General features: G+C 41.7%; 2 long non-coding RNA genes across 2 annotated transcripts; both read left to right on the top strand.

Moving 5' to 3' along the window:
• Nucleotides 1–26,250: 26,250 nt before the first annotated feature.
• Nucleotides 26,251–27,100, top strand: LOC120562251. The gene is made up of 4 exons (XR_005639721.1): nucleotides 26,251–26,268; nucleotides 26,416–26,622; nucleotides 26,719–26,768; nucleotides 26,854–27,100. It is a non-coding gene; the product is annotated as an uncharacterized LOC120562251 (long non-coding RNA).
• An 8,234-nt stretch (nucleotides 27,101–35,334) lies between these two features.
• Nucleotides 35,335–35,977, top strand: LOC120562254. The gene is made up of 4 exons (XR_005639723.1): nucleotides 35,335–35,408; nucleotides 35,534–35,566; nucleotides 35,695–35,799; nucleotides 35,919–35,977. It is a non-coding gene; the product is annotated as an uncharacterized LOC120562254 (long non-coding RNA).
• Nucleotides 35,978–72,089: the final 36,112 nt, after the last annotated feature.

Consider the following 72,089-nt stretch of genomic DNA (forward strand, 5'->3'; position numbering starts at 1 on the left):
CTTTGCAGGCAGTGTGTAAACTCTAACCTGGGAGCCGAAATAAAAACGGACATGCCACGCAGCTGACACACTCACGCTACGCAGCCAGTATGTGGCCGGCCTAACATTACACATCGCGGATAAAATTGTTCGTAAAAGTCATTATATTGTTTTGTGGACAATGACATGGCTGGATAGCTAGCTTGTCTTAATATTAAACATACTGTCAAATTATTTTTAGTGATTGCCAACTGTACACAATGATATTATTGACTTTGGATCTTGCTAGCATAGCGTTAGCTTTCTGGCTCGGTTCTACGAGCTGAGCGGACTACAAATATCTCCCGTTGCTAAGGGAAGCAAGTCGTATCTAAGGTCTTTCCTATTTCCTGGATGAGTGAACAACGTTTGCATTGCATATGAACCTTATTGGATGGGATTGATTGTCCCAGGTATTAGTTCAACCCTCAGGCGGAACCAGAGAAACGGAGTTATTGTTTGGATAAACTTTAGATTTCGATTGTAAAACAAATTAAAATATAAACTAATGTTTTAAAAATGTTAAGTGATCATGGTATAAGCGGGTTAATGCCCGACGAGTTGTCATATTAATGAACTTCGGCGGAGTCAACCGTCCGACAGCCGCGTCCTTAATACCCGACAATGGATCGTGCATTACCGTTACATGTTTTCTACCATTTAAACTGATGGTCCAAGAGGAAATCATCTACTAGTGTTTAGTATATATAACAACTCACACAAAAACGAATAAGCAAATGTTATTTAAAGTTTAAAAGCATATACTCAATAAACTCAAATACTCATAGATACATACCTGAAGGCGGGGAAATGCGCGCGCCTGGCTGGGTCTGGGATGGCTTCTTAAGTAGCATCGCAAATGTGAGGAAAAAGACCCGCCCTTCAATAGCATTTATTGGCCAGGTGTCCATGCATACGCAAGGTAACGTAACCCCATTGGTACAGGTCCTATCCCCTGACCAATCGGCTATCTCTCGTCAACTGCCTAACCTCAACCAGTCAAGGTGCTTCGTGGGGCGGGTCTTGGCTTGGCCATAGTAGCATTCGTAAATTTGCAACCGGGTTGACACCGTTGACACAGGTTGACACCGTTCTCAAACAACATCTATGGTTGACACTTAAGCGTGAGAAATCGGGGGTGTGGCGTGTGAGAGTGTGAAACCAATCAAATGCGTGTGTCTCACGGCCAATGCGTGAGAGTTGGCACCTCTGTAGTAGTCCTGATCTAACTCCAAGCTCCGTCTGTGAGTTCCTCCCTGCTTCTGCCGACAGGCAGGCTCCGCCGTTGCTAGGTTACCTATGCAAATGAGCTGCTGAACTCCTGAACTGCAGGTCAGCTCTGCTTCACTGTGGTGTCAGGTTACAGCCTGTTGATAGATACTCATTGCTATGGACAGGACCTCGGCAAATGGTTTTTTTTGTGGAAAAAAAGCATTTTGGAATATTGGACTATTTGAGATCGGCACTCGATTGCTGAGGACTTGACCGGAAAGCAGGAAATAAACAGAGGTATGGATTAACACAACTTTTATGCCTTTCTGTCACATCTACTGCAGTCAAATTCGCTGTGTTCCCTCGTAAGGACTAACTGCACATGGCTAAGCACTTGTAATGGCATTTTGAACATGTTTAGAGGCTAAAAACACGTTTAAAACTTGCCCTGTTTAAGCCTTGTTTAAGACTGTTGGGTGCAAAATCTAGCACTAAAATCTAACTCGGTGTAGGCGGCACCGTTTGTTTTCGTTTTTCTCGCTACTGATAGTACTCCTGATTTACAAACAACAGAGCTACGGGTTGAAATCGACCGGAATTCTCCTTTAACCTGCTTGCGTTGTTGTTACAAATAAGACATACCAGCTCTTTCAATTAGTTTTAGTGTACAGTACATACAGTACATGATAGCCAGTACAATCAGTCATTTTAGGCAAGTCACTCGGCGGCCACCTTGCAACGTACTTTGGGCAGTTATCGGCAAGCTATTTTCCTATTTAAGTGAATGGGGAATACTGGCCATACTGGCTTTACAAACTAACCCCATGCATTTCTATGGATGCTGTGTCTCCCCATTAGAAAGTCTCTGGGCTACATTGCAAAAGTCCTGAGAAATACTGTCACATACAGTGTTTATGTTGTAATGTTTATGTTTACACTGTATACATTCAAATATTTTTGCAATCAGTACAAATTGTATGGTCTTTTATTTCAGATGACTCCGGTCCTCAAGCAAGAAAGCGTTCCAGGACGGAGCGTGTGTCTGGAAGCCCTGTCTGGAAGTTAACATTTATACATGCATTTAAGAAACCAGAGTTTCCTACCATGGAACTACTGACCCTCAACCTGGTGCTTATCATGTGAATGTTCTGATGGGTTTGTCTCTTCCTGCCTTTTTTCAGGTCAGTAGACATCACTGCCTCCACCACCTGCATGTAAGTTGTTTTTTTTTGTTTGTTTGTTTTTTTGCAATTGTCTAATGTAACAGAGTAGTTATGCAATGGCATTTGCAAGAAACCTACCATAAATGAACTGACCAATATTCATATCTACTTTCTTTTTAGATGAGTCAACACCACACAGGAAACCAGCTGGTTGCCCAGAGCTGGATGGGTCTATTCTAACGCAAGCTCGGCCTGCCACTTCATCTTGAGACCCAGTTGAAGGTACATTGGCTTTTGCATAACTTAAATTATAACAGAACTGACTTCTCTTACAAAATGAGTGTTTTGTTATAAATAAGCTGTTAAAAGTAAGAAGTTAATTTGCCTCAAGTCTTATGAGTTCTCTATTTACGTTGCTGTCACTTTAAGACTCTCAGCTGGTAACCGCTATGTCGCGTGAGCGGTAGTTAGGAAGTAAACGAACGCTACAAACTAACGGTTCAGTGATTCGTGGTTGTAGTGTAGCAAGCCAACTACAGCTACATTTGCCTACATTTATGCCTAGAGTAGCATTGTTGGTATGTATTCATTCACTGTTTTTTAAACAATTACATAGGTTCATAGATCATTAGTTTGATGTCAGTGTTATTTTGTGTAAAGTCTATATTACAAATGTCCGTGATCGCTGGCTTTGGTGCTGTGACTAGCGTTGCATGGTTGCTAGGCAACTATAAGTCACAGGACAGGCTACACTCGTAAGAATGAACGTAATATTGTTTACATGTAAAAATATCTTTGTACAGCATAATCACTATCAGTTTAGTAGTTATGAATTATATTGTGTAACGGTAGAAAGGAAATATTTGAATTGATTAAATTACATTCTGAACAGAGGCTATATAGTATGTTAAAAGCTAGCATATAATTGATTAGTCTGTTTTTGTATGTTACAGTTTCACACTTTCCTTGAAACTATAAATAAATATAGAATTAAATAATATTATAAATAAATAAATATAAATAAACCTGTGGACGTGGGAACGACTGTCTTCTTCAGAGTCTTGATGTTAGGAGAGAGTTTAGCTGGCTGTCTGTGTGTAGAGCAATACCGAAGACGGCATAGTGAAACAACAGCTCTCAAGCAGGCAAGATAACGCAGTGTAAGCTGGCGGCTAACCGTTACGTCGCCAAAAGCCGCTACTGGATTGTGCCATGGAGCCAGACGCGTCAGAGAAGTGTCTGCATAGTAGAGGTACACAAGCAGAACAATCCATGGAGCCAGTAGCATCCTCATTAAAAACACGCTCTCGTGCTTCGTCAGTAATATCCAGTGTATCATCGTGTGGGTCAGCTGCAGTGAAAGCAAGAGCGAGAGCCGAAGCAGCAAAAGCACGTCTTTTTTACGCCGAAGAGGAAGTGAATTTAAGGCTGGAACAGGCTAGGTTGGAAGCATCCATGGAAATGCTTAAGCATAGAAAAGAGGCAGTTGCAGCCATTGCTGAAGCAGAGTCACTTGAGGCTGCAGTTGATATGAATGGTAAAAAACACAGTTGTGAACTGAACATAGACTCTGTTCCTTTTGAGCCCTCACAACGCACAGAACAATTTGTTACTTCACACTTCATAGAAAGAACATCAGAACTACAGTTATGTGACGACAGCAACATCATGGCAAAGTTAGCGCAGAGCCCTAGCTACAACATCCCACCTCCATGTCTAAAACCTGAAGCCAGACCTTTTCTTCCTCATCAAAATAATACTGCTCCACTTCATCTTACCTCACAGCAGGCCTGCATCTATGCTGATCAGGATGAGCCACTCACCAGGCATGTTGAAGGTGTGCGTGCGCCACACAGTGGGTTCAATGATGAGCATTCTACTCCTGTGCACCACTTCAGACCTCACAGTTACAATAGCCATCCTTCTCCCTGTTGCCGTCCTGTGTCACCAAACCCCAGTAATGGCGGCTCACACATAAATGACTTTGTAAGATATCTAGCACGCCGTGAGCTTGTGGCTACAGGCTTACTCCAATTCAATGACAAACCTCAAAATTACAGAGCATGGAAACGTTCCTTTCAGAATGCAACCAGTGGTTTAAACCTGACAGTGAGTGAGGAGATGGATCTTCTGCTAAAATGGCTTGGGAAGGAGTCAGCAGAGCATGTTGAGCAGATAAGAGCGATACACATCCACCGTCCAGAAGCGGGACTGACTATGGTGTGGGACAGGCTTGAACAAACATATGGCTCAGCTGAAGCAATAGAAAATGCTCTGTTCAAACGCATTGACAGTTTTCCAAGAATAACAAGCAGAGATGGGCCTAAGCTAATGAAGCTGAGCGACCTACTAATGGAACTGCAGGCAGCCAAAGCTGAAGGAGACTTGCCTGGCCTCTCTTTCCTAGACACGGCAAGAGGAGTCAACCCAATAGCACAGAAACTCCCGTTCCGTCTGCAAGAGAAGTGGGCATCGGTAGGTGCATCCTTCAAACGGCAGAACCGGGTGCCATATCCTCCATTTGCCTACTTTGTAGACTTTGTCAGCCAGCAGGCTGGCATCATGAATGATCCAAGCTTCAGTTTCATCGCCCATGCAGAACCGCAACTTCTAGGACCGAGAGACAGCTTGGAAGTCAAACAGACAGCGTGAAAGTCTCTGTCCATAAAACAGAGGTATCTCCCAGGGCAACATCTGACACTGGCGAGCCCCCAACAAGGTTGGACGACAGTGATAAACTATGCCTACTGCATAAAAAGCCACACCCCCTGCGTAAATGTCGTGCATTCAGAGAAAAGCCCATTGAAGAGCGCAAAACAATGCTAAAAGAGAACAATGTGTGCTTTAAGTGCTGCTCTTCCACATCTCACATAGCAAAGAACTGCAAAATTCAGTGTTCTGAATGTAAGAGCGAAAGACACAACACAGCACTCCACCCTGGACCCGCACCCTGGATGCAAGAGGCGGACCCTGCTCCTGAGCACGGCGGGGAGGAGCAGGAAAGTTCCCGGTCTCACTCCCAGTCTCATGTGACTAACAACTGCACAAAAGTCTGTGGTGGGCAGCTAACATAAAAATATGCCTCGTAAAAGTGTATCCAGCTGGCCAAAGAGAAAAGGCGGTGAAACTGTATGCAATCCTCGACGAGCAGAGCAATAGGTCACTGGCTCACTCACAGTTCTTTGAAGTGTTCAGTGACCAAAGTCCAAGCGCTCCTTACACACTAAGAACATGCGCTGGAGTAAAGGAATCATCAGGAAGAAGAGCCAGTGGCTATGAAGTGGAATCTCTGGATGGAACTGTTTGCATCTCGCTACCGAGTCTCATAGAATGTAACGACATCCCAAATAACAGAGACGAAATTCCAACACCTGAAGTGGCTCTTCATCATGCTCATCTACGTGGCGTAGCACACCTCATCCCAGACATTGACCCACAAGCCCCCATTATGCTTCTCTTAGGACGGGACATTATCAGAGTGCATAAAGTCCACAAACAGGTGAACGGCACTCACAACCTGCCCTACGCACAGAAGTTGGACCTGGGGTGGGTCATTGTTGGTAATGTGTGTCTAGGTAACGTCCACAAACCTCTGACAATCAACGCCTTCCACACAAACACCACAGAGCTGAAACGCCCCACTCTCTTTGAGCCATGCCCTAATGTGTTCCATATTAAAGAGAAGTTCAGCAACATCCAGGTCACCAGTCACCCCCGCACATATCCTGTTGATCAACCTACATGTGAAGTCGACCACCTGGGATGCACTGTGTTCAGGCGGACCAAGGACGATGACCAGGTGGCTACTTCCATTCAAGATGCCACATTTATGAAGATAATGGATGAAGGGCTACGAAAAGACTCAAGCAACAGTTGGGTGGCACCGTTACCTTTCAAGATTCCACGCCAGTGGCTCCCTGACAACAGGCCACAAGCACTGAGGCGTTTAATGTCTCTCAAGCGTAACTTTGACAAGAAGCCTGAAATGAGAGAGCACTTTATCAGCTTCATGGACAAGATGTTTAAGAATGGCCATGCTGAGTTAGCCCCTCCTCTCAGTGAGGAAGAAGAACGAGTGGTACCTACCGACATCTGGAGTGTATCATCCAAAGAAGCCAAAGAAAATCCGTGTGGTGTTTGATTCCAGTGCCCAATACAACAGCGTGTCTCTCAATGATGTGCTGTTAACTGGACCTGACCTGAACAACACGCTACTTGGAGTTCTGATCCGCTTCAGAAGAGAAGCCATCGCCTTTACAGCAGACATAGAACAGATGTTCTACTGCTTCCTGGTAAGAGAAGAAGACAGGAACTTTCTACGCTTTCTGTGGTTCCAAGACAATGACCTCTCCAAAGCTGTTGTGGATTACCGCATGAGGGTCCATGTCTTCAGTAACAGCCCATCACCTGCAGTGGCTATTCATGGCCTGCACCAGTCTGTCCAAGTCAGCGAGTTCCACATCGCGCCAGACGTAAGGCACTTTGTGATTTGCGACTTCTATGTAGATGACGGCCTGAAGTCCCTGCCTACAGCTGAAGCTGCTATAGATCTGTTAAAAAAGACACAGGATGTTCTCTCAAGGTCGAATCTAAGACTGTACAAGATCGCAGCAAACAACAAAGAGGTCATAGACGCATTTCCATCCAGCGATCATGCAAGCGACCTCAAAGACCTGGACCTTGATGCAGACGTGCCACCAATGCAACGCAGCCTCGGACTCAATTGGAACCTCCACACAGACTGTTTCCCTTCGATGTCTTCAATGAGAGGAAGCCTTACACCCGGCGTGGTGTCTTGTCGACGATCAATGCCCACTACGTCCGTATGACGGTTTGTGGCGCGCCAGTCACAATCCAAGGCAAGGCTATCCTGCGCAGAGCTTACTGCTGAGAATGGTGACTGGGATGCTCCATTGCCTCAAGAAATAGAGGCTGCCTGGACTTCATGGAGAGCATCTTTGTCCGAGCTGTCTGAGCTTTCCATCCCCAGACGCTTACACAGCAGCTTCACCATCAGCAGCCAGCAGAAGAGAATTGTGTGTCTTTTGTGACGCGTCGTGCTAAAAGCCATCGCTGCTGTGTCCTACTTAAAAGTCACAGACGCTGGTGGGAACAACCAGGTTGGATTCGTAATGGGGAAAGCCAAGCTGGCACCTCGCCCTGAGCACACAGTGCCAAGACTGGAACTCTGCGCAGCAGTGCTTGCTGTCGAGTTAGCAGACCTGATCTCAGCCGAACTAGACCTTCAGCTCGATGCTGTAACCTACTACTCAGACAGCAAAGTGGTCCTGGGCTATATCTCCAACGGAGACCAGGCGCTTTATGTTTATGTCAGCAACAGAGTGTTACGCGATCCGAAGATCATCTCGTCCCGACCAGTGGCGCTATATACCCAACAGATCAGAACCCTGCAGATCACCCAACACGCTCTGTCCCTGCTGCCCACCTAAAAACACCAACTGGCTGAGTGGACCCAAGTTCCTGTCCAGACCAGAGCCCAGCACCTCTGAAGGTGCTTACAACCCTATTGGTCCAAGCTCAGATCCAGACATTCGGCCTCAAGTGTCCACCTTCAGCACTACAGCCTCACACAAGCAGCTTGGTTCTCAACGCTGCTGCGTTTTCGACTTCCCTGTGCTGTGCATTGACTCGTCTTGTTCACATAGCTCGTCATTGTAAGACAACCCAGAGAGAAAACGATGCCTGTAAGAGCTGGCATTACTGCAAAGGAGAATTTTCTGTTGAAGAATCCAGCCAAGCTTCAGCCATAATCATCCAAGCTGCACAACAGGAAGTCTATGGCCAAGATATCAAATGTATTCAAAAACAAGAGAGGATACCAAAAACCAGTCCTCTGAAAAATCTGGATCCCTTCATTGACACTCGTGGCCTTCTAAGAGTCGGAGGTCGTCTCCACCACTCAAGCCTTGATCAGAGTGAAAAGACTCCTTTGATTATCCCTGGCCAGCATCACATTTCAGTTTTGCTCATCAGACACCACCACGAGCAGATCCACCACCAAGGCCGTCACTTTACAGAAGGGTCTGTCCGTTCAGCTGGCTTCTGGATCGTTGGTGGGAAGAAAAGAGTGAGCAGCATTATCCACCAATGTGTAACCTGTAGGAGGCTCAGAGCTCCACTCAGCATCCAGAAAATGGCTAGTCTGCCACCTGATCGTCTGTCAACAGACCCTCCATTCACAAATGTTGGTCTAGACGTGTTTGGCCCTTGGACTGTCTCCTCACGTAGGACCAGAGGTGGATTTGCACAAAGTAAACGGTGGGCGGTGATCTTTACATGCATGAGCATAAGAGCCGTGCACATCGAAGTCATAGAATCCCTCGACACATCCAGCTTCATCAACGCGCTACGGCGTTTCCTTGCTGTGCGCGGGCCAGTCAAACACATCCGTTCAGACCGTGGCACGAACTTCGTCGGCGCCTGTAAAGACTTAAAGATACCTTCAAACATCGAGAGCACTGCTGTGAAGACTTACCTGTCAGACCAAGGCTGCACTTGGACATTTAATCCTCCACATGCATCCCACTATGGTGGCGCTTGGGAAAGAATGATCGGACTTGCCAGGAGAATTCTGGACTCAATGTTTCTCCAGCTGAAAAACAAACTTACACACGAAGTGCTGGTGACTTTCATGGCAGTAGTGGCAGCAATCATCAACGCCAGGCCTCTTGTTCCTGTAACCACAGACCCTGATGACTTGTTCATACTCACACCAGCTGCTCTTCTCACGCAAAAGGTGAACATTGTTCCTGCTCCTGCTGGCGAGTTTGGAGTAACAGACCTCTACAAGTCCCAGTGGCGACAGGTCCAACACCTGTCCAACACCTTTTGGGACCGCTCCTCCCAACACTGCAGGCTCGCAAAAAGTGGCAGGCCACCCATCCAAACATCCAGCCAGGATGTGTTGTTCTCCTCAGGAACAGCCAAGTACCAAGAAATGAATGGCCTCTTGGACTGATAACTCAGACTTTCCCTAGCAAAGATGGGAAAGTGCGACAGGTTGAGGTGAAGGTTATTACACCAGGAGGGACTGTTCTCTTTCTTAGGCCAGTCACTGAAATAGTGCTTCTCCTACCTCCATATGTTTAAGTAAATGGACTGTGCTTAGATTGTTGGGTGACGTGTATTCACGTCAGGCGGGGAGTGTTTTGTTATAAATAAGCTGTTAAAAGTAAGAAGTTAATTTGCCTCAAGTCTTATGAGTTCTCTATTTATACTATACGTTGCTGTCACTTTAAGACTCTCAGCTGGTAACCGCTATGTCGCGTGAGCGGTAGTTAGGAAGTAAACGAACGCTACAAACTAACGGTTCAGTGATTCATGGTTGTAGTGTAGCAAGCCAACTACAGCTACATTTGCCTACATTTATGCCTAGAGTAGCATTGTTGGTATGTATTCATTCACTGTTTTTTAAACAATTACATAGGTTCATAGATCATTAGTTTGATGTCAGTGTTATTTTGTGTTAAGTCTATATTACAAATGTCCGTGATCGCTGGCTTTGGTGCTGTGACTAGCGTTGCATGGTTGCTAGGCAACTATATGTCACAGGACAGGCTACACTCGTATGAATGAACGTAATATTGTTTACATGTAAAAATATCTTTGTACAGCATAATCACTATCAGTTTAATAGTTATGAATTATATTGTGTAACGGTAGAAAGGAAATATTTGAATTGATTAAATTACATTCTGAACAGAGGCTATATAGTATGTTAAAAGCTAGCATAGAATTGATTAGTCTGTTTTTGTATGTTACAGTTTCACACTTTCCTTGAAACGTCAATAAACCTGTGGACGTGGGAACGACTGTCTTCTTCAGAGTCTTGATGTTAGGAGAGAGTTTAGCTGGCTGTCAGTGTATAGAGCAATACCGAAGACGGCATAATGAGATTGTACAAACTCTCCACTTTGTTCCACATGTATAATTTGTATTTCTATATGTTTTACAGCAACTTTTCCTGACAAGCCCGGAGGTTCAACCATTACATTGCCACAAACGGCGGAAATGCCTCGTTTCTTCATGTTTACCGGCCGAGTCGGCGTAACAGCATATAACCGGTGGTGGTAGTGTAATTCTTTAGTTTAGCCGTCACTTCAACGGAAACATTTTGTTCATAAATAGATTTAAGTAAAACAATATGAAAGCTACGTTTCATTCTATGTTCCAGCCAAGTTGCCGTACTGGCGGAGATGCCGTGTTTGCCGGCCTGAGTCGCACACCGGCAGGAATGCCGAGTAGGCCTATGCTGGCTGAGTCGCCGATGACGAAATACGGGCAGTATTTCGCATGCTGTTTCGGGTACGGATCACTGCATTTGCTTTCTGTTTCAGATCCGTGCCACCCGGAGGTAAGCAACATCATTTATAAATTAAAGCTGCGAGCAGCGATGGACGGGCCCTCGCGCCTCTGCGCACGTCGGGGTTATTGGCGGACGCCGCTCCTTGCGACCATGCATTCGCGCGGCACTCAGACACCGCAAATCGTCAACAATGAAAAGGGAACTCCCCGCCGAGTTCAACGATAGCTCACACAAGACTCTACGTGATACGGTTCATTAGCTGTGAAAAGCGTGGCAAAAGCGTAGGGGGCGGGTCAAACCATCACCAATTAAAAAGGAAGTCTCTGCTGAGTTCAATGATACCTCACACAAGGGTCTGCATCAAACGGGTCATTAGTTATAAAAGGGGGCGTGGCTAAAGCTTAGGGGGTGGGCCAAACCATGGTTTCGTGAGTGTACATAAAAAACACTGCAGGGGCTAAATTTTTTTTTACTTTCTAGGGGGCGCCAGCGAGCCATTTTTGTGCGGCTATTCGCGAAACCCTTAAAGGTACACTGTGTAGGAATTTCTCCCATCTAGCGGTGAAATTGTATATTGCATTCAAACGAATAGTGCTCTCTAGCGCTTCGCTTTTTCCAATGCGTGTTGCAACTACGGTAGCCATTATGTACCAAGAAGCTATGACAACATGTCTTCCAATAGTGCTTCATCGAGTTTTCTTTCGGGTGATGAAGTTTGTTATTTCAAACAAACTGCATTTAATCATTAGTGTGAGCATGTATAAGTAATTACTCCTCGAACAATTACTGCCGTGTTTATGGGTTTTATTTGGTAGTCTGCCATTAGTAGCCTATAGCATCAGCTAACAACTTGACACACAACGAACAAACAAATGTTACAGTATGAATCACAGACTGTAAAAAGCATGAACTATGGTAATTGGTAGTGATACATTCTTTATTAATTTATTTTTCGATGTACGTGCCTTGTTAGATATCATCAGGTGATTCAACGGTAGGGAGAGGTAGAGGAAGAGGGAGAGGGAGAGCGAGAGGACGGGGACAGAGAGGCAGTGGATCGGCGGGAGCTAGGCGAGGAGGAGGACGAGGAAGAGGATGCTCGGCAGCTTCAAGAGACGATCGCGAAAGAATTGAAGATTTCCAAAGGCAGAGAAGAGAAGCGACAGAGGTTTGTACAATTTATAAGACTAACAGCAGCTGAGTTTTAATTCTCTGCCCAATCCTATGCACGTAGCGAAATACTCATCTGTCTATATGGTTCATAGTGAATATTCATATGTATTCTGTTTTTCTTATAATGCACTGTATACATCTATATTATTCTTACTACTATTATAATGTTACTGCTACTACATTGCACAGATCTGTACATGTTCATATTACATATTTATTCTGCTCTTATAAGGTAACTGCTAATACACGGCACATATTTATATTTAATTTATATTACTCTAAACAACCTTCTGTTAACCAACTGTACACTACTGTCTACACTGCACTAGATTTCTTGTCCTGTCTATACTTGTATATCACTTGCACTTTTCTGCTTTTTAGCACTTCTGGTCGGACGCAAACTGCATTTCGTTGTCTTTGTACTTGTACTCTGCACAATGACAATAAAGTTGAGTCTAATCTAAAAATAGTCACGTGAGCTAATTTAGTGTTTTTGAAAACAAAGGCCTATAGAAAATGTTATAAATGTTTTCTTTTGCACACCAATAGTTTTCTTTTGTCAACACTGATACATGAGATCCCTGCATTGCCTCCAGTGCACTATACTGCAAAACATGTTGTCCAATCTGTTGGCTGTATAGGTCTACCTAATACCTACCTGTATACCTAATGGCCTAACCCTATCCTATTTCCTTTCATTTCTTCAGAGACTTCTGCAGGAGATGAGCCTTGAGGATCACAGACGCCTCACAGCTGGACTGTTGGAGAGGCAGCCGGTTCTGATTTTTGATCTATTGATGGAGCATCAGCGAAGAAATGGTGCCCCTACATCCGCGGCGGTACCGGGGGTACCTTGGTGTACCTGTAACCACTGCAGAGACATGCCGACGGACAGAGAGCGGAAATGTTGTGGACAAGACCCTGCCCACTGTGTGAGCCTCCTTCCACATTTCACACAATACTGCCTGGATGAGGGTTATCTGCGAATACATAGGCAGTATTGGTAGGATCTCACAGCATTCGGAAATGTAAGGGAGCCCGGTGATGACAACCGTGAATACAGGCATGCAGCTTACAGACACTTTATTTTCTGGCAGCATGGCGCATTAGGACAGGGGAACAGGAGAGTGATTCCCAGCTGCTGTGTTTGCAGGATAAGGGAAAAGTTCCCAGACCCTCAGGGACAATACACTTGCTACATTCCAGGGATATAAGAGATTGCCATGAGTATTTTTCTAAATATTGTAAATAGTTATATTTATACATGTTGTATTCTTTGGAATTCTGTTGACTTCTAACTTTGTTACAAAGAATAAAAGATTTGTTATTTGACTCAGTGCTGTTGGTTTGTTTGTTCTGCACTAGGTATAGAGAAAAATGTCAAAATTAGGTGCAATAACAATTTGATACACAATACGATTGAAATGAATGTTGTTTAAAAAACCCAATATAGATATTTATTCATATTTACAAAAACATTTGCTCATGTATTTACACCTCAAACACCAGCAAAACAACAGCTCAATCTGCCTCCAAGTTGGTAGCAGCATGGAAGGCTGATCCTGTGAAAGACATTGAGTGCCATTAGTCATGTGCACACAATCGATTATCATTAACACGCATGTGCACACAATTCAGTATCAGTTAAAGGGAAAGGTAATTAGCTGAAATAACGGGTGTAGATGTTTGTCACTTACCCAGACCTCTGCTGACCTGTGTCCGTACCAACTCTGATGTCGGTGGTGGAGGTATCGGGGGCACAACACCAAGCCGCCGTGGGTAATCTGGATGTAGGGTCCTCCGTCGCGGCATCCCAACTCCACTTGTGACTCTCCCTTTCAAGATGCGGGCTTGCAACTCAGGGATGTAACCATACGATTTCTCACACTTCACGGCGTAAAGGCTATATCTTCTTGCATTCTTGTTGTACTTCTTCCTAAGACTAAATAAAAAAAAAATAATTATTACAAGTCATTTAGTCATTATGAAAACTAGACTCTCATACTTGTAAGACAATAGGAATATGCATTTATTTGAATAAAACATACATTTTGATGAGAGTTTGACATACACTTGTATGTCACTCTGCCGTCCGGTATGTTGGCCGTTCGCGGTGGAAATTGTAGTCCAGAGCTGCGAGCACAACTCTTGAGTCATACACTCGGGGAGTGAAGGCCTGGCGCTTGCTGGCATACATCAGAATGTGATTCTGAAATGACTCAAGATGTGCTGTTGATCTGGATGAATAAAAAAGAAATTAGACCCCAAAACACACACGCACAGATGACTTACGGCTCTGTGACATTTCTGTTTAATTGTCATGTCCCCACACTTTACCTGAAGCGCAGATACTTGTGGACATCCTTCTGCCAGCGTTTGTTGAGGACGATGTCCACTAGTGCTTTGTGGCTCTTCGAATCTCTCTCAATCCACTGTTTACCCTGAGTGTCTTCAAGGTGATCGTGTTGGCAGCTTCCCATTTCCCAGGTGTGATTGTTGCAAACATGATGCAGAACTCCAATCCAAAGTGTCTGAGGAAAGTAAAACAAATAAACACAAATACAAAACCAAATGACCATGTCACAGGTATTTGAATCATGGAACTTCTTGAATTAAAATATATATATATATTAATCCTGCTTACAAGAAACTGCTGAAATGTCTCTGCTGTCTTGCTGCACCACCAGAAATGGTTAACTATATCCCTCAGCCAGTGAATGAGAAGAGACTGTCCTTTCACCTTTCCTGCCTTATGGGGATAAACAAAACACAAACAATGCAAGTTATTTCATGCATGTATTTTGCATGGAGACCTAACATAATATGATGATTCCACCGACATGCAGGCAGGTACAGGACTGTGTTATATATATATATATAAAAATACACACCTAGGAGTACCACATCTTTCCCTTGAAGTCGGCTGATGGCCTCAGATCTCTTCTCTTCCCAGAATGTTTTTATAGGGTCAACACAATAGCTGTCCTGGATGGTGAAGTGTGTGTTAGGGTTGACCATTCACATGTTCATGAATTTGAAGAGGAGAGCAACTTTAGTGTAGTTGTTTCCGGAGAGTAAGATGTTTGTGGAAAGAAGAAAGTCCCCAGCCTGCATGCCAAACTTCAACACAGGCTGGGAGTTCCACCGCCATAGGCAATGTCCATTGGGGCAGATCTAATAGTTAGATAAGAGTAGCCTAATAAATTCACAAGGCACATAAAGTACTGTGTGTTATCATTCATTGTGATGCGATTGTCAAGGCTTACCCATTCAACGCTCATTGCAGTGCCCCTGATGGCGATGTTTGTTGGAAAGGGGGCAACACTGTCACACACCAAACCAGTCCTCAATACACCAGTGCATCTGTCCACGGGCAGAATTAAAAATGTGACAAGCTGCCTCAAGCAGTTCTCATAGAGCACTGATGCTCTGACGCCAACAATGTCATCCTCACTGAGGACCTTCTGAGGGCCTGGCAAAATTGTTAGCTCGAGACTTGGGGGCTCATCAGAAGGGACTTCAGGGGCAGGCAGGTCGTGCACAGTCTCAGCGATCCCGATAGTTGGCAGATTATCAATTACCTGTGCTCCCTTCCGCGCACCACCCATTCTGGAAAGGCAGAACATCAGGGATCATACACAGTTCAATCAAATAATTTCCATGACTTTTCAGCATATAGCCATGTGTCAGGATTTGCCGAGGGAGTGACGTAGCTTAGACCCAAATGCAGTTAAGGAGGAGTTTAATCAAACAAAAACTTACAACAGAAAGTGTCCAGAGGTTGGCAGGCAGGTAAACACAAAATAATCCAGAAGACAAGGAGGCAAAAAAAACCACACGCAACAACACAACATAAATCACCAAACAGAAGTAAATCAGACAAGACAAGACAGAAACTCAGACCGTCAAAATAAAACAGGAAACAGAACACAAACAGGGAACATGACAAACACAGACCACAGTACACATAAAACATACAGAAACCAATAAGGCAACAGAAACGGGGCAAAAATGCAGGACGAAACACTGAAACCATAACAGAACCCCCCCCTCAAGGGTCGGATCCCAGACGACCCAAAACAAAATACACAAACAGAAAAACAAAGACAAGGGACCAAAAACAAAGTAGACAGAACAAAAAACAACCCAAGGAGGGCGAGAGAGTCCGGGGGAAGCGATGACCAGGGGCACAGAGAGTCCTGGGGGCACCGTGAACACAGGGGGCACCGGAAACACAGAGGGCCCCGGAGGCACCGGGAACAGAGGGGCCCCGGGGGCACAGAGGGGCCCCGGGGGCACAGAGGGAACAAAGGGACCCCGGGGGCACAGAGGGAACAAAGGGACCCCGGGGGCACAGGGAACAGAGGAGACCTGGGAAGAAAAGGGCCCCGGGGGCACAGGGAAAAGAGGGGCCCCGGGGGCACAGAGGGGCCCGGGGGCACAGAGGGGCCCCGGGGGCACAGAGGGGCCCCGGGGGCACAGAGGGAACAGAGGGGCCCTGGGGCACAGAGGGGCCCAGGGGTACAGGGAACACAGAAAACACTGGGGGCACAGAGAACACAGAGAACACTGGGGGCACAGGGAACACAGAGCACTGGGCACCGGAGAGGCCTAGGGGAAACAGAGGGTCACTAGGGACAGGGAACTTAGGGACTGGGGACCGAGGGAATGCGGAACTGGGCAGACGTTGACAGAACAGACATGGACGGGACAGACTCGGACACAGACGGGACAGACACAGACACAGACGGGACAGACTCAGACACAGACGGGACAGACTCAGACACAAACCCAGACGGGACAGAGAAAAAAGGGGAGAAAAAAAAAAGGGGGGGAAAAAAAAAAAAAAAAAAAAAAAAAAGGGGGGTTCAGAGAAACACACAAAAAGAAAAAAAGAAGGAAAGAAAAAAAAAAAAAAAAAAAAAAAAAAAAAAAAAAACAGAGGAAAGGGACTTTTTAAGGGCAGGAACTGTAATGGGGACACGGATGGTGAAAGGGACAGAGACGGACGCAGTGGACGGGGACAAGGATAGGCACGCGGTGACAGGGATGAAGACAGGGACAGTGACAGGGATGAAGACAGGGACAGGGATGAAGACAGGGACAGTGACAGGGATGAAGACAGGGACAGTGACAGGGATGGAGACAGGGACAGTAACAGTCTTAGGGGCGGTCCCAGAGGCGGTTCCAGTGGTGGTCTCCGGAGCACCGGAGGCCGGCAAAGTCTCAAGGGGGGTCTCCCGGGCATTGTCAGGGGTGCCGGAAACCGGCAGAGTCTCAGGAGCGGTCCCAGGGGCACCAGAGACCGGCAAAGTCTGAGGGGTGTACTCCGGGGCGCCGGAGGCCAGCAGGGGCCCAGAGGCGGTCCCACGTCGGAATTCAGGGGGGCAGCCAGCCCGCCGGGGAACAGGAGGGCTGCTGGCCAGCCGGGGATCTGGGGTGCTGGACAGCGCTGGGACACTGGGTGGCTCAGGTACACTAGGGAGCTCAGGGACACTAGAGAGCTCGGGGACATTAGAGACACTAGAGGGCTTGGGGACACTAGGGACACTAGAGAGCTCGGGGACATTAGAGACACTAGAGGGCTTGGGGACACAAGGGACACTAGAGGGCTCGGGGATACTAGGGACACTAGAGGGCTCGGGGACACTGGGTGGCTCAGGTACACTAGGGAGCTCAGGGACACTAGAGAGCTCGGGGACATTAGAGACACTAGAGGGCTTGGGGACACTAGGGACACTAGAGAGCTCGGGGACATTAGAGACACTAGAGGGCTTGGGGACACAAGGGACACTAGAGGGCTCGGGGATACTAGGGACACTAGAGGGCTCGGGGACACTAGGGACGCTAGAGAGGTTGGGGGCACTAGGAAACATGGGGACACTAAAGAGGCTGCCAGCTAGCTGGGAATCAGGGGGGCTGCTAGCCGGCCAGGGATTAGGGAGGCTGCTGGCTAGGCTGGTTTCAGGGAGGTGGCTAGCTGGCTGGGACTCGGGGGAGCTACTAGCTAGCTGGGAGTCAGGGGAGCTGCTAGCTAGCTGCGAATCAGGGGAGCTGCTAACTGGCTGCGAGTCAGGGGAGCTGGTAGCTGACTGCGAGTCATGGGAGCTGGTAGCTGGCTGCGAGTCAGGGGAGCTGGTAGCTGGCTGCGAGTCATGGGAGCTGGTAGCTGGCTGCGAGTCATGGGAGCTGGTAGCTGGCTGCGAGTCAGGGGAGCTGGTAGCTGGCTGCGAGTCAGGGGAGCTGGTAGCTGGCTGCGAGTCAGGGGAGCTGCTAACTAGCTGCAGGTCAGGGGAGCTGCTAACTAGCTGCGAGTCAGGAGAGCTGCTATTTAGCTGCGAGTCAGGAGAGCTGCTAGCTAGCTGTGAGTCAGTTTTTTTAAAAGGATGTGCTGACTAGCTGCGAGTCAGGGGAGCTGCTAGCCAGCTGCGAGTCAGGGGAGCTGCTAGCCAGCTGCGAATCAGGGGAGCTGCTAGCTAGCTGCGAATCAGGGGAGCTGCTAGCTAGCTGCGAGTCAGGGGACGTGCTAACTAGCTGCAAGTCAGGGGACGTGCTAACTAGCTGCGAGTCAGGGGAGCTGCTGGCTGGCTGCGAGTCAGGGGAGCTGCTAGCTAGCTGGGACTCGGGGGAGCTGCTAGCTAGCTGGGACTCAAGGGAGCTGCTAGCTAACCTAGAGGCAGGGGAGATGCTAGCTGGCCTGGACTCAGGGGAGATGCTAGCTGGCCTGGACTCAGGGGAGATGCTAGCAGGCCGAGAGGCTGGGAAGGAGCTGTACGTCAGCCCAGAGGCAGGAGAGCTGCACGTCAGCTCGGAGTCAGGAGAGCTGCACGTCAGCTCGGAGTCAGGAGGGCTGCACGTCAGCTCGGAGTCAGGAGGGCTGCACGTCAGCTCGGAGTCAGGAGAGCTGCACGTCAGCTGAGAGTCAGGAGAGCTGCACGTCAGCCCAGAGTCAGGAGTGCCGCACGTCAGTGGCGACCCGGCGGCGTACGTCAGCGCGAATCAGGAACTGCACGTCAGGGCGAGCCAGGGGCCCGACCGTGCGAGCAAGCAAGGCGCCGCGTCAGCGCAACTGGGCTGCAGGAGTGGCGTCGGGCAACTGGGCTGCAGGAGTGGGTTCGGGCGACTGGGCTGCAGGAGTGGCGTCGGGCTGCAGGAGTGGCGTCGGGCGACTGGGCTGCAGGAGTGGCGTCGGGCGACTGGGCTGCAGGAGTGGCTGCAGGCGTGGCGTCGGGCGACTGGGCGTCGGGCGACTGGGCGTCGGGCGACTGGGCGTCGGGCGACCGGGCTGCAGGCGTGGCGTCGGCGGCCGGGCTGCAGGCGTGGCGTCGGGCGACTGGGCTGCAGACGTGGCTGCAGGCGTGGCGTCGGGCGACTGGGCGTCGGGCGACCGGGCTGCAGGCGTGGCGTCGGGCGACCGGGCTGCAGGCGTGGCGTCGGGCGACTGGACTGCCGGCGTGGCTGAGGGCACACAGGTCGGCTCAGGCTCAGGTCCACTGTGAGGCTGATTGGGGACATGGCGCTGAGAGCCATGTTTCCCTTTCCTCCGTCTTCGGCCTCTACGAGTCCCAGTGAAGACGGCCAGGCGGGTTCCGTCATAGGACTGCTGGTGGTTGGGGACGGGAGCTGACCAGGTGGTAGGCTGGGAGATGGACAAAAAACCTGTAGTTATAATACTAGCAGGCTTAGCCACTGGCGGGCTGGTAGGCTGCTGAAGTTCCGGAAAGCTGCCCCTCTGAGGCTCAGGAGGACTGGCTATCAGCGGAGTTTCTGGACGGCTGCCAGGCTTGGTGACAGGAAAGCCAAATTCCTGCTCCACAGACCGCCAGCGAGTCTCCATGAGGTGCCTGGCAAAGGTGGAATCCTCCTCATGAATCCCACGAAAAAATCCCCACAACGTCTCACTATCAGTGTCCATGGGGTGAAAAAACGGTTCGAACTCCATAGCTGCTGGGTCCATATGTGGTGGGAGCATTCTGTCAGGATTTGCCGAGGGAGTGACGTAGCTTAGACCCAAATGCAGTTAAGGAGGAGTTTAATCAAACAAAAACTTACAACAGAAAGTGTCCAGAGGTTGGCAGGCAGGTAAACACAAAATAATCCAGAAGACAAGGAGGCAAAAAAAACCACACGCAACAACACAACATAAATCACCACACAGAAGTAAATCAGACAAGACAAGACAGAAACTCAGACCGTCAAAATAAAACAGGAAACAGAACACAAACAGGGAACATGACAAACACAGACCACAGTACACATAAAACATACAGAAACCAATAAGGCAACAGAAGCGGGGCAAAAATGCAGGACGAAACACTGAAACCATAACACCATGACCTTATATATTCCGCTAAACATCAGTGTCAACTACAAGAACAGAAATACATTTAAAAATAGCCCTGAACATTGATTACATGTAAAAACACAGCACAGAAACAAAGTAAAGACTACTAATAGATTATGACTCACCGCAAAGAAATTGGTGGAAGATATTCCTCATCAGAGCTGTCGTCACGGTGACCATGAAATGAGGGACCCTCTTCTGCCCAATCAATCCTTTAATATACAAAATACTCAGAAAATAGCAACAGACTACACAACTCAATAGATAGAATAGAAGCCCACTTACACACTGTTCATGGGGTCGTTGAAGGTATTTTCATTCAACTCCTCTTCAACAATGCTCATGTCATGCATGCTATGAGAATAAATGATAATTAAAAACATGTATCAGATGAAAACATGCAACCAGAGAGTATTTTCAAAAGGGACACAGCCAGACTACAGAGTTAAAAACAATGACAGTTTATGGGTTACCTCTGCTCAAGGCTTTCAATTTCCGGTGCCTCTGCAATTGCACTCAGATGTTCATCTCTGAAAAAAAATTTATCATAACACATTATGAGGTATAGGTAGATAAAGTACAAGTTTTATGAAACTTGTACTAAAAGCAATGATAAAATTCTTTCCATGCAATGACTTACCTATCTGTCCCACTGGAAATGCTTGACAATGCTGGAGCAGTTTGCACTTGAAAACGTTTTGCCTTGATGGGGGTTGATGAGTTCCCAATCCCAAGAGTACTCTCATAACTGGACATATCAGATTGACAAATCAGATCAGGTTTATTGACCAAATATTCTTACATACAAGGAACTTGACTCAAGCAGGTGTTGACTCTCTCCAACATGTAGACAAATAACACTATAGACACTATACATACAGATTACTGTACGGGTCTGTATTATTCAATTTGAGGTCACAGTAAAACTGATAAATAACAGTAAATGTCAGATAACCTACAACTTGAAGTGGCCTTTGGTGTGCAAGCAATGCAACATCAGTCATATACTCTATCAAAATGGATTCTGATCAAACTTCTAGGCTACAACCTTGTTTTTAGCACCTTCTCCACTTTACATTTTACTCAATAGGCAACCCATCCCACATTCACGGGTGGGGGTTGTCGTCAATACACCTGGGTTTGCAGTCAGGAGCACTCTTAGCATTGAATGAGGAAAATAGAAATGCCCCTAGAGACCAAATTAATTTTAAACGTTATAGCAGGTGTAAGACCATCATGAAAAGTAGGCTACTGATGGAGGTAGTGGGCATGAAATGCAACCCTTATTCCATCAAACATAGCCTATGCTGCTATTCACTTATGAGGCTGTTTAGCTTTTAATTACACATGTTCTACTGTTATGCTGCCTATAATAATGAATTACACAACCAAGCAATGAAAAAAAGCTTATAATTTAGAGCGTAACATTGAGTAACCTGTCGAGAAGGAAGCAGGCAACTTCAGCGTCCCTTTGGAAGTCTTTCTCCTTCATTAGCTCTTTCCACCTGGGAAAGGCTACCCCGATGTTTACCCTCGTTTTTTGAATTCGCCGGTCACGTTGCCTTTTTAATTCCCTTTTTCGCTTTTCTGGCGACGAGTAGTCCTTCTGTGGCTCGGCATAAGTATGACGCCATTATTTTTGAACTAAAGAGCAGTGCAGTCTTCTCTCTGCCTCTCACAATGGCCTCTCACGGCACACTGATCTCTCCGCTGTCTCTCTTTTCTGGTTTCAGTCACGTGACACTGGCTCTGAACAAAAACGCGTTGTGGATTAGCTAGACAGATAGGCTAAGGGTTAAGGTTAAGGGTCACTTTATTATCCCCGAGGGGCAATTTGCATTACAGCCAGCAGTAACAAATAACAAATACCAAACAGCAACAAAGAAACACAACAGTATAACATAATTAAAATTTGGATTCACAGGATACTATTAACAATGGGGATAACAGCAGGGATGAATGATCTTTTAAATCTCTTCGTCCTGCATCGCGACGAACTATATCAGCCCGGAGGGTAGCAACATAAATTCACCCCACAAGGGATGAACCGAATCAGCCAGGATGGCTCTCGCCTTTTTCAAAGATCTGGCCTTATATAGGTCATGAAGGCCATCCAACGGTGTGCCCGCAATTTTGCTGCACACCTTCACGATACCTTGCATTCTATTTTTTTCTTTAATAGAAAGTGACCCGTGCCAGCAAATAAAAGTAAAAGTAAGAACTGATTCAATAAAACAAGAGTAGAACATTTTCATAAAAACAGTGTCGACATTGAAACTGCGAAGCTTACAAAGAAAATACATGCGCTGATGTCCTTTTTTACACACAGCATCAACATGGGACTCAAAGCACAGTTTACTGTCGATCACAGTCCCAAGATATTTGTACTGCTGCACTAGTTCAACTGGTTGATTGTCCATTACAACCGGGGAAATGACAGCGGGATTTCTTCTGAAGTCAATGCACATCTCTTTCGTTTTTGCCACATTAATGTTTAAAAAGGAGGATTTACACCAATCAATAAAATCATTGACTACCGGACCATGTTCAGAGTCGTCACTGCTGAGGAGAGACACAATGACAGAATCATCCGCAAATTTAATGATGTGGCGCCGTTCCTGATGGCTTTGGCATTCATTTGTATATAAAACAAATAAAAGAGGAGAGAGGACACAGCCCTGGGGGGACCCAGTAGAAGATAAAAGGGCATCTGATAAAACACTGTTCACTTTAACCCGTTGTGACCTCACTGTTAAAAAATCCATAAGCCAGCAGATCAGTCCATTATCAATGTTATGAGCGTTCTTCAGTCTGTCTGCTAAGACATGGGGCTGAATACAGTTAAAAGCGGAGGAGAAGTCAATAAATAGTAGACGAACAAGGGACTTGGCCCCCTCAAGATGTTTAAAAACCATGTTTAAAAGTGTCCCTGTTGCATCGTCCACACCTCTGCCCGGCCTATAGGCGAACTGGAGAGGGTCTAACTTATCCCGCACAGTGTCCAAAAGGGCATCCTTCACTAGCCTTTCAAAAATTTTCATGACAAGAGATGTAAGTGCCACTGGTCTGAAGTCATTGAGGGTCTTAGGAGTTTGAATCTAGTTTGGCTAGTGCTGTATGTCCCTCCTCAGCTATTGTAGTTTGTCAAGATGGCGGAACGACATGGAAACCTCCTTTGACTTACCCGTCCTATGTAAATACAGATAACAAAATCTTCTCTTACGAGGATAAGTCAGATCATTGGCAGAGGTCATTGTACACCAATGAGGATATATTTATGAATGAAGACATTGATTTTAGCTAATAAAATACTTAAAACACTACACAGTGTACCTTTAAAATACGTACATTTTCACCAGACTTGATGCGACCGCCAAATTTGGTGAGTTTTTGAATATGTTAAGCCCCTCAAAAAGCCAATTCATTTGACAGGAAAAAGAAAGAAACAATAATTCCTTCAGTTTCAATAGGGCCTTCGCCGCTGTCGGCGCTCGGGCCCTAATTAAAGAATCTTTTTAATTTTCGTGTTTCATTTCCTTCGTGTTCCAATTTCAGTCATGTTTTGGGGGTAACATCTTGGTTCCCTACCCCTACATTAAATTTATTAATATATTAAATGTATTAATAACGATCACTGCATGAAAAGTGGGATTTTCGTCAGTATGCGGCACTGTAGATTGTCGTGGAACTTCAGGTTTACGGCTGTACACTGCAATTTACAGGTAACACCGAAAATTGCCGTGAATTGTCGGAAATTGACGTGGGCCTTGCTTGGCAGTTGTCCCCCCATGACCCCCCCTCCCTCTAATTCTAGGGAAGGCTTTAACATGTAAATGAAAATGCTGTGAGCTATACAAATGCAAATCAGGGTAGCAGCAGGGGGAGTTTTACCCCAGGTGACATTTTTCTAAAAGGTATTAACTTAATTTTAAGAAAATAGATCAGACTCACTATAGCCTAATTGTAGACTCTTCAATTTCAGCTTGAATTGATTTATTTAATGAAAGTATGCTAGATTAATTTAATTAATTAAAGTGTATGTCATTAGCAATGACCAATGTTATTTCAAAAAGATACACAAAATAATTTATTTCAACAATTAATCAGGCTTTGCCACAAAGGTAAAATGTGCATTCCATGATTCATTCACAGTCTCCATAGAGCTCAACCACTGTACATAGTGACATGACTACAGTGACCTTTCTTCGGTCTTGCTCATCCAACATTGTCTGGTGGAATGGAGACAGAGGCACCACTGTACAGTTTTTTTAAGAACTGTCTTTCTGCTGACACCAAAACACTGTGCTTCACATAAAGCATATCAGCTTTGTCATTGCATGACAAGGTCCCAGCCATTTGTCTTCTTAAAATACTGGCAAATTCAGCACCATATTCACATGTCCATGGCATATGAAGCTGTTGGCTCTGCTGAAATGGCCTCATAATCTAGACTTCAATTGTCCTATTGTTATTAAGCTTTCCCAGTATTCCATTAAATCTCACTGTAATTCACCTCCACACCAGTGTGTGCGCTGTTCGCACCCTGCTGGTTAATCTGCCTCCTCTTTGTCTTTCTCTATCACTCTACCCCGCCCCAAAGAATTTCTAGACCGGCTTTGCCGAGGCGGGTATGGCTGCAGCCTGGAGCGTCCCATGTCATGCCGTCCCGTCTCATGCCGAGGCTTTCCAACGGTAAGTTCAGAGGGTCAAAAATACAAAATCACGAATTATTTTCCAGATTTCCAGATGGAGTCACCAGAGTCACGGGTAAGTTTGTGACCACGTTTGTTGCAATCAATTGAAAAACGTTTAAACTGTTAAAGTAGCAATTTTAGCCACACATAGTTTGCTGATTTCTGGATGTTATTGTTGTGTCCCTGATGTTAACGTACATTTGATGAAACCTGCATCAGTGTTGGTTGACATTTGTTAGCGAATGTTAGCTAACGTTACCTAGAGCAATTTATGGTTGCAGACTGATGGTTTCTTTCTGTGATTGTTCGGATTTCCCCTCCGAAAAGGCTTACAGGAAGCACACCGCGTCACGACTCGTGTTTGTCTATTTATTTTTACATCACATGACCACAGGTCATAAACCTGAAATACAACAAACAAATAATGACAATCATTTAATCATGTATACCATGTAAATATATTACTCAAATAATATAATGATGATAATGATAACGTAAATAATGAATGACTGAATAATGAAATCAAAAGCAGCCTGCAACACCATCAAATGTGGCTAGTCTGGCATAAAACGACATTGACTACGTCACCCAGAATGCCTAGCGCCAGAGGAGCGCGCCCGCGTGACTCTGGCCCGTCACTAGTACGCTGTCACTAGGAAAACACAGAACCCATGCCACCATGTGCCTCGTACAACAAAAGATTAACACATGCACAAACGCAACATAACGCGGCGCTCCACCACGGATCACCGAACCAAACCACCACCATCACCACTGACACCAGAAACCAGCAGAGTGCTCCGAACACTCAGCACACCGCAAACGGCTAATGACAGCCTAATGCTAAACAGCAACCAGATCGTTGAGCAACCGCTACAAGACGCTCACGGCCAACTAACACCGACACAGTGAGGTAAACGTTCAGTGCACAAACATAATACATTATTACTAGCCTACGTGGGTGGTTAGCAGTTACATACCAACGGGCTGTGTGCTCCTGATGATTGTCTGGGTGAGGATGAAATGATTACCAGGTGCCATAATTAACGTTTCTAGGTGAAGCTGCGCGTGCGCACATAACGTAACATATGAGCAACTGAGAAACTTTTTTTTTTTTTTTTTCTGTTCGTGAGTTAAAAGTCTCAACAGTGATTGTCCTTAAGGTACACATCAGTGTCTTTAAAACAAATAACACACCGCAGGTGACACGATGCACGGTGTGCTGTACCGACCATCATTGTCCCCTTTGCCCCACTTCAATATACAAGCCCCGCCGGTGTAGGGCAAAGGTTTTGCAGCACATGGAGGTGCATGTAAAGTATGCCATTCAACATGAAGGTTAGTTCCCTCCATCAGCTTTGTGCTATGCCATTATCATTTGTTTGTTTGTAACTACTGCTACTTAGTAAGCTTACTAATAGTAACTTTACATACTAGTTGCTTTATTTTATAGGGTAAGCACGTAATGCTTTTGTCCCTTCATAGATTTCTTCATAACAAAATGCCACCAGGCCTGCAGGAGTGGAAGCAGTGGTCACTTCCACTGTCCTTTCTGCCTCAAGACAACAATAAAAAGGCAGGCTATACAGAGGCATTTGCCGATCTGTAGGCCACCTCTCCATGATGCCCAGTTGGATGCTGATGCAGACTGCAGAGAGATGGGCATCAATTCCCAGACAGAGGAGTGCAAAGGTCTGAAATCACTCTCCATTTTCTGTGGAGCTGCACTTGGCTGCGTTCACTTAATGCTTTTAGTTGATTGTCAGTTTGATTGTCAATTCTCTGCAGCAGGATCTGTGAACCTACCTCATCTCAGCACTGACAAACTGCCTGTATCGGTGAGTATATGTGTGTCTGTTTATAAAGAAAACTATCTGTGTGAATGTTTAGTGTGTTTTTCAAACCTGTGTGTGTCTGTGTCAGGTACAGTATAGTGAAATACAAGGACAAAGAGACCCAGCAGAGAGACCCCAAGACCCACCGCCAGAATCCTTCTTGCCGTTCCTTCTTGCTAACCTGGACAATCCTCCCTGCAGAGTGCGCCGTGCAAAGTTGCCAAATGTACTTTGTCCTCACTGTAATGTGCAGTTCCAACGAAAAAATATAGAGAAGCACATTTACAGACAACACACAGATAAAGCTGTCAGAGACATCACTGCAAATTCCCATCTAGATGCTGTATGCATTGATGAGAAGAATGGCATATATGCTGTGAAAAAGTCGTTTCTTGGACCTTTTGTAATTTCTTTTAAATAGTTATATTGTTTAAAAAAAATAAAGGTTCAAATCTGTTCTGCTTTTCTATTTCTTCGTGATATGTCTTTCAGAATGATTTGGCAAACAAGGATTTTGTCCTCATACCTATTTGGAAACCAGGACACTACATGCTCTGTGTGTGTCTGCAGTTTTATTATTACCATTACTTTTGCACTGATTTACTATTATAATCTACTTTGTTCTTTGTAGAAACCTTTTTATCTTTAATTTGAGAAATTATATTACATTCGTTTATGTTAATATTCCTAAAAATATATGTGTACAGGTTTTGAAGCTGACAGAGAGACACATTATTTTCCCAGACTCCTTATTCCATAAACATCTGGAAGCCTCAGTTGGCTTTGGCGATCAACGTTACATTCAGATTTGCAGGTTTCAACTCATTAAGTTCAGACGTTCAATCCATCTGTTTTGGATTTAACCCTTGTGTTGTCTTTTCATTTTCAGCGGTTGTTTCTACGGCCCATATTTTCTGATGTAAAACTAAAATTGAAAACGGGTCAATTTGACCCGAAGTCAACACAAGGGTTAAAGTTGTTAAAGTTATTCTAGGTGCTTTTGGTTAAGTTGTTCAATAACATATTTAGTTAGATCTGTTTTAGGAATTTTGGAAAATAAAATGCTGATTAATACTTTAATTGCAGCAATCTTGCGCAGAGGATTAAACCAGGAGAATGGACTGTGATCTACAGCAAGGACATCAAAGTAAATGGGTTTCTACATATTTTATTGTTTATTTTCCATGTATGAGCTGTGCTGAATGTTGTACACTGTCTTACTGTATTTCTGATGTTCAGGGTCTCCCAAGACAGGAAGATGGCAATGCCCAACACATTCTCACACCCAACTCGTAAAATAAGGACATTCGGTCAGGAGCCTTTCTCGTTCTTATTTGACGTTAAAAGTCTCCTTTAGCGTCTCATGTAAACGTGCTTGGTCGCCACTATTGCCGTCCCTTTTTCGTCCCTTTTGACGCGCTTGGTCGGGACGGGTGAACGGAATCGCGGAGGTTGGGTTTAGGAGAAAAATAACGGGGAAAAAAAAGCCTCAAAAGCTGGGAAACACACCGCGGGTGAAGCGCGACAATAACGGAATCGCGGAGGTTGGGTTTAGGAGAAAAACAACGGGGAAAGGACGCCTCAAAAGCCGGAAAACACACGCCGTAGACGGGGGAAACAAAACAAAAACAACGGGGAAAGGACGCCTCAAAAGCCGGGAAACACATGCCGGAGACGGGGAAACAAAACGCCACACGCGGGGCGCGAACCCGAGTCTCCTGAGTGAAAGTCCGGTGTTTTACTAATCCGCCACCCCAACCACCGTCCTTATGCAGCAATTTCCCATTACATACCACTCGCTATCTCCCCAGTACGTTACACAAATACGCCGAAGGGTGCCTTTTTCGTTGCATCAGACGCTGAAGGACACTGACCAAACGTACTTATTTTACGAGTTCGGAATGAGAACGGGTTGCAATGCCTGTGGGATCTTCATGTTAATGGTATTGTGTGTTGTCCTCAAATGTCACTTAATGGTGTTAAATATAATTTACCTAACAACATATTAGCTGTGGATCTGTTATTTTATTTAAATACCAGGGGAATATAGCTTAGTATGTTTTTCCAAGACTAGTACAGACCAATAAGTTTTCTTTCTTTACATTGTGCTGGGGGCAGATTTTGACTTCACAACTGTAAGTGCCCATAAAATCTACAGACATATTACAGTACTGTTTTTGTAGAACATGACTTCATTGTTTAAAATGTTGTATTTCTAGGGTGACATGGACACAATCAGGACATGGTGGTGCCTGTTGCTCCTGTCTGGTAATTCAGTTGTCAGGTGTGTCTGATTTCATTATCACATGTACAACTGTAACATAAAAATGTATAACAAATCCAAAATTATACATAAAGATGTAATTACTATTCTTCTTAATCTCTAACATGTAATTTAAGAAAATCTGTCTGTTTTAAAGGTTCTCACAGAAAAGGAAATATGAAGATCAATTCGTAAGAATCACATTTTGATAGTTGTTGACGATGTTGTGACCTGCATGCTAAGGATTACTTATTAGGTGATTTGATGTATTTTGGATCCAAACCTCCCACTTCATATGCATACTTTTTACTGACTTTTAAATATTTTTAAATATGTATTTGCACCCTGTGACAATTAAATAATTGTTGTCTGTGTACAGATAATAGCAGATAAGGATAAGGAGGAGGCAAAGAGGCCCAGGACAATCCCTCCTCAACAGTCAGTTAGTGTGAATGAAGTAAAGTTGATGCCTTGTATACATACCTACTGTCAAAATACTACAAACTGTCTACATAATGAATTCTCAAAATAAGTGTTAAATGTGTTCATTCAGGAACGTGTTGACCTGACCAAGGAGGGGATTCTGGAGGTCATCAATGTCTGCATTTATCTTACTGTTTAGTTTAAAAAAAAGACCAAATATATAAATTATTTCATATAAAGTATTTTATTCATTAGCATGATAGTCTGCCTTTATCTTACTGTTTACTTAAACACCAAATATATTTTTAAGTATTTTATTCATTAGCATGATAGTCGACGCAAAAACGTATTTTTAATAGGTATTTTATTCCGGACAGATGGCATGAGACACAAGCTTTTATTTTGAAAAGTAGAAGGTCGGGGATGGCCCCAGGCGGGACGGCATGAGACGGGATGGCATGACATGGGACGCTCCAGTCTGCAGCCATACAGTCTCGGCTTTGCCCGCCCTCACTGCTTCGATTTGAAAATAGCGGCGGGAGATTGCGGGAGATGAGTCCGAGAGTTAGAGCAAAAACTTCCGAAATATGGGAGTATTTCAGGCCAACTGGTAAAAGAGTTGTCTGTACACTCTGTCAAACTTCACTTGGAAACACACAGGAGTTGTTCAAGACGTTTGGAGCGGGGTTTTTTTCTGCGCAAATCCGGGACAGCTGCGCAGACCAGACACGCCACATGTCCGCCCGGCGAGTGCGGGCCGGATCCACGGGAGCTGCGCAGACCGGACGCGCCACAACTGAAATATGTCCGCCCAGCGGGTGTGGGCCAGACCGGACACACTACAACTGAATTGAGTCCGCTCGGCGGGTGTGGGCCCGTTCTAATACATCATGATGTGGGCCGGATCCACGGGAGTTGCGCAGACCGGACGCGCCACAACTGAATGGAGTCCGCCCAGCGGGTCTGGGCCAGATCCACGGGAGTTGCGCAGACCGGACGTGCTACAACTGAATTGAGTCTGCCTGGCGGCTGTGGGCCAGATCCACGGGAGTTGTGCAGACCGGACGCGCCACAACTGAATTGAGTCCGCCCGGCGGGTGTGGGCCAGATCCGCAGGAGCTAAGCAGGCCGGATGCGCCACAACTAACGGAACGCTTTTTTCCTGCATAAACCCGCAACTCTATTTGAAATGCAGAGAGGAAGACTGCAGGCTGCACCGTCTTTGTGATTATTGGTAAGTGCAATATACAAGTAAAATTGTAAAAGTAAACTGCTGTTGATGTCATGTTAATATGTTAAATATGTATAGGCTAAACATAAACGTTTACAATCTTAGTTTACACTGACATTCTGACAACCTGAGACGTGTCAGACAAGCTGGGTAGGCTAGTAGACCTATAGCTAGGCTATGCTTGTAGTAGCTATAGGTTCTTTTAAACATCCACAACTAATGTGAACAGGCTTTAAGGCTGAATCAGTGATCTTTGCTTATTATTCACCAAAATTACTGAATATCGTGTCCATTGTGTGTTAGCTGCAAAATCGTTTGTTAGCGCTACCCACTAGGCTAAACCGTCTTTTGTTAGTTTTGTTAGTCTTTACTTAATCACTCTCTCACTCATTCACTCACTACACACCACGTCACATTTGTGCAAGCATTTTACTATAATGTCATGTAATAAATAATCTTTGAATTTTTTTTTGTAATATGAATAATTAACAATGATCTTTAACCATATGCTTTTTCTCTTTTTGTGCATCTGGATTCACGTCAGATGGTTGTTCATGCTGTAGTTTTCTCTTTTGCCTTTTTAAAATAAAAAATAAAAACTATTTTGAAAATTACAAATTGCGTGGATATTTGTAAATATGAATCACAGATCAGGGCCAGATGAGCCCCAGATGTAAAATATGAGTCTGGGCCAGATCCGCACCACACGTCATGGCATTAATAACTGTACTGGGCCAATTCTGGCCCAGATCTGTCTCTGATCCGTAATTCCAACCTGTTCCGGTATTGGGCCGTTGGAACAGATGAGCCCGGCCCAGGTCCGTTTAGCGGATCTGCGCCAAATGCTAATGAAGACCTGGTCCAAATCTGGCCCAAATACATTTTGCTGTCTGGGCGGTTACCAACAGGTCGGAGGCGGCCGCGGGTTAGGGGTGGACGGTGCTGCTTCTCGTGAGCGTGGGATATTTGTTGTGTGTGCTGTGTGTCTCCGATGCTTTGTACATAGTTTTTTTTCTGATTGCGTTTGTGTTTTGTGTCAATAAAGCTCTATCTTTGAATAAACAGCACGTTCCTGGCAAATCATTTTAACTATGATAATCATGACATGAATATACAACATAGCATATATGAAATAAATATATAATATATATATATATAATTTTATTATTATAATAATGGCCCAGGTTGACCAATAGCCTAACCCGTGACAGACCTGTCAACCAATCACGAGAGATTTTTCTTGTTTAAAAGTAGTGGTTTCATCCAATCCTGAGTGAGGAAATTCCAGCCAGGTCAGACGTTCTCTGGCCAGGCGCCTATTCATATTCTAATTAGATCCATTAACACCTCCGAGGGGGCTCTCCACATAGGTCATGGTTCGTTTCCGACAATATGTGGCACAGACGAACGTGACGTTCGCACCCTGTAAATTGTCGATAACTGCCGAAAATTAGAGGGATTTCCGGGCGTTTACAGGCATTTACGGGGACGGAAACTCCACTTTTCATGCAGTGGATGGAGTTCAATCTCCAAAACATTGTACACTACATGCTGTTGTACATTAAACCTCTGCAAACAAGTCTCTCCTGATTGAAATGTAGCTCAGCGCAAATTCTTTCAGGAAGACCTAACAAGTAATCAGTCCCTCCTAAGCGAATCAGGGCTGGAGACGTTCACCTTCTGATAATCCAATCAGGATCGGCCAAGGATCCCATAGGCCAATCACAGCATTACATCACTGTTTTAAAAGCTGCTTCTCTCCCTGTGCTATCAGCTGTCATTTCAGGAAGACGTCGTCCCTCCTCCTCCCCTTCTGCCTCCCGTCCTAGGGGTTTCTCCGTCTGTCGCTCCGATGCCTTCTCGGTTTAGTTTCCGGCTTTCTCCGCCACCACCAGTGTCTGGATTCCATCGGGGGGTTACATCTTGGTTCCCTACCCCTACATTAAATTTATTAATATATTAAATGTATTAATAACGATGGAGTTCAATCTCCAAAACATTGTACACTACATGCTGTTGTACATTAAACCTTTTGCATATCTGCAAACAAGTCTCTCCTGATTGAAATGTAATGCTAGCAGTTTAGCCCTATACATGATTCTGTAAAATGCAGTCATTTGTGTATTTCCTTTCAATGAGAAGACTGTGATGCCAATGTGAATGTCATTAAAGTTCAAGAGCTCAGATGCTAACTTCCCGACTCACATGTCATTATTGAATGGAGTTTGGTTGGCTGTCAATCTACATCATCCATCAACATGTAGGGAGGCCAGTTGTAGCAACTGTTGTTACAGTATTTGAGAATTCTCTGTCTATTACCAGTCCCCCCTTGTAATTTGGCAATGGCTAAAATGCCAAACAATTAGTGTCATATCAGAAGAGCATGGCTGATTTGTATCACCCACAACCACCAGTACATTAATCCTGTCCAAATTAGGGGTGGAACAGTACATGTATTCGTATTGAACCGAAATGGTATGGGCTTCTCGGTTCGGTACATGAGAATACACGGTATAAAACTAACGTTCAAATTAATTAATGTATGCAGAACTACTGTTAGATACGCGTTTCTTTAGAGACACCTAATCTGTAGCCCCCCCCTTAGCTCTGAAGCTCCTGAGCATCCTACATGTCGACGGTCCAGTGAGTGAGTCAGAGCTAGCAGTAGTGATGGTCAAATGAAGCTTCGCAAACCACCAGTCTTTATTTTCTGAGCTCACTAGAAGGAGCTCTCTGTTCAACAGAGGGTTGAAAACACACTCTATTGCCATTCCTTTAACCTTTTTCTTTGAACAGAGCACCATCTATAGCGCGAAGCTATTTGACCATCACTAGCTAGCAGCACTATGGCGAGTAGGCTAGCCTATGGCGAGTGGTGGCAACCCACAACAGTTAGAGGACCCGCCTGCCTCTTTAAGATCGCAAGTTTGGGAAAACTTTGGTTTCCCAGTCAGTTACAGTAGTACAGGCGAGAGAGTGGTGGATAAGACGAGGACTGTCCCCACTAACACAGAACGTTTAGGGAATTTTGGGGAACGTTACTTTTTGGTTCTCTAAAGGTTAGTTCGAACCAAACCAAAAACTAACGTTTAGGGAACGTTCCCTGAGGGTTATAACGTTCCCTAAACGTTAGGGGAAACAACCAACTAAAACGTTCTCCTGTTGTTGCACTGTTACCTCCACACAACGTTCCCGTTTGGTTGTTTTTGGTTGTGTGTGGGGTTTTGAAATGTTTATTTAAACCAGCTCCATTTAAGTTTTTGAAGTAGCATATAAAAGGTTTGCACTTGATTTAGATTCACTCAAAAATGATTGGTCTAATAAAATCGAAGTAAGATAAACAGCATAGCAAGATAATATATTTATATTTAGGCTGATATCAATTTTGCTAAAAACTGTACTTTTGTGCTTGATTTTGTTTTTTTAACTGTATTGGGTGAAAATACTTAAAACAAGAAAGAAAGTTCACTTCTTTCATTTCACTTCTAACAGCTGGCTCAGTTCAGTGTTTAAATCCAACCGTTACAGCCCCCCGCCAGTAGGGGAAGACCGTGCCTCTGCTCTCAGGTGACCGATTCAAGTCCTGTCGTCCTGACTTCCGTTTGATACACAGACAAAAGAAGATTCAATTTGCTTTGCCAAACGATCTCACGAAAAAGTAAGTGAAATACGTTACAGTTTCATGATGTTATGGTTGTAATGCAACGGTTTGGGGTTTAACCGTAAGCCCTTTCCTTCGTAGTGCTTTGTTATATTCCGCTTTGATCAGGTTGACCAAAAAAGGTTTTGAACAACTCACTTCAGCATTTGTTTTTCCCCTCGTCGCCATCTTGCCGGTCAAGCAGTCTTTTTGGTAAACTATTTGTGCACAAACAATGTCCTCAATGCTGGAGTTCATGTGTAAATCCCCTGGTGAGACTTAGTGCAAAGTTTCATGTTGTGTCGAGCCTTCTTAGTGTTTTACATATAGTGATTTTGATGCGATAAAAGTAGCCCCTAGTTCTCCCATTCAAAAGGCCATTTCACCCGAAAACGACAATACGATCAATCTTAAAAGTGGCGTTTCCGTCCTAATTAAGGCTTTAAACGAAAAGTACATTCACAAGAAGATCCTAGGTTCCATTTTGGCGAGAGTTACGCTTTAAATGGACTGCATATATATTGCGCTTTGCATATATATTGCGCTTTGTTTGAGTCTTTGTTTGCTGCTGTTCACGAGGTGTATGCCGCATTGTATGTTTTGTGTCATCGTGTTAACCTGCTTGCGTTGTTGTTAGAAATAAGACATACCAGTTCTTTCAATTAGTTTTAGTGTACACCTTACATGATAGCCAGAATAATCAGTCATTTTAGGCAAGTCACTCGGCGGCCACCTTGCAACGTACTTTGGGCAGTTATCGGCAAGCTATTTTCCTATTTAAGTGAATGGGGAAGCATACAGGAAGAGACGGAATATGTGTAGGCTACACAGCTGGCTTTACAAACTAACCCGATGCATTTCTATGGATGCTGTGTCTCCCCATTAGAAAGTCTTTGGGCTACAATGCAAAGTCCTGAGAAATGCTGTCACATACAATGTTTATGTTGTATTGTTTATCTTTACACTGTATATATTCAAATATTCTTTTTGCAATCCGTACAAATTGTATGGTCTTTTATTACAGATGACTCCGGTCCACAACAAGAAAGCATTCCAGGACGGAGGGTGTGTCTGGAAGCCCTGTCCGTAAGTTAACATTTATACATGCATTTAAGAAACCAGACTCATATTCCTACCATGGAACTACTGACTCAACCTGGTGCTTATCATGTGACTGTTCTGATGTGTTTGTCTCTTCCTGCCTTTTTCAGGTCAGTAGACATCACTGCCTCCACCACCTGCATGTAAGTTTTTTTTTGTTTTTTTTTGGCGATTGTCTAATGTAACAGAGTAGGTTCATGTTTTGCAATGGCGATTGCAAGAAACCTACCATAAATTAACTGACCAATATTCATATCTACTTTCTTTTTAGATGAGTCAACACCACACAGGAAACCAGCTGGTCGCCCCGGGGCTGGATTGGTCTATTGTAACGCAAAAGCTCGGCCTGTCACGTCATCTTGGGACCCAGTTGAAGGTACAGTGGCTTTTGCATAACTTAAATTATAACAGAACTGACTTCTCTTACAAAATGAGATTGTACAAGCTCTCCACTTTGTTCCACGTGTATAATTTGTGTTTCTATACGTTTTACAGCAACTTTTCCTGACAAGCCCGGAGGTTCGACCGGAGGTACTGCCATCCGTCGCATGCTACGGTGAGTGGCAACCAATGATGTTCTAAAACTGTATATCTTGCGGGGCAGAAAAGGAAAGAAGGCTTTCCAGGACCTGACTATCTGCAGGGTTATAACAGACAGGTGTTATTTTATTGTTCACATCAGTATTGTGCTTAGCTTGGCTAATAAGAGGTTTTAATTTGACTTGTAACGTTGCTTCATTTTGACTTCTACTCTAGCGGTCTCCCAGAAAAACTTCCCCGCGCTGACTGCAGCAGACACCGAGGACTTGATTGGGCAAGGGCTGAAGTTTGCCCCACACTGACGGTAAATTGAAATTCTTCTGTGATGTTAATAATAATCATAATAATCAAAAACTATCAATATTTGTGATCAGAATAAAAACAGGGTTGTTAGTCAGGCAATTTGTCTTGCTTTTGTTAATGTGTTTATTCTTAGTATGACATATCAAACTTTTGTTTCTTTCTTTTTAGGTCAGCTGAGAAGGACTGAGCCGTCAAAACCATGGAGCTCTATTTTGTTTTTGTTTTTTTGCGGAAGCAAGAGCTGTTGGCCATCTTCTACACTGCTTCCATCCTCCTGCCTCCTCCCCTCTGGCGGGCACTACAGATCCCTGCACACAAAAACAACCAGACACAAGAAGAGCTTCTTTCCCACTGCCATCACTCTCCTGAACTGCTGATAGGTGGGGTCATCCCCACTTTGGCCATTCACCTACACATTACATACTTTATCATTCCAATATGCATTTTGCACAATACATTTGCAATCTACATCCTTATCTATTTTGTATTTTGTTTATTCTTCTTTGTATATTGTAAATTATAGTTTTAAATCCCATCAAGTTTGCCTGTTCATTCATTCCTGCTAATATATAATAATTCATTCCTGCTCATGCAGACGGTTTAAAGTAATAATAAAATTAGTATAATTGTTGTTAAAGTTTGTTAAAGGTTAGGGGAATGTAAAAAAGAACGTTAGGGGAACGTTCCTTGAAGGTTGCAACGTTAGAGGAACGTTCTATAAAGGTTGCAACGTTAGGGGAACATTAGGGGAACGTTCCATAAAGGTTGCAACGTTAGGGGAACGTTCCATAAAGGTTACAACGTTAACGTTCTCTAAAGGTTGCAACGTTAGGGGAACGTTCTCTAAAGGTTGCAACATTAAGGGAACGTTCTCTAAAGGTTGCAACATTAGGGGAACGTTCTCTAAAGGTTGCAACGTTCTGGGAACGTTCGGAGAACGTTCGATTTAACCAAAAATGAACGTTCCCAGAACGTTCAACTAACTAACTTATAATCCATTATAACCAAAACACAACCAAAACCTAACCAAACCTAACCTTCAGGGAATGTTAGCGCAACCAAAAACGAACGTTCCCAGAACGTTCTGGGAACCAAACATTTTTAGCTGGGGTGTCGGCGTTCAGCAGTTGTTGGGTATGCGAGTGGAAATACATCCAACATGCTAACGCATATCCGACCCCATCACCCAGATGTGCCAATCACTGGAACGAGACAAAAAAAAACTTCTCCTCCCTCCCTGTATGAGCAGCACACAAGCACTCACCTAGCTGAGAAGCTACAGGAGGTCGTGGCCAGTTGGCAAAGGTATGCCTGTCGCACTTAATACCAAGAATACTTTTGTGGGGGAAGCTCTTGCCTAAGTAGAATTTTTGTTTTCTTATTATTCCACGTAATTTGCACTTTCAAAAGAGATGCTGTATTTTCAGTTTTATAGCTGATTGTCTTATTTTGTTTACAAGTTACAGATGGAGTCTGGAGATGATTTGGGATGCTTATTGTTTACTGTTTACATCTTACTTTACATACTTCAGGCTGTTGCAGCTAGCTCAGGGGAGATACTGGTGGTACAGCCTGAGACATGCACAATAAAAACAAATTGCCTTCTGCATTTTTGTTTTGCTTTTCCCTCCATTGTACCGAACCAAACCATGACGTCTGAACCGAGGTATGAACCGAACCATGACTTCTGTGTACCGTTCCACCCCTAGTCCAAATGGGCCTTAAGCTTGAGAATCACCTGGAATACAAAATACCAGCTATGAGCCTTTTTAGAAATATCTGTATTTTACTTTGCATTGAATTTCCTCCCTCTGCTTCTTCACAAGTGTGTGCATTTGTATGGTTTGGGCATGTCTCCACCCAGACAAATTATACAATGTGTTTATCACAGATAAAAAGGGCAAATATAGATTAAATGTAGAACAATGGGAAAAAGTGCTTTTCTATGCCTTTAACTTTTTGTAGCTGCTATGTGCTTTTGATGCCCCAAATCAGTCTGGGAACAGTTCCAGCCTGCGTGCAAAAAGCAAAGAAAAGGAAAGGAGTGCTTTGAGCTGTGTGTGATGAATGACTTCTGTGAGCTAAAATTCGTGGAGCACTTGTTTATAGTGGGAACATAATGTACCATAAATTCCACCTCCACTTTTCCAGCTACCAGATAACATTTTATCCAATTCGTCGGTGCTTTCTCTGCTGATTAAAAGGCACTCTCAAGCAAACAGTTTTGCAGCGCTGCAGCATTGCTCTCTCTTTCTTCCTCTCCTACAGAATCTCATCCCCATTTCTCTGACTGTACTTCTTTCCCTCCCCTGGTTGGTCAGTCATATCTTTCCTATTATGTGCCATATGTCTTTCCCTTCCACCCCCTCGCTCTTCCCTTCTATAGGCAAGGAGAGAGCCTCATTGCTGAACAATTTCCACCTTGATGGACATTAAAGATGTATTCTATTTTATTCTATTCTAACTAACGGTGTTCAAATGTGCTGCTTTAATTAAAGTAACTGCTGTTACCAGTGTTAGATGGCGCTCTCTGTTCAAAGAAAAAGGTTAAAGGAATGGCAATTCGGTGTGTTTTCAACACTTTGTTGAACAGAGAGCTCCATCTAGTGAGCTCAGAAAATAAAGACAGTGGAGTGAGAAGCTTCATTTGACCATCACTAGTATTCACCCTCTGGATGAAACACTCCGTTTAAGCGCTTGTCTCTTTAAGCCCCCCCTTCCTGAAAAAGCCCAGTCTGCTCTGATTGGTCAGCATTTCTGTGTTTTCCTCATCTGCACTCTCTGAACCCGGTGTTCGAAACCGTTCCCTCATTCACTCACTCACTATTCCCAATATAGTGTTAATTAAAGAGGTGATAGAATTATTATATAGGGTATTTTACACTGTTCCTTAAGTTCTCCTAATAGGGTATGTAACATTGGTTGGGCTGAAAATTGCACGAATGCTATTTTATTAGGCCCTTAACTACCCTATGAATATGGCTCTATTTGGAACAAGCGCTTTTCTTCCAAATATCATGAATATTTAGAATGAGCTGCGTGCTGATTGGTTTGAGCAAACTACATAGAAACACATGGAGACTCAAAAGCAGGTCTCACTGCAAAGTTCTACATTGTTTGTCGGGCTATTCCGTTATTAAATTCACTTCTGAGACTTTTTTAAGCGAGAAATCAGCTATATAAAGCTCAAATATGGGCCGTTTTACGAAAATTGATGGCCAATTGCAAATTTGGTAAGACTGTGGTGCCTGTGTTGCTGCCTCGCCGCCCGGCGTGCCTTCCTTCACAGACCCCGGCCTGCTGTGAGGTAGATGGAGCTCAGTCACAGCTGGCAGCCCACAACACTCCATACCAGCGCAAAGTCACCGTTTTGTGGGCTAATGGACTACCAAACGCCGCTGCCCTGACAGAGCTCCAGGGCCTGCAACTCCCCTCTTCCTGCTAGCTAAATGGCGAAAGTGAGAGTGCCAGCACGGTCAGCGAGATTGTTACACCAGCAATCTCTTACCTCAGTTCCAGTTAATCTTGGCTGGCTGTCAGCTGCTGGCATTACTAGAGTAGCTATGTTTACAGTTTGAATTTCGTCACGCCACTTATACAACATCTACCTAAAGGTCTTATAAAGCTAACAACGGTGTCCGATTTCAAGTTAATGAATATTTGTGAAGATTAGGGGTTTCGTTAGCTGCGACTGCTTAATTTCCGGCGTAATTCCAGTATATTTACAGTTTGAATTTCATCACGCCACTTATACAACATCTATTTGAGCTTTACATAGTTGATTTCTTGCATAAAAAAGTTTTAGAAGTGAATTTTGTAATGGAATAGCAGAGATCTGCGCGACCTAGATTCAGAAGACTACCTGATCTCAGGTCAGTTGTGTAGCCTATGTAAATGTTGGGCGTGACCGTTCTCTTAAAGGGGTGATAGAATGCAAAACCGATTTTTTTTCATAGTTGAATAACGACAGTTCAGTGGGTAAAAAGGACATACATAGAAGCTCAAAATCCCATTGACACCCCTTTACTATGAAAATCTCATATTTTGAAACTGCCGCTGAAAACGGGCGAATCTCAACAAAGCTGAGTTGCTTGCGTAAGCATCTCAAAATCCGGAACCTTAAGAGAACAGTCACGCCCCAACATTTACATACACAACTGACCTGAGATCAGGTAGTCTTCTGAATCTAGCTAGGTCACGCAGATCTCTGCTATTCCATTACAAAATTCACTTCTGAAACTTTTTTATGCGAGAAAAATGTAAAGCTCAGATATGGGCCGTTTTACAAAAATGGATGGCTAATTGCAAATTTTGTCCGACTGTGGGTCGGAATTAAGCAGCCGATGCTGCCTGGGTTGTTGCCTCGCCGCCCGGCCTGCTGTGAGCTCCGTTACGGCTGGCAGCCATACCCGTGCAGAGTCACCGGTAACACCGCTAATGGTCCACTAAACGCCGCGGCTCTGACAGAGCTCCAGGGCCTGCAGCCCCCTCTTCCTGCTAGCTAAATGCCCGGTATGTGTGGTGAGAGCGCGGTCGGCGAGCTTGTTACACCAGCAATCTGTTACCACAGGTTCCAGTTACTCTTTTAAATGTGTGTAATTATAATGTGTTGAGTTATTTAAACAAAACGATTGGGGAAATACACCGCTTGTCCGCGAGTCTCATTGATAGCGCCTGCGGCTGGATGTAGCTCTATCAATGAGAGCTAGCTAGCCTCCTCTTAGAATTCCTCTGGAATTCACAAATATTCATTAACTTGAAATCGGACACCGTTGTTAGCTTTATAAGACCTTTAGTTAGATGTTGTGTAAGTGGCGTGACGAAATTCAAACTGTAATATAATCGAATTAAGGCAAAAAGGAAGCTAACTATCCGTGATTTGTAGCTAGGATTGAAGGGACAGTCACAGCTAACGAAACACTTTGTCTTCACAAATATTCATTAAATTGAAATCAGACACCATTGTTAGCTTTATAAGACATATAGTTAGATGTTGTGTAAGTGGCGTGACGAAATTCAAACTGTAATATAATCGAATTAAGGCAAAAAGGAAGCTAACTATCCGTGATTTGTAGCTAGGATTGAAGGGACAGTCACAGCTAACGAAACACTTTGTCTTCACAAATATTCATTAACTTGAAATCGGACACCGTTGTTAGCTTTATAAGACCTTTAGTTAGATTTTGTATAAGTGGCGTGACATGTGTGTAACATGAGGTAACAGATTGCTGGTGTAACAAGCTCGCTGACAGAGCTCTCACTCTCACACAACGGGCCATTTAGCTAGCAGGAAGAGAGGAGTTGAAGGCCCTGGAGCTGTGTCAGGGCAGCAGTGTTGGTAGTCCCTGCTGTGGGCTGCCGTGACGGAGCTCCAAGCACTCATAGCAGGCCGGGGTCTGTGAAGGAAGGCAGGCTGGGCGGCGAGGCAGCACCGGCGGGCGGCGAGGCAGCACCAGCGGCTAAACTCCGACACACAGTCTTACCAAATTTGCAATTAGCCATCAATTTTCGTAAAACGGCCCATATTTGAGCTTTATATAGTTGATTTCTCGCTTAAAAAAGTATCAGAAGTGAATTTAATAACGAAATAGCCCGATAAACAATGTATAACTTTGCAATGAGACCTGCTGTCGAGTCTCCCATGTGTTTCTATGTAGTTTGCTCAAACCAATCAGCGCGTAGCTCATTCTGAATATTCATCAGCATACCATATTTGGAAGAAAAGCTCTTGTTCCAAATAGAGCCATATTCACAGGGTAGTTAAGGGCCTAATAAAATATCATTCGGGCAATTTTCAGCCCAACCAATGTTACATACCCCATTAGGAGACCTTAAGGAACAGTGTAAAATACCCTATATAATCATTCTATCACCCCTTTAATACACCCATGGGTGTGACAAAGGTACAGGTCTTGAGATGCTTACGTAAGCTTTCAGCTTTGTTGAGATTCGCCCGTTTTCAGCGGCAGTTTCAAAATATGAGATTTTCATAGTAAAGGGGTGTCAATGGGATTTTGAGCTTCTATGTATGTCCTATTTACCCACCGAACTGTCGTTATTCAACTATGACAAGGTAAAATCGGTTTTGCATTCTATCACCCCCTTAAATAGTCCGAAATCTCGTTTGGTCGTTCCCTATATAGTTATATAGGGAACGACCAAACGAGATTTCGGACACTACACTGAAAACAAATCGTTGCGTGACTTGCTTCAGGGGATGCGCCGGTTATCTGTGTGACAGAGGCGAGAATTCAAAACACTTTTACAAAGCTCGAAACAAATTAACATTTTATAAAACAAATTAACATTTTATAAAACAAATTAACATTTTATAAAACAAATTTACATATTAGAAAACAAATTTACATTTTAGAAAACAAATTAACAAGACTCAAAACACTTTTACCAGTCCCGAAACAAATTTACAAATGACAGATTCTTCACGGAAAGGGAATGTACCACATACCGGAAGTGACACGGAAGTGATGAGTGCGGTGTTTTCGTGTTGTTGTTGTGGAGTTTATGGCGTCAAAGAAGTTTATGGTGACCGTCCGAATATGGACTGCGGCCGAGGGATGTTTTGCCCATTTTGTGGCAAACACATGAACAGCTTAACGCGTTTTGCTCTACGTGTGGTCGGACAACACCAGACATACAGCATCATTGCGTTCAATATTGAGGTATTGAGAATATACTCGTACGCTGTAGTCGTGGACATGTCAAGTCTACACGGTGTAAACATCAGCTTGAGGACTCTTAAATGTAAACTGAACAAAGCCGGGTTGTACCGCAGAAAGGATTATTCCTCGCCAAACGCCGTGAGTAACGCCATCAGATCTGAACTTCGTGGACCTGGACAACTATTTGGTTACCGCACGATGTGGCAGGTACTTAAACAAAAGTACAATCTTCGAGTGAAGAGAGATGATGTGATGAATTTGCTCCGGGAGCATAATCCTCGAGGGTGTGAGAGCAGAGCACGCAGAAGGTTTACAAGAAGAACCTACCACTCAATGGGACCTAACTATATGTGGCACGCAGATGGTTATGACAAACTTAAGCCATTCGGTTTGGCCATTTCGGGATGCATAGATGGATTTTCACGTAAAGTGGCTGAATGTGGACCAACAAATAATAACCCAACAGTGATTGCTCACTATTTCATGTCATGTGTGCGAAACCTCGGTGTCATCCCCATGAGACTGAGGACTGATTGCGGCACTGAGAACGGCATAATGGCTGCAATTCAATGTACCCTACGCCACCATCACAGTGACTACTACTCTGGAATGTCCAGCCACATGTACGGCTCATCTATAAATAACCAGCGTATTGAGTCCCGGTGGTCTATATTTTGAAAGGGAAGATGAGTTGTCTTCATAAAGGGTCATTGCATCTTTTGGTCATTCGATTTTCTTCTCAGGAATGAGTATTGAAAAACAAGCACAATAATGATCAATAAAAATTTGTTAAACAAATCCTGCCCGTCAGGAAAAGTAGTTGTTCCTGAAAAGGTGCACAGACCATACATTTCATTACAACTAACCTTTGATTTTATTATTTAAACATATGTGTATATACTTAAAAGTATAACTAAACATTTGTATCCATTTCTATAGGTCTCAATTCTGGATGGAGTTATTTGCCGACCTTAGAGATGCCGGATACTTCAACGGGAGTCATGAGCATCAGTGCCTATTGAGATATTGCTTCGGTGATGTTATTCAGAAGGACTTGGATGAGTGTGTGAGACTGTGGAACAGTCACAAGATTCGCCCTTCCAGAACAGCAGCACGTCCAGGAGGAGTGCCCAATGAACTCTACACTGTAAAAATTATCAGGGTGGTTCTACTTAAAAATTTAAGTTCAATTGCTGCCTTAAAAATGTGAGTAAAGCCAACATTAAGAATAGTGTTGTTTCAACCCACAAAGTTAGATTATAGAATATGTTTAATTAATGATCATTTATTGTTTGAACTTGATACTGTGATTTAAAACAACTATCAATACTACATTGTCCACTCAAGGAAACTTGCTTCCTCTTGTCAAGCAAAAATACAATTGTATGCTATTTCAACTCACGAAGGTAAGTTAGAGAAGATGTTTAATTAATAATAATTTATTGTTAGAACTTGATACTGTGAGTTAAAACAACCATCTATCTTACATTGTATATTCAAGGAAACTTGCTTCCTTTTGTTAAACAAACATACAATTTTACATTTAATTTCAACTAACTGTATTCATACCAATTGTCTTTTCAAGTTAGGTGTACTCATGTTTTTAAGGCAGCAATTGAACTTATACTTTCAACTTAAGCAGACTAATGTTTTTACTAAAAGATCACACACTGTAATAAATTTCATGGTAGTTTAACTTGGAAATGAAAGTTCACCTTCAGCCTTGAAAATCGAAGTTCACTCAACTTGAAGACTGCTTTTGTTTCAACTTAGAAATTAAAGTTAATGAGGGTGATGTAACTACAGTGTTCTAGTTTTGTTAAAGTTGTTATTTTAGTTGATTTAACTTTTAATTACTTAGTTTAACTTCATACTTTAAATTAAAACAAATAAATTACTTTCTTTAATAATGCAAGAAACCTTCCTTGCCTAGTATAACAGACATACTTTTCTGCTTTATTACAACTCACGGTTTAAAGTTACAATAACATAACCGCATTTATAGTGGAGATAGTGTGGGTGCTTAGGTGCAGCTGCCCCAGGGCCCCATGCAAAATAAGGGTCCCTCTAAAGCCTCTGATCTTGCATCACTTGGGCTAATGAAGTGACACACTGCAGATTATTAGCTGAAGGAAGCCTATTACTGCTCAAAGTCTGATGCTGCAATACTCCAGCTCTTCTTATCAAACATAACAGTCACTTAACTCATGGTTACAAATGTAAACCAGCACAACAATGACAATTACCAGGCAACAAAACACTACATTCAAGCACACGTTTAATAAACGGAATTCAAACAAACAATTCCGAACAAATTGCAAACTTTTCAGCAAATTTTAACACAACTCTATTTACCGCCTTGCATCATGGGAATTGACCAGCCAATGAACCAATTGCACCTGACTGCAGTATGTAGATTGGGGTTGGGCTAAATGTGGGCGGAGCTGTTTGACTTTTGAAAAGTACTTTTCAAGTACATTTCAATATGAGAAGAGTGAAATGCCAAATTCACAATTCACAAGCCTTTGACAGGTACTCCCTCCTCCCACTAGTGCTTTGTTGTTTGCCACAACACTTGTTATATTTTAGTAGAAATTTGCATAGGCTACATCACTTATCTGCGGTGTATAATCAATTTATTCTGTCCATGCTTTAACTATGCTGTGAAGACAGGTTATTTTAAAATCGAAAGGCAACCATTTTTTGTTGCAACACACACACTTTTTTTTTCAACTGATAACTTACATACCCAAGTTCAATCAACACATACATATCTGATAAAAAAATTTAAATAGTGGACCCAATGAATAAATGCAAGTTTAACTTTCAAAAACTCATAAAGTTGAGTTCAAAATCCAAAACTTGTATAAGCGTGTTCAGTTAAAAATAAGAAATAAGTGGACATAACTAAATGGGTCTGTACTTTTTTACAGTGTACTACTTACCACACAGGTGATACATTGGTGATAATAAACAGATAAAAGTATTAATGTAACGTTTAGCTTAAATGAAAATAAATGCAATTATGTATTCTATTTAACATAGGTTTGGCTCAAGAGACTGCGGATTTCAAATTGAACAAGCTGAACTGGATGCGCTTCCTGTCAGTGACTCCTTGTGGGGACCCAAACATGCAGGAGTACTTGGACTTTGCCATGGAACACAATCAGTTACAGAAGCCAGAGAACTGGGAGTCTGCATCCGAACTGTACATGAAACTAAAAGAAATGGCTCAGCTATGAAATGATCAAAAAGGGAGGGGTTTTTGTAGTGGTGGAACACTGCTGTCTGTCTGAACACAATATTTATGAATCTGTCACCCAAAGCTTAATTATTTTTAAGTGTGAAGTAAATTAATCAAAAATAGTAATCAGTATTTATTACACTTTTGTAGTATAGAAAACAAAACTTCTTAAAGTCCTTGTTTCTTTATTAAAACAGTGATTTACAAAGGGATCCCAGTTTGAGAGTCATGGATCTAAAACATTTTCAAAATGTTAACTGTGAGAAAAGAACATGCTCACATACTGTAACATTATAAAAACACTTTGGCAACTGCACTTTAAAGTGCACCTTTAATAGGGTTGGGCATTGAGAACCAATTCCTACTTGGAATCGTCCCAAAAATTATGATTCCATCGGAATCGTTTCTTTATTGAATCCTTTGGAGGATTTGGTTTCAAATCTGATCATGGGTTCCAAATTTAACATGCGCAAGTTTTGGTTTCCGTAGCGACCAGTCGCTTGTTGTGTTGCAGCCGTGGAGCACAGTAAGCGGTGCTCTAGTGTGGCTTTATTTTACTTTGAAAAAGCCCCGTCAAACTGCAACCCACCTTTGAATAAAAATAAAACTTTCCTCTTATTTGTGAAATAAGCATTTGACCCGTTTCAACTCCACCACTCAAAGAATCAGAATCGAGAACCGATACGAACCAGAATCAAAAGGAAGAATCAGAATTGGAATCAGAATCGTTAAAATCTAAATGATGCCCAACCCTAACCTTTAACAACAACAACATTTTCAGTCTTAACTCTAGAGGTCATCTATCATATAGCTTAGAAACAGCCGAATCCTGGACTATTTTGAATTCCAAAGTCCATTTGTGACTTAAACAAAGTGTATGAGTCTAGGAGTGGTAATCTCAAGGAGTTTGAACATGTATTTGCCATTGGGAACGCAGAGTCATCCAGGAACTCTATTTGTGGCAGTGGTTCCAAGCCAGATGGGGGAAGTGAAGACAGCCCAGTAGCAAACATCAAAACATCTTCCACAGACACAGCAGCCTGGCCTTCTGCAAAGAAAAACAATTCAGATACATCACTGCCATGTGTTTTCTTAACTAGTTATAAAAAACAAACTAACAAACCTTCACAATCAAGGAGATAGTCTGCCCAGTAGGCCATGGTTTGACTTTCTTTAAGTCTTCGATTACTCTCCGAAGGACTGAGGTCAGGTTTGAAGAGTCTCTCAAGTTCAAAAGCAGTGAGTCGCCTTTCAGAGTGGCACAGGACAGGGGCCAGCAAAGTAGGGTGTTGCTGTAGTGCAGTCAAAAACTCCAGGGTTGAAAGACCATCTCTGAATCTACAGAGTGAACACAAACATTGTTTCACTGCTGTGTAGTGCCAATTGAATTTAAATTATCTAAAGAAAACTATTAAATATTCTCTTCTCTACAATTACTATCCACCTTAACAAACATTGTTGAAAATTGATTTTAAAAACCCTATTTTTGCATTGCACATTAAACGTTAATTGTTACAAACTGTAAGTATAACACATAGAAACAAAAGACTGGAATGACACAGACGGCTGGGTGGCTTGAGCACTTCAGAAATCTACACACCCATTGCACTTTTTCACAACTTTGTTTCGTTATAGATTCAATTTAAAATTGTAATATTAATCTTTTTCCTCATCAGCCTACACCAGTGTTGTAATGTAACGGAGTACAAATACTTCGTTACTGTACTTAAGTAGAAATTTCACGTATCTGTACTTTACTTAGCTATTTAAATTTATTTCAACTTTCACTTTTACTCCACTACATTTCCTAGATAAAATGTATACTTTTACTCCGTTATATTTCCACTAAGCATCTTCGTCTAGCATTAGAAGAAATGTGTGCGATTGCAATAAGGGATGTTTGGCGAATCACTGCTCCTAGATTATTTTTTTTTTTTTGATTTCTTTATTTAAACGGGACAGTGCACATTAATCAACATGAGTACAATGTCCAACATGTAAATGTGCCAGATTTAGCCGTACCGGCTAATTTTCATCTGCATTACGCACGCTCTGCACGCTGCGCGCTCTATTTCAGCGCTTGTTTGGTGCTAAAGGAGGAGGAGGATGCACAACTGAAACCGCCATGGAAGCATGAGCACCTACTGGAGGACCTCCCGTTATCGTAGACGACCAGGCTCGACATAAGCAATGGCCCGATGGCCCGGGGCCAATAAAAACGTATGTCGGGCTGGTTGCAGCCACAGTCACTGGTGTGTGCGTTACTTCACGCAGCACATGTAACGGACTGGAAACGTTACCGAGGATTATTTAACGCCGATGGCACAGATGAACTAATGCTTCACTCGTTACTGTAAGTAGGTAGCCTACAATAAAACCTCCATGATTAAAGAGTAAATACTTATCAATAACCCACGTACCTGTTCTACAGGCAGAAACACGTAGAAACCAATATTTCAGTCTGCTCTGTCTGCGTTGTCCACTCTCGTCCACCGCGCTGTGCAAACACAGCTCTACTCTGCAAATAGCCACTTTACAAACGAGCTAAAATGAAAGATGTCAGTTTGTAGTCTATTTGTCATAATTTGCAACCAATCTTGAACTTTGGACAAACTCTTGTAAACGTAGCTGCTGTCTAAACGAGCCATCCTCTCCGCTGGAGCGGTAAACCTATGGATGTATTTTAAGACCAAAACAAATACATGTGGCTATTTAATATGCACGTGAATGACGCGTTCTTCATTCTTGACGATGTTGCCGGTTGTATTATTTAGCAACAGAATTGTCTTATTTCAAATTAGGCATACAGGACTAATCTGAGATAATTTTCTAGTTAAGTAGCCAATATAGTTATCATTATGGATTTTCCATGTTTTTAGGGGTTTGCTTACTAATGTAAAAAATATAGCATTAATTTAGTAAGAAAGTGAAAATATCAAACAAGATGATGCGTATTAGGTATAATTTTATTTTCTTTATTTGAAAGTCTGGCCCCTGGAGTGTCTGCTTAAAAAAATTCTGGCCCATGGAAAAATGTAGTTGATGACCTCTGGTCTAGCTTTGCTGCTAATGGCACAACATCCAGTGGCAGTGGCTAGCTGGGTTATAACCATTTTCTGAAGCTTCATGGTAGGTGCAGCGTATATTTTCCTGCTTTTTTTGTCCTTTTCCAATCACACCTATGATATTTTTTCAGGGCCAGTAAAAATGTAGAAGGGGCCAGCAAAACTCTGATCTACGGGCCAGTGGGGATTTTTTTTATGTTGAGCCCTGCGACCACCGATAGTGGAGAACTCGGTGAACAGGGTAGTGGTGAAGATAACGTCAATTACCTGTGTTGCAAGAAATGTTTCTGTACATTGATGTCAGCTCTAAAAATATGCTGTTTGTTCTTTGAACTTAAGATAATTGTGCCTGAAAAGTCCTAGAAAAGAATTTGATTTGATGAGTGAGATTAAGAAGATATGGGAACCCTGAATATGCTTTATGCTTTACTATAAGAAAGCCACAATAAAAGTTCTAACCGCTTGCTTTTAAAAAAAAAAAACTTTTACTTCAAATACTTAAGTACATTAAATATCAGAAAATTACTTTTGATACTTAATTACAGTATATATCAGATACTTTAAGACTTTTACTTAAGTAATATTATAAAAGGTAACTTTCACTTCTACCAAAGTCTTTTTCTAGTACGATACTTGTACTTTTACTCAAGTATTGCTTTCTAGTACTTTATACAACACTGGCCTACACACAATACATCATAATGACAAAGCAAAAACTAGTTTTTAGAAACTGTAGCAAATTTAATAAAAATTTAAAACTGGAATATCACATTCGCACAAGTTAATTAACCATTTTCTCAGTTCACTGTTTAAGCACCTTTGGAAGTAATTCCAGCCTGGATTCCTCGTGTATGAAGCTACAGGCTTTACACACAACATCACAACACTCTTTATATCTGATTTTATATTATATAATATAATCTATATAACTCTTTACACACCCATCAACATCACCACACTCTTTATATCTGATTTTCAGGGAAATACAAGAGATACTAAAACCTCTCTGCATGTCAGGATCTCTATGAGAACTGAGGGCAGAAATAGATCCAGATTTAAATGACACTGCTACAGTATGGAGCAGGTGGTTGGATAAACAGCAGCAAGTCATCAAGGGTTTGATGGATCAAGTGAGCCTCAAACCATCACTCTGCTGCCAGATGTGCAGCAGAGGTGGATGGATCACTTTAAGGGGTAACTGGACTGATTTTCCTCTATGGAAGAGTTAGTCAGGAGGAGAAACCTAAGATCTAATTTCTGTTTTTGCTTTGTCAATATGATGTATTGTGTGTAGATTGATGAGGAAAAGGATTTATATATATTTTAAATTGAATCTATAAGGTGTGCAGACTTAATGAAGGCACTGTAGTTTGATACAGAATGAAGTGACATCACATATCCGTTGAAATACACTAAGGTACAAATTCTGTCACAGTGACAAATTGATAACAGATATACATACTTGCATAAACCAAAGATGGGGACCATGAGGCATTTCAAACAAAAAATTCATACATAAATAAAAAAAAATCTCATCACTAAAAATATCATCTTACCTGTCAATTACAGATGAGTTGCGGTCAATAATATACCATTGGAGGTAGTCTGACACGATTTCTTTCTTTTCTTCCACACTAGCCACATGTTCAGACAACCTGCTGTCTGTAACATTGTGCTGTCTCATCATACATTCTTGCAGAGCATCCAATGAAGCAGCATTCTCAATCTGAAAGACATTAAAATGGGCAAAAACACCCCAGTCAATAACTGTATGCACTGTATCTCCTTGCCTATTTTTTTAATAACGTACATAGCATGGTGTAATCTTACACTATCAAAAACTAATAAATTAATTAAATAAATTCTGCACGTGATATAGGAAGTACACATTGTCTCAAAAACACTGCAGAAAATATGAAAAACTCTGCCCTACCATACCCTTATGCTATTCTCACCTCTTGCAAAGCTTTCCCTAAATCTTCATCAGTTATTAAATTATTTGTGGATTTGAATGAAGGCTGGCCTGCAAGATAATGTACAAGATCTTCCGAAAGGAAATGGGGTCCTGGACCTCCATGCACAACTGACACAGCAATCATCTTTCCTGCCAAGTAGTATTTATCCTCCCTAACAGCTGTGAATGAATTCATATTAAAATTAAAACAAACAATGCATTACTGTATATACTGTAATATGCAGGCATATGTCATGTGATTATATATGGTCAATGAGCATTAACCAACCATTAGTAGCCTATAGTACACATCTAACCAGTATGCATACCCTTTGCATTGTAGACCAAGAACCGATGTCCATCAAAAATGGGCCGGTCTTTTAGGTGTTTCATTAGTAGAGTTAAAAACTCTCGTCTTGGACCACCAGTGTCAATTCCATCTTCCAGAACACCAGTATCATCAGTAAATTTCACCAGCATGTCACAGGTTTCAGAATATGTTGTACGCTTGAAACCTCTGACTGCCCCATCCCAAACATTAGCCCTTGAGATGTTAAACCGGCTGACTTTTTTATGATCAATAGGAAGAGACAGGTTTGCAACGATGTCAGGTAATGCAATGTCCGTCTCCTCCCTGTAATGACAAAAAGTGAATTAATTTGTGGATATTCCAGATATACTAGAATTATTGTACAGTGAAAAAACTGGAGTGCTATAGTCAAAAGCTGTCATATTACGTCATATTGCTGTGTGTTGGAAATTCTTCACATTGACAGCACCCGGCTCTTCGTCCTCTTGCTCAACATTTGGTGAATACATGTCTGTGTATTTACTGTTGGGAAATTGCCATTTCCATGTTAAAACATCTTACAAACAAAAATGTATTCCCCATGTAATCAAATCAATAAATTTAAATTATGTCAGTCATTATCTTTTCTTTCTTTTTTTTACTTACCTGTAGCAAGACGTTTTTTGGATTTTTTGGATCCAGATCTTCAGCATCGGATATCACTATCTGAAAAACAGATTAAAATGTCTGAAACAACAACACTGAAAGCAAGAAATGTCATGCTGCCACAGTCTGCCTTATTACCTGTCCTGGCTGAATTGTTGATTGTCCTGGTGCATCTCTGAAACATGATAAAACATATTAAAATGATTAGCTCCATGATAAAGGCTATAATGTAGTTTTGAGTAACATGTAGTAGTAGGGGGAACAGAAAGATTTATAAAAAAAAAAGATTATTTTTAAAACATGTGGATAGGAGCGCTTCCTGGACTCAAATCTGAGTTTGTTTGAGTTTCTTTTTTAATGGAAAAGGTATAAAATAAGAGAAAGCTCAAACTACTATTTTTTAACTATTAAAATGCTTGTATTGCAAGTGGCCAAGCCATACAGAACCAATTTAAAAGAACTCTAATGCGTTTTGGCATCTAGCCTTCGCGAGTCAAACGATTTCTAGTGTCCAAGGTGTTCTGGGCTAGAGTGGGTGTTGTAGACATCTTAAAACCAGTAGGTGTTATTCTTATAATTATGCAGTCACATAAGATGCTTTGTGAAAACACGGGTACGGGTCTACATTTGGAAAAGTAATGTCTACTATAAAGGTCAAAATCATAGGATACTGTTATCCACATGGATAAACTGATTGTAGTAAGTTATAATGTCCATGGATTAAATCATCCTATTAAAAGGAAGAAAATACTCAATCAGCTCAAAAAAATGCAAAGCTCTATTGCATTATTACAAGAAACCCACTTATCAGAGAGTGAGCATATAAAATTAAAAAGGGAATGGGTCAATTTAGTATATAGTGCCTCAAATGGGAAAAAAGGGGTGGCTATTTTAATCAACAGAAACTTGGCCTTTAATGCAGAGAATGTGATACAGGATAAATCAGGCTGTTATGTCATGGTGGTTGGGACTGCTGGAGGAAACGAGGTATCCATACTTAATGTATATGCCCCAAACGAATATGATCCAATGTTCTTTAGAGAGATCGCTAACATCATTGCAAGCAATGCAAAAGGGGTATTAATAATAGGAGGGGACTTTAATGCAGTGCAGGATGGGAAACTGGATAGGATACCAACTGAGAAGGGATCTCAGTGCTCCAAAACGAAAACCTTAAATAACTTTATGTCCGAACTGGGTCTCACTGATCCATGGAGAACTAAAAGGGAAAGATTTCAGTTTCTTCTCTAATGTGCACAATAGTTACTCAAGAATTGATTTTTTCTGTCTCGCCCAACAATACATGCATAAAGTAACAGACTGTTTCATTGAACCTATAACCCCAAGTGATCATGCACCTATTGTGCTGAAAGTAGATCTAGGCATGCACTCTTTTATCAGATACTGGAGGTTAAATGTATCACTGCTGAATAAGTCTGAAATAGTAGAAGATTTAAGCAAAACCATAAAAGAATATTTTGAGATCAATAATAATGGTGAAGTTAATCCTTCAATTCTGTGGGAGGGAGCGAAAGCAGTTATAAGAGGAAAAATAATACAGGTATCATCAAAAATAAAAAGACAGCGACTCAAGGAACAACTAAATTTGGAAAATAAAATAAAGCTTTTAGAGACACAACACAAAACCACAAGAATGAGCAACATTGCTACAGAACTTAAGGAGACAAGAAAAGCCTTAGACAAACTCCTTTCATATAAAGCGGTAGGGGCTTTAAGATTCTCTAAACAGAGATATTACGAGATGGGGAATAAAGCTAGCCGCCTTCTAGCATTCCAACTTCGTAAAGCTCAAGCTAATCGTACTGTATCCAAGATCTGTCATCCTGCACTGAGTAGACCAGTATCTCAACCCAAAGAGGTAGCAGATGCTTTTGCATCATTTTACCAAAATTTATATAAAGAACCAAGATTACAAACATCAGGAAAGGATACTGATACTTTCCTCACTGGTTTAAATCTCCCCACATTATCAGAAGAAGAGAGGGTATAAAAAGATTGAAAAACAACAAATCCCCAGGAGTCGATGGGCTTCCTGGAGAATTTTACAAATGCTTCATAAATGACCTTGCACCTGTACTAACCAAGGTGTTTAGATACTCTCTCTCTAAAAACAATCCTCCGGAGACATGGTCACTGGCCATTATATCCGTGATTCATAAAGAAGGGAAAGACCCAACACTTTGTGAAGGATATAGACCCATCAGCCTGATATGCAATGATCAGAAAATACTGACAAGTATTTTAGCACATAGAGTTCAAAAACATATTACTACTCTGATTAAGCCGGATCAAACCGGATTTATTCCTAATAGACATGGTGCCAATAATATAAGAAGAACCCTGAATATAATTATTTGTGCCAAATGAGACAAACAAACATCAATGTTAATAAGCTTTGACGCACAGAAAGCATTCAACACTGTAAATTGGGATTTTTTATACAAAACATTATCAGTAATGGGATTCCACCCAAAATTTGTAGACTGGGTCAGAGTTATTTATAGAAATCCAAAATCTCGTGTCAGGGTAAACGGATGCTGTTCTGAATTCTTTGAACTACAGAGGGGGGTGAGGCAAGGGGACTGTCTTAGCCCTCTGCTTTTTGCTATAAATATTGAACCCTTGGCAGCATCTATAAGACAGAATGAGGAAATAAAAGGCATAAAAGACATGGGAAATAAGGAGCATAAGATATCTCTTTATGCGGACGATATCCTGACCTATATAAGGGATCCAGTTCTTTCTGTCCCTGCACTGCTAGACACCTTAAAAAACTCTCTGGTTACCAAATCATCCAATCAAAGTCTGAGGCAATGATGCTAGTTGGACATTGGCCAATCCAACTATCAGAAAGGCTTGATTTCCACTGGTCGCAAGGATTTAGATATTTGGGAATTATTATAACAACAGACCTATCAAAACTGTTTAAAGCCACATTTTTAAAAGACTACTTTGCTCAAAGGAAAATGGAGGCCTGGACTTGACTAGCCTTAAAACATACTATTGGGCAGCCCAACTGAGATCAATGGTCGCGTGGATGTCCCAAGATACTGACACTATATGGGTTGGAATGGAGCAGAGTGAATGCCCAAATTTCCCATTAGACTCAATCCCATTCCTAAACCAAGACATATGGGGGAAAAAGATTACTAAGATTACTAATGTATGGAGTAAAAACACCTTAAAAATATGGTCAATTGTAAGGAAAAAACTACAGCTTCCCATGACTATTTCCAGAGCTATAAGGATAGCAAACAATTGTGAGTTCTCCCCAGCTAGGCTGGACAAGGGTTTTCTGAAATGGACAGAAAGGGGTCTAGTAGTTTTGGACCAGCTGTTTGACGGAGCAGCCCTGAAATCATTTGAACAACTCAAAGAGAAATATGATTTACCAAACCAAGATTTCTTTAGGTACTTACAAATTAGACATTACCTCCAAAACCATCAAGAACAGGAAAAGCTCTGCTCCCTACCAACAAAAATAGAACACTTCTTCATATCAATAACAAAAAGACTAGTAAAGTCAAAATTCATTTCACATATTTACAAAATATTGCAGGAAGAATTTAAAGGAAATAATTTAGATATTAAAGAAAAATGGGAATTAGAAATGAACACAATAATTACAGATAAGCAGTGGGAGACTACATGCGGTCAAAGACACAGGGTAACCAGTAGTCCTAACTGGAAGGAATTCGGATGGAAAATTAAAATGAGATATTTTAGAACTCCATTCATAACATCAAAATGGAGCAACAATTCAGACGGCTGTTGGAGGGGTTGGTGGGAGATCACACCCATATATTTTGGGACTGCCCAAAGATATCAGAATATTGGCAAAGTGTACAAAAAGAAATAAAAAACTGTCTTTGTATAGATCTACCTCTCGAACCATCATACTTTGTGCTAGGGATACTGCCAGCAGGGTGGGAAATTAGCACCCGCCACCCGCCAATGGCGGGTAGTTTTTCAAAGTGGCAGGTGACTTTGCCTTGTATACCAGCCACAGTGGCGGGTGGATTCCTTGTAACGGATTGGACAGCTTTTGTCAAAGAATGCTGTTGCTAAGTAACATTAATGCACAATGGAGTCGAGTTAAGTTACTGCTAATGAATCCGAATGAATCCCCAACATTTCCGGTTTTGCTGCTTCATAATAAAAACATTCAAATACCAAAATAACGGAGGACTTTTATTGTGAAAAACTTATAGGAAATGAAACCGTTCACAGCCGGGGCTTTGACCACGCATATTTCCGTCAACTTCAGTTTTCAGCACCAGTTCGTGATGCCATGTAGCTAGCTAAACTGAGGTAGAGACAAAAGGAAATTATCGATAAAAAAAAATGTAGCGACATATCCCTGGTGTTAAGAAGCCCGACGCGGAACCTGCAGTAGCTGTTGAGGGCGAAGTAAAAAAAAAGAGAAGGTATTTTTCGAGTAAGTGGTGCATTGATGATAAAGGGAAAACGAGGGAATGGTTAGCCTACCTTCCCGACGATCAGTCCATGCACTGTACCTACTGTCGAACCTACGCGTCGTCAGAAAATGCTAACAAGTCGTTCGTTAGGGGAACAACTAACCTTAAATTAGAGGCAATAAAAGAACACGAGTTATCCAAGTCTCATATAAAGTGCACTGCCATACACTTGGCGAAGACGGAGCCCCAGGAGCTGAGTGTGGCAATAAAGGCTATATGCTCCATGCAATCGGCACAGTTGGATCAAATGAGAATTCTATTCAGAAACGTCCATGCGATTGGCAAAAAGGGCAGACCTTTTCGGGACTACGTTTGGATGTGCAAGTAAGTGAATTACTAACTTGAAGTTGTGTTTTGTGATGGCTAGATAGCTAGTTTTAGCAGCCGTGAGGAAATAGTGCAGCATAACTCATTGTTAAATGAATAAAACAAATTACATATTTGTAATGGAGGTCAATGTTATCAAAGTCACAGTTCTCATTCTAAATCCTTTCAGAGTGGATGAGCAGAAAGGACTGATGATAGGGAAAACCTACCAGAACAAGAAGCAGGCCAGGGTTTTCATGCATTACATTGCTGAGGTGTCGAGGAGGCAGCTTAAAAATAAGATTGATCATTCAAAGTATCTCGCAATTATGTCAGATGGATCAACTGACAGTGCAGTGTTGGAGGAAGAGCTTCTGTACACCAGAGTGAGCCAAGCAGGGAAAGTCGAGGTGCACTTTGTTGGAATCCAGGCTGTTGAAAAGCCAAATGCAGAGAACATCACAGCAGCCATCATAAGGATGATGAGAGTTGGCAGGAGAAACTGGTTGCTTGTGCAACCGATGGAGCAGCAGTGATGACAGGGTCCAGAAGTGGAGTGGTCAGCAGACTACGGGGCGACAAGTCCTATATCCTGGGTGTCCATTGCATAGCCCATAGGCTGGAGCTGTCATTTAAGGAAGCAGTGAAGAGTTGCCCCCAGTGCACAAAGTTGGATGAGCTCTTGTCTTCCCTCTATGTGTTCTATCACAAGAGTCCACTCAACAGAGCAAACTTGAAAAACAGCTTCAAGGTGTTAGGAATGAAGCCACTCCTTCCAACTGGAGTAGGAGGTACCAGGTGGCTTGCTCATCTCTTAAGGGCACTGGACCACTTCCTCAGAGGCTATAGGGGCCTAATCCAACATTTTGAGCAGGTACAGTAGTATAGGCTAAGGCAAGGCTAATGATCATTTTAGTTTAAATTAGTCAACTAAAGTTAACAATTCAACATAATGGTACTAATAATCATTAATTGAATAGTTGAACGTAATTGATTCAAATGCAAAAGTGCAATTGTGTGTGTAAGATCCAGTCACCAGATTCGGAGGGGGTGAATCCTGTGCAGAGAAGCAAGGCACGTCATTTTTTCCAAACAGCAAAGGATCCAGGTGTAGTGATGTTCAGCTGCTTAATGCACGACTGCCTGACCCACCTCAGCAACCTGTCTGCATCCATGCAACGGCCATCTCTAACAGTGGCAGAGGTTCAGACCAGTCTGATAGCCACACAGGCTGTCTTAACTAAATACAAGAACAGGTGTGTGTGTGTGTGTGTGTGTGTGTGTGTGTGTGTGTGTGTGTGTGTGTGTGTGTGTCAGAATATTTTGAAATAATATAACACTGTGCTTCGTTGTGTTTTAAGACCTGGACCCAGGCTTAGGGCATGCCTAGAAAATCCAGCAGACACCTTTGAGGGTGTTACCTTGGCAGCACCCAGAGATGACCTCTCCTTGGCTCGTGTGAACTCCACAAAGGACAAGCTGATAGACAAATTTTGCAGCAGTATGGCGACACGATTTTGTGATTTCAGCTCTGGAGTACTACATGCTTCCAAACTGGTGGATATCACGAGCTGGCCTGATGCAGATACATGTGGAGGTTATTATCAAGCACATTTAACATCATATGTATTTTACATCTTGAAGTTGAAACCTTTTACTGTTTGTGCAACCTTAAGTTTTCCTTGTGTGTGTCTGCAGATTTTGGAGATGCATATGTGGAGTGTCTCACAAAGCACTTTGGTCCACTATTGGCCTCCTCTGGGACCGATTTGGATCTGATTCCAGACCAGTGGACATTCCTCAAGAGCAGTTTGTACCAGCAGCATCCGAATATGGACCAGCTGACCTGGCCAGAGATAAATCAGAGACTGGGAGGCCAGTGCCCTGATTTCCTTCAGCTTGTCGATGTATTACTGTGTATTCCATCCTCCACAGCAGACTGTGAACAGGGTTTCAATTTGATGAAACAAGTGAAGAGTGACTGGAGGTCAGGTCTGAGGTCGGACACACTATCTGACCTGCTCACAGTGCAGCTGTCCAGCCCTGATATTGAAGACTTTGATCATACAGCTGTGGCATCAGGCCAGCGTCAGAGCGAAGAGGCCAGATTTCATGGAAAGAGGAGCCAAGAAGAGAAAGACCCAACTTGAAGATGAGAAGGAGACATCTGAGGAGGAAGATGATGACTCTGAAGAAGACTAAAGTGACACTTTAATGCTATGTTACTGAGAGATAAGTCAAATTTGTTTTGTTTTGTTTATCATTTGACTTTTGCCTGTTTTAGATATTTAGTCACGTTACCGGCAATGCCAGTCCGTTCGTTCACCATGAAGGCAAGGCAACTTTATTTATTATATTTATTATTGTAATTTGTTCAATGCACTTCAGTCAGGTCAGTTTTTGTATTGAACTATAGACCTCAGGCGACAAGGTTATGTAAATTTGTGTGTCGTTGTACAAACATTTATGGTACCCAGCAGATAAATCCTACTGACTTTATTGATAACCTGACATTCCCTCAGATCATTTGAGGATACCAGGATGATTATCTTTGTATCCATCTACAATGAAGAAGTGTGAAAGGAGTGAAAACGTTTGGTAACCATGGTGGCTGTAAATCATCATTAACTCTGAAAATGGTCAAAGAAACCATTCCCCATATCTTTACCTCTAAGCACAGTGTATCCATTGTTGGCACTGCCTTAAAACCTTGGAGCTAAAATATGTATTAATAATAAAAAATAATGTATTGAAGCAATTCAAAATATGCTAGTGCACTTTTTATAAATTCAAATTCCGGAAAAAAGTGGCTGGTAAAAAATATAAGTGGCTGGTAAAATTGGGCATCCACCAGCCACTGTGGCTGGTGGGCAAAAAAGTTAATTTCTCACCCTAACTGCCAGCTGACATTGAAGAGAATAACCAAACATGTTTGCTGAGAATCCTTCTTTTAATAGCGAATAAGGTAATCACAGCCTCTTGGCTGAAGCCACACCCTCCAACAGTTGCACAATGGAGGGAAAGAATCCAAGATGTTTATAACATGGAGAATACAACAGCATTATTACAACTGAAAGTAGATGTATTCCTAAATAAATGGTCTTCCACTGCCCAACATTTTCATTTGATATGACTATTATGCAGACTATATCTTTCATATTTTTATTTTACTTATTTATCATTTATTTTGGTCATTTGTATTGTAAAAAATTCTGTATTATCTACCAAATGTATATGTGGTATTGCAGGGATGAGGATCTTTCCCCTCACATATATTCTTGTTAGGATGGAAGACATCTATGGACTGCTATTCTATGTGTAGACTTGCCCCTGACACCTTACTATACCATCAATACTGTATCATCAAAGTGTTAACTTGCGACATATTGTATGACTGCTCTTGATAATAAGAAATAAAGGAAGTTCAAAAAAAAAAAAAACAGTAGGTGTACTTCAGGCCTACAATAGTCAAATCATGTAAACATTATGCATACAGCCACGTTTCCTATTTGTTGATTACCACTAGAAAAAACCCAGTGTCTCTCATTACATCTATTTGACTCCCTGGCAAAGGCTAGATGCTGAAACGTTCGATTAGTTCATTCTGGATGACCGTGCCACTTCAGTAAAGGCCTATAGTACCTATGTAGGATCGACAAGGATGTGGACATATGAATAGACAGTGGATACCCCCCAATTCATTCTCACGTGTTTTTTAATGGTTTGGTTAATTTGTGTCATTTGTGTTTATTCAACTGCAGGAGCAACTGTATTTCAGTAGGTTTATTCTGTAAAGCTCTGCTCACTCAGGCAGCTGTGGGTCCTTTAGGTAGGGAGCGAGGGGGCACCTCAGTCAGTTACAAACAGCCGATAGCATGTAGCAACGTTGAGCTTATGTGCAGCAATATAAATGTATGTATAATGTGTATGTGAATAAGTAGTGAAATATCTGCTAGTAGTTTTATCAGTTTTGTGAGTTAAATGAAAATTAAATGTGAAATTGCACTTTACCTGGTAATGAAAGCACTGTAGCCCAACAAAATATAATTTATTATTATTGCACGCGTGAAAGTTCCTTTGTGTCCAAGTGTGCAACACCTACCTTTCATCTTCCAGCTTGTGTTTGGGAGTACTTTGATTTTGTGGTTCAAAAACCTGAGAGGAAACGAATAAAATGATCAACAACTTTCAACAGGTTCCATTATTTTTCCATTACCACATACAGTATATATCAATGCCGAATGGTTGTCTGTGTTACTGTATAATAGTAACTGCAAAATAATCAAAACAAGCCTTTTTCCACTAAAATATTGACCAGGACATTGATTTTATGCTTAAAATCCAATGTACATCTAATTAATAAATTATATTAAAATTAATATATATAGTATACAGTACAGGCCAAAAGTTTGGACACACCTTCTCATTCAATGTGTTTCTTTATTTTCATGACTATTTACATTGTAGATTCTCACTGAAGGCATCAAAACTATGCATGAACACATATAGAATTATGTACTTAACAAAAAAGTGTAAAATAACTGAAAACATGTCTTATATTTTAGATTCTTCAAAGTAGCCACCCTTTGCTTTTTTTGATAACTCTGCAAACCCTTGGTGTTCTCTCAATGAGCTTCATGAGGTAGTCACCTGAAATGGTTTTCACTTCACAGGTGTGCTTTGTCAGGGTTAATTAGTGGAATTTTTTCCCTTATTAATAAAAAAGCAAAGGGTGGCTACTTTGAAGAATCTAAAATATAAGACATGTTTTCAGTTATTTCACACTTTTTTGTTAAGTACATAATTCCATATGTGTTAATTCATAGTTTTGATGCCTTCAGTGAGAATCCACAATGTAAATAGTCATGAAAATAAAAAGGAAACGCATTGAATGAGGTGTGTCCAAACTTTTGGCCTGTACTGTATATAATATAGTATATATATATATATATAATATAGTATATATATATATACTATATTATAATATATATAAACAAAGATACATAAATATTTTAAAAAAGAGAAATAACTGATGTACCAAAGTGTCAGCACGATTGAATTCAGCTGTGCTCCTTGTTGTGATGACAGTTTCAGAATCAGAGTCTGAGGTATCATCCACTGAAAAAAATCAACAACCATTACCTATCCTTCAGCAGAGTATCTAAATATGTAAAAATATTGAATCATGAGAGCCACTAACCTCTTTTATAGTGTTTTTCTAGGCAAATGAAAAAAGTGATCCTGGAATATGCCTTTCCTATTTCCTTTTTATATTCTGCCAATTTGAATGGCCTTTCTGACCCAGGCACATGGACCACCTCTGAGCAGTCTGGATACAAAAGGACGTAAGGTCCTTCGTACATGTCCTGGTTAAATGTTCTCATTTTCTGGACAGCTTGTTTCAGTAGATCAGGTGCTGCTACCTCTGGATCTGTAAATAACGGTAGTGTTTTCCCTCTTAGAGGTTTTAAATCAGTTCCATTTGGCACCATCAAGCCTAAGTTTATCTAGTAAAATAACAAAGATATAATTAATGTATACATAGGTGAAATAAATATACACAAACACACAAATACATATAGAGCATTGCAAAATTGTATAGGACGGTCAGTACAACTTAAGTGGACGTGTTTTCTTTCTTTAGGCCTATATCTTCCTTTTGGCCCATAGTTAAAAGATTGTCGTTCTTTTGACTTCGAGCTTCTGTACTCCATGAACTGTTTGTATGATGGGCATGGTTGTTCTGCTGAAATGGACAGAGTTCCGTTTCAAAGCAGAAAGTTAGAAGCCGCTCAAAAAATCATTAGCGTTACTGACATATTCACATGTCCTTAGATAGCTAGCGTTTTTGTTTTGCTAAACTTACTTTGCATAGCACTGTCCGGCTGTCGAGACGTCCCCTGTGTTTCCAATGTTTCCGTCTGGTCCGCATCCTTTAAAAACTCCAAACACCGACCACACATAAAGCAAAACCGCATTAAGCTGTTCATGTGTTTGCCACAAAACGGGCAAAACATCCCTCGGCCGCAGTCCATGTTCGGACGGTCACCGTAAACTTCTTTGACGCCATAAACTCCACAACGACAACACGAAAACACCGAGCTCATCACTTCCGTGTCACTTCCGGTATGTGGTACATTCCCTTTCCGTGAAGAATCTGTCATTTGTAAATTTGTTTCGGGACTGGTAAGTGTTTTGCGTCTTGTTAATTTGTTTTCCATAATGTAAATTTGTTTTCCAAAATGTAAATTTGTCTCGAGCTTTGTAAAAGTGTTTCATTCTTTGTAATGTTGCTTTGCACTTCCCGGCCACCGTACATACATAATACATATATATACATATACATATATATACATATACATATATATACATATACATATACATATATATATATATATATATATATATATATATATATATATATATATATAACATATATATATATATATATATATATATATATATATATATATATATATATATATATATATATATATATATATATATATATATATATATATATATATATATATAATATATATATATATATATATATATATATATATATATATTTTTTCATATAAGCAAGGAATAGTGGAACACTAGTGGACAGTTTTACCTATATTTGTATTTCATTCAGGAGAGACTTCATTGCAAATATGCAAAAGGTTTATTTGTTACATATGCATAATATGAAATGTACAGAGTCTTCGGAGATTTGACTCCACCACTATTTAAATAATTTATAAGGGGTAGATGACAGCCATGAGTAGGCATATCCTCCGATGGAGTCTAGACACTGGTGGTGGTGGTGAAGGAGCCTGAAGACCGGTGAAAGGAGGTGATGGAAGCGGTCCGCTGGAGGAGGACCCAGGGTGCCGTGGATGACGATGACCGGAGGTGAAAAGGGAGGAAGAGGGTTGCACGCATTGCCTGAAATGACAACTGACAGCAGCAAGAGGAAGAATAGATTTAAGCAGGGATGCCATGCTGTGATTGGCTCGTGGATTTCATGGCCAATTCTGTTTGGTTTAACTAAAAAGAGAATGCCACGAGTCAGCTGATCAGTTTAGGAAGAGAGAGAGAGAGTGAATGAAGTTTAGAAATCTTCCTGAAAGAATTTACGCTGAGCTTCATAAAGTATAGTTGTGACATCCCAACCGGACAGAAGTCCTGACAGCTCATTTAAAGGCACAGTTTCTAAATACAGGCTGTGCGCATTTCCCTGTGGGTTGAGCGTTTTGGTACTTTCACAGTGTCAATGTAGCAACTCAACCTGCTTTATAATTAAAAATACACTTTTTACAATATGGGACCTTTAAACAGGAACACAATTTCAAATTGGCAATGGCAATTTTGTAGATAAAGCACCATTCATTACACGTAACCTCATAGTGCTTTACATTAAAATACAAAATATAAAAGATGTAGCATACACATTAGAACAAAGCATAAACAACAAAAATAAGAACAGAATAAGCATCAACACAACAAAAACATTTGATTGGGTATAGGTATCTGTAACTCTCAGCCCCCCAATCTTGTCCAAACATTTTTACCATAATGCAGGAATAAAGGCAGAGCTGATTATGCATGAGAGAAACCCACATTGATCTTGACAAATGTGTAAAACACATTTATTGTTACAAGCAACCTCTAAACTATGCTGTAAGCTGTTTCCCTGTTACCTACTCACTGTCCAATTACTGTCTGGGAGAGCAGCGCTGGTCACCATGGGACACAATCAGTGTTCAAGGTATGGAGGGAGAGATAGAGGGAGGAATACGAGATGCAGGAAAAGCACAGAAATGGAAAGTCAGCCAGGCCATTTTTAGAGAAATGAATAAGTGAGGGAGATAACTAAAGCCTATAAAATCGTCAAGCAAGAAAGCAAGCTACACAGGATCTTATAAGAGGCCTCCTTTTGTCCAACCAGTTAGAAAAAGCAGGCCTTTTTGCACTAGAAATCAAGTCAAAGCTTTACATCTATATACCTATGTGAAATCTATTTGTAATATTTTTTATTTCATAATGAAGAAAGTGCATATCTTTGAAAGATTCTTTGATCATACCAGCGGTGGAAGAAGTATTCAGATCTTTAAGTAAAAGTACTAATACCACACTGTAAAAAGTAAAAGTCCGGCATTGAAAATGTTACTTAAGTAAAAGTATCTAAGTATCATCAGGAAAATGTACTTAAAGTATTAAAGGTAAAATACTCAATGCAGAAAAATCCTCCCAGTTTACAAAGTGTAAAGGATCCAAACAGTTGTGTGTTTAATGGTCTAATCATTTCAGCTGGACTTGTAGGCCATTATGTGGTGGCAAATTTTATTTTAACCATTATTGATTAATGATTATAACCATTTGCTTAAAGATTGTTTTAAACCTCCACAAAAATGCTGTTCCTTCCTCTTAGACTCTTAAAGGCCAGAGAGGGACATCTGCAGCCATGAACTATTAGCCTAGTGGTTTTTGTTTAAGAAACTCTAGCTTCTCATTTTGTTTAACTTTTTAGCAGACAAAGTCGAGAAGGCCACAAACCATGTCTCCTACTGCCTCCTGAGATAAACTATTGTTTAGACTAATGTTGGGAACAGAGAGCAGGGAGGAAGGTGAGGATGGTTTGACTTTTTGGTGATGTCCTCTTTTCAACTATGGCCAGGCTAAAAGATAAAGTTAGAGGGGTGGCTTGAGAGAGGTTTTGACTATATGATGATGTGATGTTTAGATTTTAGTTTAGTAATGCTCATTCAGTTGTACTGCATGTACCTTTGAATCTGTATTCTCATATTTTGCAAAATATAATAAATGCTCAAAGACCAGACTTTGGTTTAAAATCTCAAACAGTCTTTATTCGTTTTCATTTTTATCATTGATATTTGTTTACTCTGATGCTTCATAGAAAACTTCCACCACATTTATATTGTTGGCTATTTTCATTTATAATAACACATAACATAAAACAAACTCCATGTGTTTTGTGTGCAGAAATCTTAATGTGTAAAGTAACTAGTAACTAAAGCTAGAAGAACTAAAAGTATAATATTTCTCTCTGAAATGTAGCGGAGTAGAAGTAGAAGTATGGCACACATTTCCAAAGGTAGTTTTCAAGCAGTGGGCGGAGATACTCAGATATTGGGGGCGGCATATTCTAATGATTCTGCATGTGACATAGGAATGGGAGCCAAATCGGAATGGCTAGTTGAATCCCATGTTTTCTGATCTAGGCAGCCCACAAAAAACTGACTAGGTTGTCTCATTTCACAGTTTGTGAGTTGGTAAGCACTCCAGATACTGCATGTTCACTTGTAATGACACATATGTCATACTGTGCTGAAAGATGGGGACGTCCCTAAGCACTTGTCTTACTGCCGGTAGCAGTAGCAGCAGAGAACAGAAGCCAACAGGCAAGTGTTATTTACATAAACTTCTGTTGTACTTACAAACTTTTCAATCCATCGTTTTATGAATACAGAAATCTATAATCTTTATCATCTCCCAAAACTGGGCATTCTTAATGTAGCGCCTCTCTAGCGTGGCTGGCTATAGTGAGAGGTGGCTAACCTGAGTTCTTTAAAACTTCTATCCAATTACTCAAATAAGTGGGGTTTCACTAATAACCTTATCAGTGTGTAACGTGTATTCACTAACTTATTGCATAAAATATTCTCTTTAAATCACCATCTAAGCATTTCTATTCACACCTTAACATGAAATTAAATGTATATGGATTACTTTTAGCCTTTAAGCAACTCAACTTTTAAACCAAAAATACTCTTTTCTTAATTAATTTAAAATATCAAAATAGTCACTAACCACAACTGTTTTTATAAAAAAAACTATCAAAGATTTATTTAGCAAAATAGGTTAGTAATTAAATGTATCTTGCGAAAAACACTTGTCAGATCACAAATGCATTCACATTCACATTCAAAACATAAGGGCCCAAGAAAATAAAATAGCCGGCAATAACCTAGCCTAATTTGAAATACCCTTCCAATGTCCGAATGATGCAGGCCTGTATGTAGCTCGGGTACGTTGTATCCTTTCAGAATGGCGGCTCCAACACGCAGGCCAAAACAGAGGGAGTACCTTTACTTAATGGGAATGTAGCTTCACACACGCAGGATGAAAGGCGACAACCGCAGAAGATATGACGAGAAAATCCACGATGAAGAGAAAAACGGTTGAAGAGAAGATTCACAGGGTTGACGAGAAAACTCACACAGCTGACGATCCTGGCAAAGTCCACTCTCGGTAACGCTATCCAGCTCCGTCAGGGTCTTTGTCCGCCGTCCGTATCACAGTTCCACACAGGCTTCACTAGTCCATGCCGCTAGCCGCTAACTTGTTAGCAAAGTCCATAGGAAAGCATTAGCCACTTAGCCGGCAGCTAACTTAAACTTATTTCGGTCTTCTTGTGCTGAGTAGTCCACCCAAACAGACAGAATTATCACCATTAACGTTTCGTATAAGAGTCCTGGTTTAACACTCTCACTAAACTGGTGCATTAACATTAACCTCTAGTTTCATTCAGCAGACATCACGCTTCTCCCATACTCGTTTCTTCTCTCTACCTCTCTGTTTTCATCTACGTCTTTCTTGCTCTACCCACTTCCTTGTTACTTTGAACTCAAATGTGATTGGCTCATTCACAAAACTGTCACAAATGAAATAAATTCACAAAACATTTGTGTAACTCTTTCTTCCTATTCTTACAGGCATTTCAAAGCATTTTCACATACATTATTACAAAACAAATATTTAACCTTTTAAATGCTATATTCAGTAAAACATGAACATTACCCAATATGCATTTCTCTCTGTGGGCAAATAACTTCATTGCTGATCAATAAATCTTAACTTTTTTTAACCTTAACTTATATTTATTAAACCATGAAGTTATTTATTTAAGCTGGTATATTTTATAACTATGAATACATTTCAACTGGGTTACATTAAACTAAGGTAACTGAAACATGAAGATCTTGAGATTGCATTTTGAATGAAGATGAAGAATGATGATTTGAAGATTGACTTTTCCTCACTCCTGAAGCTTCCTGAAGTGTTGACTGAGGCCACAACTACAAGTCTCCAGCGCTGTGGAGTAAGGTCTGGCTACACCATACATACATTCTGGAATAGGAGAGGAAAATGCTCTGTGTTGTTTGCATTTCGGTAGCACTGCATATTACGACTCGGTAATAAGATGGTAATAGTGGGGTAACAGTGAGATAATAAAGAGGTAATATATAGGTAATAACATGTAATTACCAAAGTAATAACGTGGTAATACATCACAGTAATAAGATGTAATACTGGGGTAATAAGGTGACAAGGTAACAGATGTAATAACGTGCAATTACCAATGTAATAAGTAAGAAAGGGTTTGACAATAACCATATGTATATCTAGGTAATGGTAATATTTGATAATAACCATATGTATATCTAGGTAATGGTAATACAGTTATATTTATATTGTAATAACATGGTAATAATATATATAATATATAATATGTTGATGTTTTCATAGTATTATAGGCTACTATATAGGTAATACTTTGTTAATTTATGTTAATGATGTTTAATCTTGTGACTTCTTACCTGGAAATGCTTCTGGTAGTTTCTGTGTAACAACCATGAATCAGTGCCGCAAAATGCAAAACTGCCTGTTTCTATTTTATTTCAAGGTAATATTTGATACATACACATTTTATAGTATTGATGCCTTGTATTTAAAATTCCAAAGGAATGCCATGTATGAACAAAGGAATGCCATGTATGAACATCTTTATATTGATATCCATCAATTAATTATTTACTGAACAAAACACAAATGGCTGATTTGATACAAACGGGAAAAAAATAACTTTAATGTTAGCCACACCTTATAAATAAAAATATTTCTCTTGAAACTAAACTGTGTCTGTTTGAGTGTGTGTGTGGTCATGTTTGTGTGCAGGAGCGTAGCACAAGACCCTGGGCCCTATGCATAGGCAGTCCTGATGGGCCCCCATGTTCCTCAACACACATCCCCCCTCCCAAAAAATAAAAATAAAACAAATAATCGGGCCTCTGTACACATGAATCTGGAGGCCTAGATGTTTATAGGGTAATAACTATTAACTGTAATGCTTAGAGTAGCCTGATAACACACATTTCAAACCTCCTTTCTCAACATTCTCTAGCCTACTTTACTGTGGTTACTACTACATTTTGTTTGTTTTCTCTGTACCTTTACTTGCCAGCCTGCATACTATGGTGTCTCTCTGATCATCTGTTAATTGATCTGGCCAAAGTCCTGGATCCTCTGGCAAAAACTGCTCTGCACTGCTCTGCCTACTTCACAGTTCCTCATCTCTCATTTCCACACTGTGCTCAGAGCTCCCTGCTGTCTTCACTCCCATCATCCTCAATCAGATCTTTCTCTATGAAGGATACATTTGATATTAACCTCTTATCCTAATTGTAACCTAATAAAACACACAACACAACACACACACACACACACACAGTGTTAAGTAACACTAACATGTTGTGTTACAACACAACATGTTAGTGTTACTTAACACCTTTCAGTCAAAATGGCTAAATGTGGTTTGCTTTAATTTTGATATAAGCTCACCTTATCTCAAATCCAAAGAGGAGGATGAAGGGTCCGTTGATACTCCACTCCCTGGTGTGACAGTTTCTGAAACTGAGGGCCATGTGTTCCACAATGTTAACATCTGCTTCTACTGACTGACTGTTTTAAATTAAGCTATTACAATGGTGTGTTGTATGCAAACAGCATTGCTAGTGTAGTTTATTTATTTAGCCTTTACCTCAGATTACATGTATAACCAAATTATCATTTGAATGTGTATGTTGCTGCTCTGTATATGGGTTGTCTCAGTCCGTTTTTAGCACCAACAGTCACAGAGATATTCAAGCAGTTTAGCACCATGGATTTCATTTTCTAGTTTGTGCTCACCTTTCTTTGAAAATTAGTCAGTTACTAATTGTTTCCCCTCCTTTTGTTTTCTCTCCTCCTCCTGTCTTTCCTTTCTTTTTTGGTAGCATGATTTGACTTTCTTTGAGAAAGACATTTCTACAGCAGAAGTTTGCGCTCCACCAGATGTTCAACTGATCTAACATAAACAAAATGCGTGCAGATGGACTAAACCATTTGGCGCATTAGCAAGGGGTGAACCTTAGATAGTCTTTTTTGTATACAAAATGTAGTTAGTCAATCAATCAAATTATTCAGCCAATACACTAACTTTACATTCCATCTGACATACATTATGAAATTTAATTAGGAAATGAAAATATCCAGGTGAAATAAAATGTATTCCAGACTTTTCAAGGGCCCTCTCTCCCCTTGGGCCCTGGTAATCAGTATTGGTTTTACCCCCAGTCCGACACCCCTGTTTGTGTGTGTGTATGTGTGTGTGTGTGTGTTATAAAGGATAGATTGCTCTTATGTCCTTGAAAAGGCGACCAAGGGCTCCATCCCTGTGTGTTTTAGCCAGCCAGTAGTTCCACTCAATGAATTGTAGGGTTTCTCTCTTCCTCTTTCATGTTGCCCCTGAAGCGGTACACTTCATTCTTGAAGGTCCTCCAGGACCTCTCTATGTGTTGTGTGTGTGCTCCCGTTGCTGGGTGAACAAAGAACCTCTGGTGGTTGACTTGGTAATGGATATATCCATATTCACTCAGTCTGTGATGGGGCGCCAGGAGTCACTCATAATCGTACTTGCTGGTCTGCAATATCTCTGTATAATGGGAAGCAGGTTGTCTGCATTTCGTCTGCGAAGAAACTTCAAGATAGGCCGTCTTTGTCGTTGCTTGACCTCTAGCAGTCCAAAGACCCATCCTCTCCTCCTCCAAGTAGCACCAAACCATCCACGTGCATGCTGAAAAATGGAAAGATTTATAAGGATGACATGGATATATACTTCTGCGTTAAATCCACGCCGTTGCTATGTACGTAGGTACGTGGAGACACAAACCTACGCCTGACCCTACACTGTAGCCTGACGTTCACCTCTCGAAAAATGTAACTAAACGTCGTGGCAACATATGTTGCTCGGCCATGGCTTGGTAGCGTTGCATTTCCCCCGACTAGGGCTGGGCACCGAACGACGATACTTTTATGGCACCGAAAAGTTTTACACTTCCTGTGAAACAAGCAGGCACAACGGTGGTTTCTGTGCCCTGATGACTGACTGACAGGCTGAGGTTGTAAGGCAAGGCAACTTTATTTCAACAGCACCTTTCAACAACAAGACAATTCAGTTATATTCCTTTGCACTTAAGTTAGTTCTTCATTAGTTCAATGTTGACTACAGGGCAATCACCAAGTTTATTGTTAAAGGTTTGAGTCATTATGCAGTTTGACCTAAAAAGTCATTGTTCTTTACATTCCTTTGCATTTGAGTTAGTTCAATATTAGCCTGTACACAATGTCATTTATTTATTTATTATTTGTAATATGTTCATGTTGTGGCAAAAAGGTTTCTCCTTTTTTGTTAATTTTTAAAGTTGTGATTTACCAATCCTGAGTATCTGACTGGATCACCCCTATCCAAAAGCACAACCAGTGTTATTAATGTTACTCTGAGTGAGCAGTGTTAACAGATTTTTAAAATTTTGATAACTGTTTTGATTCACAATTAAGGTAGAAAATAAAAGTTTTGTGTTTAATGGATTTTTGTTGATGTTGAAATGGATTTTAAAACATATGGTATCGAAAAAAGTATCGTTAGGAACCGGTATCGAAACTGAGGTATCGAAATTGGCACCGGATCGAAAGATTTTTAACGATACCCAGCCCTACCCTCAACTCATTTCCTGGTTCTCCTTCTCCATAAACAACATGAAGTCAAGGAGAGGGTTAACTTTTCCTGCTAAAGACTTCCCACCGTGGTCAGAAAGAACAGGAGAGACACTTTGTTTCTCTCACTATGACTCTAGAGTTGCTTTACTTGCTCCAAAGATAAAGCCGTCACTCTCTCACTTTCCCTCACTCTACCACACGCTCCCCACACACATGCCGGCTCGATGCACAAGTATAAACTTCAGGCTAAACACGTAGGCTACCGTGAAAGCTCTGCGTGGAGCCTCCGCACAA

Source organism: Perca fluviatilis, chromosome 7, assembly GCF_010015445.1.
Source record: "Perca fluviatilis chromosome 7, GENO_Pfluv_1.0, whole genome shotgun sequence".
NCBI classification, from domain to species: Eukaryota; Metazoa; Chordata; class Actinopteri; order Perciformes; family Percidae; genus Perca; species Perca fluviatilis.